This window comes from Arachis hypogaea, chromosome 1 (genome assembly GCF_003086295.3).
Source record: "Arachis hypogaea cultivar Tifrunner chromosome 1, arahy.Tifrunner.gnm2.J5K5, whole genome shotgun sequence".
Lineage (NCBI taxonomy): Eukaryota > Viridiplantae > Streptophyta > Magnoliopsida > Fabales > Fabaceae > Arachis > Arachis hypogaea.
The window spans coordinates 22017017-22089105 of NC_092036.1; the positions used below are offsets into that span (position 1 = coordinate 22017017).

General features: G+C 33.1%; 1 protein-coding gene and 3 long non-coding RNA genes across 4 annotated transcripts; 1 reads left to right on the forward strand and 3 right to left on the reverse strand.

Moving 5' to 3' along the window:
* Nucleotides 1-36768: 36768 nt before the first annotated feature.
* Nucleotides 36769-42674, reverse strand: LOC112800654 (uncharacterized). The gene is made up of 3 exons (XR_003201457.3): nt 42226-42674; nt 41107-41193; nt 36769-37439 (listed from the first exon to the last, which is right to left on the reverse strand). It is a non-coding gene; the product is annotated as an uncharacterized lncRNA (long non-coding RNA).
* A 162-nt stretch (nt 42675-42836) lies between these two features.
* LOC112800660 (uncharacterized) lies at nt 42837-46197 on the forward strand. The gene is made up of 3 exons (XM_025843015.3): nt 42837-43698; nt 44332-44519; nt 44992-46197. The coding sequence occupies exons 1-3, from the start codon at nt 43089-43091 to the stop codon at nt 45745-45747; spliced, it is 1554 nt and encodes a 517-aa protein (XP_025698800.1). The 5' UTR covers nt 42837-43088; the 3' UTR covers nt 45748-46197.
* A 5391-nt stretch (nt 46198-51588) lies between these two features.
* Nucleotides 51589-52485, reverse strand: LOC112800669 (uncharacterized). The gene is made up of 2 exons (XR_003201458.2): nt 52270-52485; nt 51589-52042 (listed from the first exon to the last, which is right to left on the reverse strand). It is a non-coding gene; the product is annotated as an uncharacterized lncRNA (long non-coding RNA).
* Nucleotides 52486-56298: 3813 nt separating this feature from the next.
* Nucleotides 56299-57731, reverse strand: LOC112800673 (uncharacterized). The gene is made up of 2 exons (XR_003201459.3): nt 57317-57731; nt 56299-56697 (listed from the first exon to the last, which is right to left on the reverse strand). It is a non-coding gene; the product is annotated as an uncharacterized lncRNA (long non-coding RNA).
* Nucleotides 57732-72089: the final 14358 nt, after the last annotated feature.

The window sequence follows — 72089 nt, forward strand, 5'->3', positions numbered from 1 at the left end:
ATTTAATTAATTATTATTTAAATAATTATATTAAATTAAATTAATATTATTTAATAATTATATTAAATAATTATATCTTTATTTAATTAATAACTTATATTAATTATTTAAATCATCATTAATATAAAAAATTATATTAAATCATTATTAAATATTATGTATATTGTTATATTAAATTATAATTAATTAAATTTGTTTACGTAAAAAAAATTAATTTTTACATATTATAAAATAATTTTTGGTTGGGTTGTTTATTTTTATTTATAATATTTAAAATGATAACTACGTTACAAAACTAGTCGTTGTAAAATTAACTGTTGCAATTTTTATATATGGCAATTTTATAATGTTTGTCGTCAACTAGTTATAGAATTTAACTATTTTTTTATATTAAATAATTTTACAAATTAATTTAATCTCGAATTATATATTGTGTATTATTTATTATATATGAATTTTTTAAATATTAATATTTTTTAATAGTGAATTGTTTTTGAATTTATAAATTTAAATAATTTTATTGTAAAAACCAGTAATTATATTAATTTCAATTATTTTAATTAATTAATTAATTAATTAAATAAGATCACATAGAGACTAAAGTTAATTCTTTTTAATATAAAAAAAAGATATTTTGAGTTCGTATTTATTATTTATAACACAAAAACTGACGTAAAGTTATTTTTTATAATAAGTGACTATAAATAAAAATTGAAATGAGCCTATTAAAAATAATGTAAGGAGTCTTAAATATGCCTAGCTAATACCAAAATATTTTATCACACCGTGGTGTTGCCATGTTCAAGTGGAATATGTGGATGGATATGAGATGAGTTGTCTTTTCCATAAAATAAATAAATAAGTAAAATAATTCTTACCACATCATTCTTTCGTTTCCAACCTCGTCACCAGAAATTATTAATTGCTTTCAGAGTAAATTAAAGTTTTTGTTCTCTAAATTATTTTATGGCACGGGAATAAAATTTATTTATCTAATTTAAATTTTGAAAATTACTAATAACAAAAAGATAAATTATTTTCAATTAAATCAGGCATATCTTAGCTCTTTATTTTTTCTTGAAAAAAGAATAAATAAGCTCTTGACATTTTGTTTAGCAAACATTTTCGTCTTTGATAATTTAAAAATATTTTTAAATTCTTGACCTTTTCAAAAGTTAGACATCTGAGTCCTTCCGTTTATCTGAGTCCGTTACGATGTCCTACGTGAAAAGAAAGTTTTGAAAATAAGATAAATTAGTCTCTCTCTTTTAAAACGATGTCGTTTGGTGAGTACTCCTCATCTCAATCATGTACGCTTCTCCTGGTGCAGATCCCTCACGTTGCTGCTAAACCTCCTCACTTTCGTGCTGCTATTGGTGCTCGTCGGTGAAAGATTTTCATCATGTTCGTTAGGGTTCTTGTTCTTGTTCTTCTTTTTCTTTTTCTTGTCAATGTCTAACAAGGAAGCTTGCTTTCCCTCCTCCAATGGCGGATTTGGCACCAACACCACCACAGGCGGTGGTCAAATTCAATCCAACAACGGCGCATTGGCTTTGTTCTACTCTGCTCTCAGAAGCACTCGGACATGGAATTGTCGCTGGAATTATACTTGAAAAGTTGGAATATGAGTTAATTGAAAATCACCTGGTTAACAATGGACATAATTTTAAAAGAAATTGAAAGATTCACACGCTTGTTAAGCGGAGATGGCTCTTATTCTGGATTTTATATTTTCTTAGCTTTCCAATATTTATAAGCTCTTTTTGTTTTCTCATCGAATTTTGTCTTTCCTTCATTTTTTTCCATGTAGATAGATGGCTGATCCTGATTGGCTAGATGTTGTTGCAGGTATTGAAAGTAACCCAAAAACAAGTATTGAAAGTAACCCAAAAACTAGACAGGAGAGGTAAAAAAGCAACAGCAGTTTTCATTCTGAGTTGTGTCACTCTCATAAAATTTCTTTGATAATTGATGAAGTTTACGGTGCACACCTGAATTTTCATTTTGAACCACCAAACTCAGCCTTCTAGTAAGTGGATGGATTTTGCGGGTTCCAGATTGAGGAAGGGAAAGAGAATTGTGGTGATTGGAATAGTAGCAACACCAAGAATAAGGAGCAGAAGCAGAGGTGGGAGGGATGGCTATGGAAGTTGCAGCTGTATATGGTGGCGGTGGCGTGGGAAGGGACGAGTCTTTGAAGTGGAGGGATTCTATTCAAAATGACGTCGTTTTGAAGGAGGGGGGCTAATTTGTCCGGTTTTAAAAACTCACCTTCCACGTAGGACATCGTAACTATCAGGTCAGCCTAACATAAGCCACGTCAGATTTATTCATTGGGTCTGACGGGCCCAGATGAATGGAGGAACTCAGATGTCCAACTTTTAAAGAGGTCAGGCACTTAAAAATATTTTTAAATCATCAAGGACGAAAATGTCTACGGAATAAAACGTCAAGGACCTATTTGTCCTGTACTCTTTTTTCTTTTTAACCATTATTTTCTTTTAAAAATCTTGTTCAACTATATTTAAAAGAGAAAACTCATTAAATACTGGTGGAATTTTCAAAAAATAAATCCGATAATAATAGATTTATCATTAGATTTACTGGTGAACGAAAATTGAAGGTTTAAAGCTCATAAGTAATAATTTATTATCGGTACTTGTTTTCAGAGTGACGATTCTAGAAAGAGCTTACGGTTGAAAAAATTTTTAAGATAGAATTTTAGGACAAAAATAGGAGTAGAGTAGCGCCTTCTCAAAATCTTTGTTTACTTAAAAGTTACAAAATAATAAAAAAATGCACACTAAAACAATTAAGACTTCTCAAAATCTTTGTTTGCTTAAAAGTTACAAAATAATTAAAAAATGCACAATAAAACAATTAAGATTTGATATTTGATCTAATATATTCTTTCGTCAATTTGGCTTACGGAAATTTGTAATTGTGTTCTATTTTAAATTTGTAATTGTGACATTAGAAATTTAACTATTTTTTCTCTCTGTTTCAATTTACAAATTTTATTTACCGGTATAAGTAATTTGGACATAATTTACGTTTTTGTATCATATTATTTATTTTATTTATAGTGTAAACAAAATAATTATGATGAGATAAGACACAAATTTTAAACAAATAAAATGGGTAGAACCGTGATACGTGAAAATTGACGTACTCCATATATCTCGTTTACAATATAAATAAGATATATTCATAATTAATTCGTTTATGCGGTAAATGAGATAGTATTTATAAGCATAAAAATATAATTTTTATAAGTATAAAAATATAATTTTTTTAAATAATAAAAAGGTATTAATAATTTGATTTGAATTGATTTAAAAAATAATACTATTTTATTATTTATAATATATCGATCCAAATCAAATTATTAATATTTTTATTATTTATAAAAATTATATTTTTATACTTATAAATATTCATATTTCGTTTACATTGTAAAAAAATTAATTATAAAAATATATGCAGTATTTTAACTTTTACGTATTACGAGTGCATCCGTTTTGTTTATTTAAAATTGGTGTCATAATTATTTCATTTATACTGTGAACGAGATAAATAATAAGATACAAAAACATAAATTGTATTTAAATTACTTATATCAATAGCTAAAATATTTATTTAAAAAAATTCTCAATGTAATGATCATATTAATAATTATCTTTTTTATCTTGTATTTATTTGGTTATAATTTGAAAAACTGGTATATGATTTCTCTATAGAATTTATAAATGGTGAACGGTGAGGTTGATTTGAAATAAGGACTCTAAGATTTATTGATAGTCAAGTTGGCATATAATAGTAACTATTTCTATAAATTAAATATTCTTTAATAGGATGACTTTGAGTCCATTTTTGTGTTCAATTCTATTAAGTAACTAATAAAGAATGTAGTTAACTTCAGTCAAGTTTTATTTGGGTTGTATCCTAAGGTACATGAAAAAAAATTGGTTGTAGATGTTTCTTTTTTAGTAATCGGATATTTCATTCTATAAACATTGGATATTTTTTTATTTGTTAAAATTTGTGAGTTGAAAATTCATTCTCAAAAGATTGTGGATGTTTCTTTTTTATAATTGGATGTTTCTTTCTTTATAAAAGAAACATCTACATTCTAAACTTTAATACATTTTTTACTAAGAGACAAAAAAAATTCACAATATATAAAAAATCCAAATTATATCAAAAAAACATCCAAATTACATGGAAAAAAACATGCAAATCACATAGAAAAAAATCTAAATCACATTAAATTTATTTTCAAAGGGTTGTGAATCTTTCTTTGTTTGTAATTTGATATTTTTCTTTATAATTGGATATTTCTTCATTTGTAAAAGAAACATCCGTATTCTAAACCCCAATACATTTTCTACTAAGAGACGAAAAAATATTCACAATATATCAAAAAAGAACATCCAAATTATATTAAAAAAACTTTTAAATTACATGAAAAAAATATCCAAATCACATCAGAGGAAGAAGAAGAAGAAAAATAACAGTGGCTGCGGAGGGTGCGACGCAATAGAGGACGGTGGCGCGAGGGAAGACGCGCCCACTGTGGCGCAACAGAGGAGTATGATGGGAGGGCGAGGGCGCGGTGCGATGGGAACGATGATGCAATGGATAGCGGGAGATAGATGAAGGAGTGCAACGCGATGGCGGGGTGCAGAACGATAAGGGGCGAGAGGCAGATGTCAACGACGGCAGACGTCAATGGTGTGATGAACGGGAGGAGGAGTGGAAGAGAGAGGATGAGATCATGTATAGTGAGTGAGTGATTTATGGCTTGTGGTTGTACGATGCGAATATGTAGAGAGTGCAAAACCTAATTTTTTTATTTTCAAAAATAGATTTAGAGGAGAGTTGGCTGAATTGGCTTATAAAGGAGTTGGCTTATAGGGTAGTTGACTTCCTGTACTTTTTTTTTGTGTTTGTTGTTGATTGGTTGGTCAGTTGTAATTTTGTGATTAAGTAGTGTATTGTGTATCTAAAATTTAGTTGATTATAACGGATATTTAATGTTTAGTTAGTAGTCAAGTTTTATTAGCTACTAAATATGTTTCTCTATTGAAATTGTATGATTTAGGTTAAAAACAAAAAAAATTGAAAAACGAACACCATCAAAATAGTACCACAACATATAGAGGAGTCTCACTTAAAAACTCTTAGAAAAAAATAATATTATCTGAATAGAATACAATCTTTGCTCAATATCAAAACATAATTTGAGTACATGCTATCAAGCATACTTCCAGCATAACTATCGATAGCACTAGCACATGCTCACTAAATCACCAACTCAACAAAAAATAAATTACCAAATAAGTAACTTCATATCTCCTTAGAAGATAGTGGTCTCTATTGCTAATTAATAGCATTTTAAGGAATAAATATTTACTAAGACTTAATTACGATAAATTATTTATGGAAGTAAATCCTTATAGACATAAATTATGTAATAAACAATAGTATATATGTATTATGTGGAGTCATTTGTAAGTAGTAAGTTTTAAATTTTTTTTTACCTATAGATAAAAGATGTCATTCTTCAATTAATTAAGGCGAACAAATGTTCTCAATTAAAAAATAACATACATATGTCCAAATTCATATTAGAATGAAAAAATTGGAGGTCTTTTATTGTCCAAAATAAAGGTTAAATACAATAATCAAAAGAAAAATGAGATAATCTAGAAAAAAAAGGATAAAAATAGACAAGAGGAGTCATTTCAGCATTGTCGAGCTCTTGAACAGCTTGACAGAGGTCATCATCACTTCAACTAAATTTCTATCTTCTTGCTCATCAAATACCCATAGTTCATATTCTTTCAAATGTTCATGTTGGTTATCGCAAAGAGCATGAGCTTCCTCCTTCCATTTGGCTGGTGACTAAGATAATCTCTCTTTTTCTTTCAGACTTGTAAAAAATTATTTTGGTTGTCTTTGACATCAAAGCCCATAAATTATTCTTTCTTCTAGATTTTCTTACTTTTGAATAGAAGAAAAGATAGTGGAGGATCAATTTATCTAAACTATGGCACCTGGAACAGTTAGTAGAGACTGTCAAAAATCGTTGATACAGCAACTACATAACCAGGAGCTTCTCATGGAGGGTTTTTCATTTTAGATGGGATTTGCACCTTTCATAACTCCAATTAAAGGCTCTTCTATTGGGTTGTTTATGGGCAATTTTTAATTAATGGGTGATAAAATTAGTAAACTACCTAATAACATAAGACTGTGTTGTATTTTGCAAACTTGTTGAGCCCAATTCATCCTATCTTTACCTTTCCCAATTTTAGTATCAAGTACCATTTGAGTAGTTTCTGTTAGAAAATTCTGCCAGTGAGTTGCTAATTTCATTTTTTGTTTTAGTCAAATAGGTCCTTAATCTTAATGAATGTATAATATGTCTATGTCGGAGTGGAAGATAGAGGAACCATGAATGGATGAGGAGGGAGAAGCACAACCATGGATAAGAGAAAATACGAATATTAGTACCAGAGCTTACATCCCAGTATAGTCCTTTCTCTATAATTTTTAGTCCTAGAAAGATATATTGCCATTCTCAGCATTCATAACATCCTATACCTAAAATATTTACCCTTTAGTATTTTAGCTAATGGTGACTAAGATTGACTTGCAATATACAAGCATTTCTTGCCAAGTAGAGCAAGAATTTGAGCTCGATGGTCTTTAACCCTAAACCTCCTCTAGTTATAAAATTTCAACTAATCTATGTTATCCTACGTTCTGATCCCTTTTGACCCATCAAAATTAAGTCAAAGTGCTATGAATTTCCTGAATAAAGATGTCTAATAGTTTGAGGGTGTATATTATAATTGCTTCATCAACAACTTTAATTAAAGTCTGTCTTCTCCTTGTTAAGAGTAATTTTATTTTCCATTTTTAGACATTCTTACTGATAGTGTCTTTAATAATCTCAAAAGTAACTTTCTTAGATTGTTGAATTGTTGATGAAAAGGCCTAGTACTTGTCTTGTGCACCTATATGACTGATATTACTCTAATTTACTAGTTTCAAATAGATAGGAGTTGGGGTAGTGTTGCTGAAAAACATAGTAGATTTGCTTAAATTGACTCTGTCAACTAAAGCTTTCGTAAGTTTTAAGTAGCTTTAGAATTCATGAGTAGAAGTCATTACAAGTCTTTACAAAATAAAATGAAACCTTCAGCGAATAAGAGGTGATTAACCGTAAGACTACTCATGTTAGCTTGAATCCCTTAAATAATCTAGTTTCGCTCCATCTAGTGTAATAAGAAGGATTGTACACAAAATAAAAAAAAAGGTATGGAGATAAAGGGTAATCTTGTTAGATTCCTTTATTTAAAAAAAAAATAAAAAAGTTGGCCTTCTTTAATAATAGAGTAAGAAACCGTTATTATAACTTTCTAGATCTATCCAATCCATTTCAGGTCAAAATTCAATTTTTTCAAAATAAACCATAAAAAATATCATTCTACCTTACCATATATTTTTTCATATCTAATTTTATAGCCATTTCAACCTCTAATCCACTTCTCTTATTTATTAAGTAAAGCATACATTCATGTAGGTAATTAAAATATTATCTGAGATTAATCTTTTCTTTAGAAAGACACTCTAATCGAGGCTCACTAGCCTGTTTATTATGCCTTATAAATGGTGCACTAAAATCTTTAAAATAATTTTATAAATAACAAAAGAAAGGCTAATAGGTCTCACCTGTATTATGTCACTAGCATTAGGAATTTTAATAATAAGGCAAATCTTAAATACTCTCAACACTAGAAATTTTAAGAATAAGGCACTAAAACCTTTGATTAAAATACTTAGTGCTTGAAATATATCTATCCTTACAATATTCTAATAGAACTGGTAGAATTTGACTGTGAATCTATCTTCATCCAGGGCTCTATGAGGATGGAACCTGAAAGTAGCCTTTTTAATCTCTCTATAGACACCGCTTTGATCAACTTCCTATTCATGAGAGTAGTGACTCCTCAAGTCTTTATGGTTGGCTCAACTGAAAATACTCTTAAAATATTTTTTTGCAATCGAGACAATCTCACTATATGTAGTAGCTATCAAACCATCATCCCTAACCAGTATCCAAATTTTGTTTTCATAGATTCTAGTTTAGAAATTTTGGAGAAAAAGATTTAATATTCTGATTTCAAAATTTTAATGCATTCTCTTTCTAATAACATTCCTTCATATTATAAGCTTTATTCAACTGAGTTTTCAACCCATAATTTGATCATTTCCATTTATAGCACATGATTGTGTCTTTTCTAACTTATTAAGTAATTCATTGATGTCTTTTCTTAAATTGTGTTTAGCCTCCTACTGTCATTTGAAGGGAAAAAGACAAATAGGTCCTTGAATTTTTAAACTTTTGACAAATACATCCCTGACAAAATTTAAATACAAAAAAGTCCCTGACTTTAACAAACGAAGGACAATTTAGTCCTTCCGTCTATTTGTCTCTCATACACCTAACAGAACTGGCTGACGTGGCTGAAACGGTGTTCAGGTGTCCATTACGGTGCCACGTTGGAAGGGGAAAAAAGTTCGAAGGACAAATAAATCCTTGACGTCATTTTACAAATAAAGTTCGAAGGACAAATAGGTCCTTGAGAATTTTTTTTTTCAAAATTAATAAACTCATTTCCTAAATTCTCTCATCTACCTCTCTCCATTTTTATATTTCTCTCTACTATTGTTACTCTATATATAATTATATTTTATATTAGTAATTTGACAAATCAAAATATGTCATTCGATATTTTTTTACAATTAAAATATTTTAAATGTAAAATTATACATATTAAATTATTTTAAATTTTAGATAACGAATGTTAAAATTAATTACTAATAAAAAATTAGACTTTTTCATATAAAAATAATAACTAAAAATACGGTGCCATGTTGGAAGGGGAAAAAGTTCGAAGGACAAATAAGTCCTTGACGTCATTTTACAAATAAAGTTCGAAGGACAAATAGGTCCTTGAGAATTTTTTTTCAAAATTAATAAACTCATTTCCTAAATTCTCTCATCTACCTGTCTCCATTTTTATATTTTTCTCTACTATTTTTACTCTATATATAATCATATTTTATATTAGTAATTTGACAAATCAAAATATGTCATTCGATATTTTTTTACAATTAAAATATTTTAAATGTAAAATTATATACATTAAATTATTTTAAATTTTAGATAACGAATGTTAAAATTAATTACTAATAAAAAATTTAGACTTTTTCATATAAAAATAATAACTAAAAATCTTATTATTTAATTTTTTATCTGCAGATATCTTGGTCTTCTTAGTCAAAAACTTTTGTCAATTTACGACTTTTTTGTAAAAGTAGTTTGATTTTATAAATCTTTTGTGTCATGCATAATTTATACTATTAGAACAAAGTGAACTATAATTAAAAAAAAATATATTCTCGTAATGTTATTATACATAAAAATACTAGTTCTAATATAATACACAAATGCACTAATGCTAACTTAATACATGAATGATGCACAAATGAACTAATGCTAACTTGATGCATAAATGAACTGATGCTAACTAATGGCACTGGTATGGTGAAAACTGAACTAATGCAATTTAACAAATTCTAATATAATACACAAATGCACTAAAACTAAACTAATGCAATTTAAGAAAAAGAGTAGAAACATAACAAGCCCAATTTCTACAATTTTAATACAAATAATTTAAATTGTAGAATAAAACAAGTTAACTAGATTTCAAAATACAAGCATAATTTTATCAAAAATTATTTTTAATATGGAAAGAAAATTGGTGTTTTGGTTGAATATTGACATTTGAAGTGTATTACAGTATTGTGAAAATTATTCAACACGCCCCCACGTGTTGGCTAAGATATTGTCACGTGTTCAACACGCCCCCCCACGTGTTCACCACGCCCCCCACGTGTTGACTTCCCACAAAAAAATTCACCCATCTATAATTACACCACATTCTCCCATTTTCAACAAAAACACCAATATTTTTTCCATAAAAAAAAATTAGCCTAATTTTATAAACTAAATTCTCATAATAGAAGCATAATAGAAGTATAATGAAAAAAATTCTCAAGGATCTATTTGTCCTTCGAACTTTATTTGTAAAATGACGTCAAGGACTTATTTGTCCTTCGAACTTTTTTTCCCTTCCAACGTGGCACCGTAACGGACACCTGTACACCGTTTCAGCCACGTCAGCCAGTTCCGTTAGGTGTATGAGAGGCAAATAGACGGAAGGACTAAATTGTCCTCCGTTTGTTAAAGTCAGGGACTTTTTTGTATTTAAATTTTGTCAGAGATGTATTTGTCAAAAGTTTGAAAAGTCAGGGACCTATCTGTCTTTTTCCCTTTAACTTATTTGTGTATACAAATATTTATTTTTGAGCTAGAATGTACATAGGAGAGCCTTCAGTGTGTGTTCCAAACTTCAAGAACTAGATTTCTAACTTCACCATTATCGGACCATGTTTATTGAAATTTAAATCTTTTCTTATCGGATTGTCTAAATTGAGAGCTAGGGTCACTACAATTTTGTCAGGTATTGTTGAATTTAACAAAAAATTTACCAAAAAAATTTTCCGATGATCTATTTACTATTGGTGGAATAAATTCGATGGTATAAACCTCGCCAGTAACTATTTACTAACGAATTTAGTAGTGGATATAAATTTTTAATTTGCAAATTTCTAGTAGAGTTTGTTACCATCATATTGGTAATATATTATTAATAATTACCGGCGGATTTAACCGACAGTAAATCTGAGGATAAACTTCAATTTTAATTTTTTTAAAATATTTGCTTGAAAATTTAATATATAATTTTAAATATTTAAATTCAATAATTTGTAAATTAATAAAATTCAAAATTTTATAATTTTTTATAATAATTTGTCTATAATTTTTAGTTAAAAGTTCACAAACAAATTCAAATATCAAAGTTTATTATTAAAATAAAAAAATAAAAAAATTCAATTAAGCAGAAAAATTATATTTGAAATGCACTAAACCCTCAATTACAAAAATTGAACTAAAAATGACTAATGAGCATTAGAGATTAGGTTATACCAATAGTACTACATTAGATAAAGAATCAATTATACAATGCTCACCTTTAGAACAGTTTGATGGTAACAATGGCTATTTCTTCCAACATTATACATAAGTTTGAATCCCATCGATAAATCAACATAACCGGCCGATAGAAGAGGAGAAATAGTTGATAGACAGTTATAAGTTATAAGATTCCGGATTTTTAGAAAATTAAATTATAAAATCAACTAAGATTTATAATATTTATTCATGATTTATATTTTCAAAAAATTATCTTATAAAAAGGTAATTAAAGTTAAGTATGAGATTTTGAATTTTAAATCAATTAGTACTTATAATTTTCATAGTAATCGAGTATTTTTTTATTTATGATTTAAAGCTTTAGTAATTGAAAACTAATGAGAATTTTATATGCTTTAATTTGGATATTTAGGTTATGAACTTTATTTTATGAGTAAAGAAAAAATCTATTTGATTACCTCTAATTTTGAATTAAAGAATTTTTTAGAAAATAAGTTCATATGTGAAAATAAGTATTATTCTCAAAAGTAATTATATAGAATTATATTTGGTTTTCAATTATTACTCTATGCTTTAATTTTATTATTTGTTACCAAGAGAAACCTTAATTTCCAAACTAACACACAAACACACACTCTAACCTTAACATATCTCACACTCATACTATCCTCACCTCACTATCTCTCTACCACTGCCACCCCATACCCGAGAAAGAAAGAAAGAAAGAAAAAAGAAGAAGAAGAAGAAAGAAAGAAGGAGAAGGACGGCGCCGGTGGGGTTGGGTGCCGCCGTCGTTGTTGCCATTAGAAGGAAGAGAGAGAGAGAGAGAGGCTGTTCGCGTTCCATCGTCATCGTTGGAGGGTTGCTGTCATTGGCGCTTGGTCACGCTCGTTGAGTTGCATGTCGTCATCGTCGTTGAGCCCATGTCTCCATTGCTGTCGTCGTTGAGCTTGCGTCTCCATCGCTGTTGAGTTGTATGACTCCATCAGAACCATTCCTTGCCGGCAGTGTGGTTGGTGGTTTCCCTCACCGCCGCTGCTGTCGCTGGAGCTGTCCGGAGCCATCATCATCGCCATTTGGGTCTGACCGAAAAAGGAGAAGTGACGGTGGGGGGTGTTGGTGCTAGTGCATGTGATACCAAGCTGCTGTGTCATTTGCAAAACTCTCTGCCCCTATTTTGCTAGTCAGATGTCATCACCGGATCTGCGGCTGCTCTGTTCTTGGTTCTTTTTTGGTACAGTAAGTTGTCTTTGCTCCAAAAATCCTTTTAGTCGTTGTTCTGTTATGTGTTGCTGAGGTTTTGTGGCATAATTGCCACAAGGTTGAGTTTCGATTATTGCATATGGCGATTAAAGCTGCTGTTGTTACTACGAAGTCGTATGGAGTTGTGATTGCGGTTGTTGCTATTGCGGTTCGGGAGCAAAAGGGCCTTGACGCGTTTTGTGGCTTGCAAATTTTGACTATTCAAGTTAAAGTCTTCTATTTTATTACTAAATGTATAGAAGTTATTGTAATATCCTCTCTATCAGAGTGGCACAATCGGAAGTGTGACATTCTGCTAGTTAGGGTGTTAGATAAGTTTAGCATGTGAATCCATGACCCTCTAGTTCAAGTCACAATGCTGTATATTAGTGCATCAATTTCACTATTATTTATCTTTCTAATTAGAAATGCATCAAATCAGTCATAATTCTAGTTAAAGCATTTCATCGAGCAGGTTGTGTGCTAGTAAAATTGAAATGAATTTTAAAGCACACAAAATTTAAAGCTTTCAACAAAATAATCCACCATATTATTTAAAACTTCCAACAAAACAATCTACCACATAATGAAGAATTTATAATCACAAGCAACATTAGCAATTCCAAATTATTTAATAAAAAAATAGTTAATAAAAATTGAAAATAAAATAAAAAAGTACCTATTTGTAAGTATCAAAAGTGAAATCGAAGACTCCATGTTTAAGGAGTGGAAGAAGTAGGGTTAGGATTTAAAAAGAGATTAGAATTTTTTATTTAAAATGAAGTGAAAAAGGGAATACAATAGAAAGATGGATGAGGACAACCTACCTAGAGGAAGGAAGAGAGACACAACTTCGATGACAAAGGGAGCAGCGAAGATAGCAACACCAATGGTGGGAAAGACAGAGGGAGCAGCTCCATTTCAGAAAATGAAACAGGATCAAGGTGAGTCCACAAAGTCTTTTGAGAAGAACGTAGGCAGCCAGCGCTGGCAGAGGGTGCTCAAAGGGACTACCAGAAGTAGAGAGAAAAGAAAGAAAGAGAGACGAGAAGGTTAGAGAGAGTGTGTGCATGTGTGTGTTTCGAAAATGATGGGGGAGGGTTCGTGTTTTAAATTTACGGTAAGCTTACCATTGGATTTAACCTGTGAATAAATACGACAGTAACTCATTACGGGTCACCAAAATATAGCATTCCACCATTTGGGTTTACCAGCATAAAAATCTGACAGTAAATCTGACGCTAAATTTTAAACCTATTTTTTTCGTTCTTCCTCCAATTATTACTGGTGAATTTACTGTTGGAGACTGAAATCCGTCAGTAATGATTTGACTTAACGACTTTGATGCCTAATTTGCCGGTAAAGCCGCTGCTAATGTGCGACACTAAAACAAAGGTATTCAATATTTTTCTTGTAGTGAGTCTAATAACAGAGAGAAATAATCCAAACCGTTCTCTGATAAACAAAAAGATATAGTTGACTTGTAGAAAATTGTAGTTGAATTGTAGATATCAAACTAACCTTGTTGAGGCATCATACAGTCCATTCTATCTTTAATCAATATTTTTTCCTCTAATACTAACCATCCCAACATCAAGCAATCCATTTCTATCAATGAATTCTATGAGAGCCGTAATAGAAAAGGCTGATTTAATACCACCTTCCGTTATTCATTGGCTAGTGATGTGCATTAAACTCACCTATAATAAAAAAATTACCTTGAAACTATTGATCGGTCAAAGAAAGTTTCTCAAGCTGATTAGAACATATCTAATCTTGAGTTCTCAGATAAATCCCTATCAGCCCCAAATTGCATTCTTTATTAAATCCTCCACCCTAGCAGCAATATAATACTCTTTATATTGAAAATTTTGAATGATAATACCTTCCTTCCAAGTTAAAACAAGGCCCCAGCTATATCAAAAGAGGGGTTCACTAAGAACCTATTAGTAACATAAAATAGCAACTTTTAGGCTTGCTCTCCACTATATGAGATTGATTTTTTGTTTCGTAAAAAAAAAATAACTCCTTTAATGTTATGGATTGTTAGAGATCTTCTCAAACTCCAACAATTTTATGTAATGAGATTCATGGTTCCAAGTGCATTTGTTGGCTGGCACCATCCGCCATAAAGTCTATGTATTTCTCCGTCACCAAATATGCCTTCTTTACACTTGTATTAATCTCATTGTATTAGCTTTTCTCTTAGACCCAAAAGCTGTTGAAGGGTTCCCCCTTTCTTGTCTAGCTAATCTCTTCATTTTACTGATGTGTCTAGATTGAATTAGGTTCTTTGCTGGGGTCTTATTTGTGTTGCCAAAGTCTCCACCATTGTTGTCTAACCCTCATGATTTGGCTTACTAAGTTGGTGATGGCCATCCAAGCATCCTTAGGGAGTCATTCATAAGAACACAATAATTTTTGGATTCGTGTCCTAATCTTAGCCAGTATGTACAAACATGTTCCCATTATTTCATATCTAATTTCAATCTCCAAGAATTTCTGGTTTGATCCGGCCAATTTAAAGTTATTTTTTACCTTCCTTTCTTCACTAATAAGCACTTTAGCCTTTACGATTCAAGTCTTCTTACCACTAATATTAAAGAGTCCTACATCATTGAGATCTTCTCTAATTTGATAACTAATTTTTTAGGCCACCTCTAGTGTCTTAAATTGTTTCGATAATGCCCAAGATTGGATACAAATAAGATAGTTACTGACTAGATCTTTGTCATTATCATCATTCTCAGTCCATTAGCATACATGGAGAATGTAATTTTTAAGGCTCTGTTCGGTAACAAAGACACAAAAGAGTGGACAAAGACACAAAGACATAACAACGCATAGGCATAAACATACACAATTTTTTTATTGTGTTTGGTAACAATATACACAACAATATACTAAATTTCTATTCATATCAAAATACCAAATTTATCCTTATTAGAAATACCACTACTACCACCATCATCTACAACCATCATCAATACTACTATCATCATCATCATCATCATCATCTATAATTAACAAAAATCTTGAAATAAATTTCTTACAATAACTATTTGTCTCTCTCAAAAAAAGATTGACAGAGAGGTAGCTAGTAATCACAGTAACAATCAACCAAAATTTAAAAAAAACAAGAAAATGAAAGAGATGGGGTAACGCAATAGAAAGAGAGAAAAAGGTAATGGCGGCTACGAGTTGCTGGCAATGGCAGTTGCGAAATGGAAGAAGATGAGTAGGCACGGCGCACGAGTATTCCTATGTCACCAGGGGTGGGCGCTGCGAGATGCTAGGCCGCGAGGGGTGGATGATGACAGTGTTGTGAGTTGCTGGGTCACAAGGGGTGGACAATGACGGCTCTGGGACAGCGCGGCAACTTTCTACTCATGAGGGCTGGACGGCAACGACGTTGCGACTGTTTCAATGATGGGCGACAGATCTTGAGGAGTGGCTAAGAGTGGCGGTGGCAGAAGGAGGAGTGGTTGAAGGAAGATGATAGAGGTAGAAGAAGATGGAGGAGGAAAGAAGGAAGGAGAGAGAAGAAGAAACATTATTAGGGTTTAGAGTTAAAATTGGAATTTAAAGAAAAAAATCAGCGTCTTGTGTTTATATCTTAGTGTCTCAGCTTATAGGTGGTATACAGAATTTTGTATTTATGTCCATCTATATCTTCCCGTGTTTATCAAATTTTTGTATCTTACCAAACAAACGAAGGACGTGTGTTATCGTATGTATGTCTTAGAGAGATATAGATAATAACCAAACGCTACCTAAATGACCAAGGGAAGCCCTCCTCAGTTCTCATAAGCACAACGATGTTTTTGTCAAAGAAAATTGAAACCAGTTATGGCCTAATTCTGCTGTTTTAAACCCTTCATGATGGCGCTAAATTACTTTCAACAAATTATCAATAGTCCCAAAGGAAAAGGTTTTAGAAGAGAACAACCTACCAAGGAGACTATTGAAACATGCGTGAGTGCGTTTTGCAATGTCATCCCCTGCAATATGAATTGTATCTTTTTTATGCTCACTATCGACTATGTTGTGATTTGTTTGAGTAATCCTTTCAGCTATGTCAACAAGCATTAGAGCCACAAAATGATTGGTCAACCATAGACGTGATTTGACTCATGAACTAACAGAAGGGAGAAACTTTATTAGAATCCTTTCATACCACTTGAAATCGTAAAAGATACTTGGCACACAGTTTATGCAATTATTAAAAAATAAAATAAGTTTGTTCTTTATAAATGACATATCATAAAAATTTAAGTTATGTGTAAACATAAATTATGCATAAATATATAGCTAAGATTACTTAAAAAAGATCCATAGCTAAATTATGCATAAATTAAATTGGAACACCATGGTTAGGTTATCTTATTGTTCTTTTAATATCGATTAAATTGTTACATAAATTATAATATAGTTTTAAAATAAGCACAATCATAAGCACACATACACGAATATCATAAATATAGTTCTAAAAATCAGATTGGACCAATTGATTAGGTCGGTCGGATCGAGAACTGATAATATTATTGGTTTGGTTCTATAAAAAAATAATTGATGATGAAAAAACCGTTCGAAAACTACTGAATTAGCCAAGAAGCATTCGATCGGATCAAATCGAGGACCCAATCGGTTTTTATTAAATGACTTTGTTTTTATTTTTCGTTAAAAAATGGAAATTGAACATGCACTCACTTACACAACTTTTCCACAGTTCTTTGATATTTTCAAAAAGAAAAATAATAATAATGACCAGAAGAGGAAGAAATCATCACACATGAGGAAAAAGGGGAAGAAATCATCAAAACAAAGAAGAAGTAGATCTGGAATGACGCCTAAGGACGATGAATCTGAATTCTAGAACAACAACGCTGAGATGAAGGATCCAGAATGGTGACAGCAGGATGACAATGTCCTTGAACACAACGATGCGGTGACATTGACTTTGAATTTTCTTTTCTCTCTTCTATCTTCCTATTCTCTTTGCTAGTACGCTTCAAGTGCAGCAAAGGAGGGAGAGAAAGTTACTAGGGTTAGTATCACTTAGAGATGGACTAGTCATTAAACTTTTTCTTTTAAATTTCTTTTTGATGAGTAAACTAAGAAAGAACTCCGCTAAGGAGACAACGAAAAATCGTGACAATGTATACATTGGGTCTTAAATTTGGCCCAATATAAGAAAAAAATCCAAATAGTTATTTTAAAAAATTAACCATTCCAACTCTAATTTATCAATAGAATTTACCTAAACACTCTCTCCTCCCCCCCAACCGTCTGCTACCCCATTCTCATCAAGCATCCCACCTCTCCGGCGTTAGAAGCTTCCTCACCGGCCATCAAACAACCATTCACGTAGTTATTAAAATAATCATCTAACTACCTAGTGAAATGATCATCCTGCATTTGTTAATTGTATATACTTATACTGAATTGAACAAAATACCCATCTAATTAAGAATTAAAATAATCATCTACATACCTAGTGAATTAAACATTCAGCATCTGAATTTGTTCGTTGATGTATATACCTTAAACAGGTAACTGGAGCGAAATTCAAGAAAGCCAAGTTGGCCGGAAACCTCCGCAACTCCATGAAACAAAGCACTCGCCTTCTTGATATCTTGAATCCGATGCACCAGCCTTCCCGCCACGTATCTTTGCCCCGTTAGTCTTCAACCCACTCGAAGCAAAGCACAGCGGCAGCAACAACCCAGACACAAAATGCTCGATCCTTTCTATCAGCCTCTCTGCGAAATTCCCGCCCTTCGGAGTCGTCAATCCGAACACGAATGCACCGAAGATCGAGTGGATCCCAATTAGGTCTGTCACGAATCCCAATACCATCACTCTAGCGAGAGTTGGCGCGTGGCTGTGACAGCAACGGCACGTTCGACGGGTGTTGCAGCGGCAAGGAGAGGCACGGGTGTATCTGCGGATGGATCTGTCCCCGCTACGGATGAACAAGTGCACGAGGGCTGGATTCGGTGGTGTCAGCAGTCTCTTCTGGCAGCAACGACACGGTCGACATGGTGGGGTGGAATGGCAAAAGTAAGGGTGCAGTGGCACCAGAAGGAGGGGATATTCGGCGGTTATTATGAGATTAGAGTTACCATACGTTTTGTGAATGAATTTAACTACTAATCTTAATTTTTTAAATTTTAAAATTTGAATTTAAATAATTATTAAATAATTAATTAAGAATTTTAATTTTAATTTTTAAAATACTTTTTTTAAGTCTATTATACACATTGTACACTAAATTTATTGGCTCTCCATACTTTCTCAAAAAAAAAATAACGAACAATAAAAAAAACAAAAGAGATCCTAGTATAAGTCGCTATCTACAATATGCACTAAGTTATTTATTTAATATTTTAAATTAATTTATTTTTTATTTTCCTCAAAAGAAACACATGTATTTAAAATATTAACGTAATAAATTATGATATTATAATCTAAAATAAATACATGCTAAAAATTATATTGTGTTTAATTGGAAATAAAAGGTAACTTCGAAAAATGATTAAAATCTTTTAAATTTTTAATAAATTTACTTTGAATTAAAAAATTTTAAACTATCAAAAAATTCAATCAAATAATTATATGATTAAAATATAACACTAATATAATTTAACCTACTAATTAATATAATAAGGATATAACTTAATTATTAGTATATGTGTTTTTTGTGTTTATTTATAATTTTATATATTATTTTATTATAATTTAATTTTTTTAGTTGAACTACTATAGTACGATGAACTGATTAAATTATTAAACTAATAAACTAGTAATTAGAATAGTTTGATGACCAATTCAATTTTTAAAATTTTGATCATAAAAAAAAAAATTATTAGTAGTAGCCTTCTCTCTCTCTCTTTTTTTCATAAGAGTTTCCTTAGATAAAGGCTTGTTATTTTTAAATCCCATTTTTCAAACAACAAATTATGTTCTTTTCATCTTCGGAGGCTTCCTGGAAAACATTTCTCGTGTTTCCTAACACTAAAACCATAACTATGTGTGTGATGACAATATAAATGATATGCTTCACCTAATCATTTACACTTTTGTCCACAAACAAATTGATGGGTGAGGTCACGAAAAATTAGACTAAATTCAACTTTTTTTTATTACCATCTTTTTTGGATTCCATTTTATGTTCATCATGAATAACTTCTTCATCATCCTTAAAAGGATATTGTAATAATGTATATATCATTATTTTCTCCAATCATTGACTCCATATCTTTATGAAATTATAAGAAATACCTAGATTGCTGACTTATATATAAACATACTTTCAAGAAAAATTAATGTAAAAAAAACATTTTAAGAGAACAAAAGAAACTCATAAGTTTAATAGTTCAAACCAAAATGTTGAACCCTATTACACATACGTTGAATTGAATTACTAAACAATTATATGATAATAAACCATTCTTTTAGTAGAGAAAATATATTTTCATTGGTAGAGTACTTATAAGTTTCGGTAATAATCACTTGGGTAACAATCACTTGCAAGCTTTTTTGATAGAGTACTCTTTATTTATTGGATGAGTACATAATTAGAAGCAACGTGACCAAGAGTAAGAACTAGACTATAAAATTATAAATCAATATATTACAAAATAAGTTAAAAGAAATAATAATATAAAAAATGAAATAAACTGCGTTTGCAGTACTCTACTATACAGAGTCTTATGATTAAGTCATAATTTAGAGATGGTAAGGTATTACGACCTCTAAAATAAAAATTTAGTACGTATAGTAGTGTGAAAAATAATTATAACTAGGAACCTTTGAAGAAAAAGGGGTAAAACAAAATCGCAACTCGAAAGCGCAACACTCCGATCGTAAACGTAACGAATAAAGGATAAGCTAACGCGAGATTTTATATATATATATATATATATATATATATATATATATATATATATATATAAGAGTGTCAAAAACAAGAATATCAAAATTCAAAATCCGGTTGCGAAGATAACCGGACCAAACATAGAAGTATATACAAATATATAAAGCAACAAACCCAAAGGAAATCTAAAGGGACAAAAAATACAGAAAACCTATTCTCCAAAACCACCTCTAAGAGGAGTCATCACAGTTTGTATTATTTAATGGAGATAAAAGTATCTAAGAGAAAACATAAAACCAAGTAAAATCCCGAGAACCAAAGATCTTCGCTAATCCAGAAGTCTCCAGCATGCTTCAGCGAGAAGCCTCACGTCCTGCATCTGAAAACCACAAAATTCGCATGGGTGAGAACCTGAGGTTCTCAATATGGTAACAGTGCCCACATATCTAACATGTAATGTCCTGGGAAAGCCAAAGGCAATCCTAGAACTTCCAACAGATAAATCAAGGCTTATAAACAGACTAAACCACAAATGGCAACTGATTAAAGATCTTTAGTCTAACTAATACTTCCCTTTCCAAATCCTTCAGACCTCCCAAATACAGTTATATCAAACAAGAGATATACAAATAGAAAACAGATACGGCATTTATACAATTAGCAAGTAATATGCAGTCAATTAGGCAGTGTCAAACAATTCACATAATATGCATATGATGTATGCCTGTCCTAATGCTGATGATATCATCTGTCAGTTATATAACCAACCCGACAAGTCTTGGTAGCTAATCATTGGACTGTCCCTCTTTCGTGCATCCCCAACTCGAGTTATACTCAATATAATTCATATTCACAATTCATATCCAACACCTTCACTGGTGTTTATTCACGGGGCGAACTCATCCAGAACTTTCACAGTGTCCGGCCACACTTACGACATAGGGTTAGCAGAGTATCGAGTCTCCACCTGGATCATGTGGTGGCTAGCCACTGCTTTCTTCCAGAGAAACTCGTATCTCAAATAGTGGAAGTGCAACATTCACATTTCATTCAATAGCATATATGCATTTATACTCGGCCATAATTCAATAATGGCTCCGCCGTAACTCGGCAATAACTCGGCCATCCGACTCATAGTTCAATCCAGAACTAGCCAATTTATCAACAAATGCAGCCCTTCGACTCACGACACATAAAGCACTTCCACCGCCATCCTCCGTATCTCATACAATCATCTTTGATCATCATTGATAATTAGTTATCCCCTTTAATCATTAGTTATCCCCTTTCTTCATTCATAAGTTACCACATCCCCTAGCTCATTTCTCATTGCTAGGCATATCATGATGATTTAAGACACAAGGGGTGAGATTGGAGGCTTAGAAGTATGAAATTTGGCTTTTAAAACTCAAAAATCAATCTTGGGATGAAAACAGGGTCACGCATGCGCGTAGCCGACGCACACGCGTGGAATGCCAAGAAGTCCATCGACGCGTATGCGTCACCCACGCGAACGCGTGGATGGGAAAAAGCCAAGGGACGCCCACGCGTCAGCCACGCGTACGCGTGGGTGTGGTTTGTGCCCCATGCACAAAACTGGCACATTTCTCGCACAACTCTCGGGATGTTAGTTGGGCATTTGGTGAAGCGCATCGACGCGTACGCGTGGACCACGTGCACACGTGGATAGTGCAAAGTGGGGGTGCGTTCTGCCAAAAAATTTTCTAAATTAAAAGCTGCAGAATTCACATATTCACACCCCAATCTTCTGATGGACATAACTTCTTCGTTTCAAATCATTTTTTGCCCGTTCTTCGAATGACATGAACATCCTGGATCCAATTTCATTTCTAAACAAGTTTGGCACAAAACGAGAATCCAAAGTCCAAATTATGCTCCGTCAAAATATGCCCAAAAACCACATTTTCATACAAAACCACAAAGTGCCATTTTCAAAACAAGCCAATTTCAATCCTTTTCAAAATCAACCAAAACATACCAATTTCATCCCCTTTTTAAAATCAATCAAAACATATAAAAATCAACCTCAAGCCTCCTCAACTGATACATTAATATTTTCACCAAATTACAACCACCATCTCACCATATTAACCCATCTCAATCAAGTTGCTAAATTGCAAACACATTAACATGTCATACATCCTTTCTCAGCCAATTTCCAACAACACCATTTCTAATCAATCCTCATTACACATAATCAATATCATACTCACCCTCAACATGGTTTCACCCACAATTCAACCTCAATCAATCATCAAGCATATATCACAACATGCATATCTTTCATGCATCATACCATCAAAGCATCAATATTCATAATCACATATATGACCACACCATATATCACAACCATTCAATAACCTCAACAATTCAATGCAAATCTTAGGGCTTCTAGCCTAAGTTTTCACACCACATTACATTTTAAATACAGGAAATCGAGACCATACCTTAGCTGATTTTCTTCGCTCAACCAGAGCACTTCCAAATCACTTTTCCACAAGCTCTCAAGACTTTAACACCTCTAAGAATAGATTTTTGCACACTAAAGTCCTTTTTCAAGCTTTCCAAAATCTCAATCAAGCTCCAATATTCACATACACACTACCTAAGCCACAATCATCATAACCAAACACAACATCTCAATACCCAAATATCATAGAACAATAAATTACACTAGGGTTGAGAATCTTACCACACCCAAGGTTTATGAAGACAAGATTAATCTTCTCCTTCAAGAGAGTTGGTCCTATAACATCAAAGAGCCCAAAATCTCAATACTTTTCTCCATAAAATTCGAAATTAAGGGATAAAGAACTGAGATGAAATCGTGGCTTACCTAAAAAATAAAGTAGTGAATTTTGTAGAGCTTTTCGCAGTGAACGCGTGGCCGTAAATGGTGCGGCAATCGGAGCTCCGAATCAAAAGTTATGGTGGTTTAAAGATCAACAAGGGTAGAACTTTGGAAAAGTGTTCTTCCCTTCCTTTTCACCATTTTTAGCGTGTGTTTGTGTTTAGTGAGGAGAGAGAGTGGTGAAATGAGAGTTTTAGGTTTAGTTTAGTTAGGTCAAGGGCCCAATATGGGTCCAGTTGGCCCACTTTGGCCCGTTTGGTCCAATCTTGGTTCGATTTCTATAAAATTAGTATCAAAATTCTTGTCTCAATCTCCTCTATCATATTAAGCCATAAAAACTATATTTTTTGCTTTCTAGAATAAATTCTCATTTATGGATTAATTAATTATTAATTAACCGGATTTTACAACGTTGATAAGGGCTTAAACTTGGATGCTTTAAAAGAATTAATCTATGTGGAGAAAAAAGAATTTTATCATCAACTAAAATAAAGTTTATGAGAGAAAAGGTGTTGAGTTAGAATTGATTTTAGATATTAATACGATGACAAATATTATCTTAGGTTAAAAGCACAAATATGATTTAATATGTGTTTATGAGAATTGCAGGTCCAATACATCAATCTTAGCCCACATTACAAAAAATCAGAAAAAACACTCCGCAAAGCTCAAAGCTAAGTCTCAGTCCAATGAAAAATAATAGTAAAAAATAATCATACTCATGATGCCAACAAAGAAAGTTCATCATTTCATGGTATGATCAACGAAGTAAAAGAAATTGAAATATTTGACAATATTATGATGAATGAGAGACAACAAAGACACTGAGACACCAACAACACAATATGAATAGCAGAAGCTACTGGAACAAAATAAAAATAAGTAATACATGCCAAGTAAGACAGCAGCACGGACAATAGAAATAGTAGAGAAAAATGAAAAAAAATAATGCATGCCAAAAAAGACAGAAGCAACGGCCAGAATTAGCAAGAAAAATAAAGAGACAATAAAGCAATTTGAAGAACAAGCTTTCTGTTATATAGCTAGCCTCACAACAACATTTGAAGACAAGGAAAATAGAGTGACATTTGAGCATCATCTCATTCACTAGAGTTTGAAATATTTTCTTTTTATTTTCGTGCTTCATGTTAGATTTCATTGTTTTGACTATATGATGTTTATCTTTCTGTAATTAAGAAAAAGGCAAATCATGGTGAGGTGAAAAATAAAAAAAAAATCTATGAGAGAAAAGAGACAAGAGAGATACATTGAAAAATCCAAAAAAAATTTATGTGTATTTGGTTATTGTTGAATTAGGATTAGTTCCCCTTGCCAAGTCGGAATAGTACTTGGTGGCTGTTGAACCAGGTTAGGTTTCTCTTTGTCAAGTTGGGATAGCACTTGGTAGTTACTAGGCTTAGGTTAGAAGCTTAGTGGTAGATACTAGATGAATTAGGTTGTAATTCATTAGTATTGGTATAGTTTGATTATAGTGAAAGTTCTACTATGGTTATGGTGGAGACTAGATGTAGATTTCATTGCACAAGAAAATCGAACAACGATACATGCTTGCCTAATTCTCTTCTTCCCTATTCTATTATGTTTTGGTTTTAAAGATAAAACAAAAAAAATCTCCTGCGTAATCAACTTCTGCGAAAACAGAACAAAGAACTTCAGTATTTGAAACTAACTTGATTTAACTCTCCTTCTCAAGTTCTAACATTACCATCAATTGATATCAAGAGCCAAGTCTCAAGGAGTCAAGCTTCACAGCTTGGAATAAAGATCCATGGCCAATAACAAGGGTGCAAATATTATGGTTTACACTCTCATTGAAGGTCAGTCCAACAAGAGACCTCCCTACTTAAGTGGTAGCAACTACTCATACTGAAAAGAGAGAATGAGAATCTTCATGCAATCAATTGACCACAATATTTGAAAGATTATTGTCAGTGGATATGATATTCCAATAAAGCAAAATATTGATGGAGGGTGGTGTCAAGGGAGGACGAGTGGACAGAGAATGAGAAGAAAAAAGTTAAACTTAATGCCAAGACAATCAATCTAATACATTATGCTATCAATTTTGAAAAGTTCAGAAAAAAGTTTTAAGGTGCAAAATTGCCAACGAAATATGGCTGAAACTCACCCATGAAGGAACAAAATAAGTGAGAGAAATAAGAATAGACATACTGATGAATGAGTACGAGATGTTCTTCATGAAGGAGGATAAATGCATTGATCAGATGTTCGAGAGGTTTTCAATAATCATCAATAATCTCGACGCTATGGGAAAGAGCTATTCCGAAAAAACTTCAGTAAGGAAGATTTTGAGGAGTCTCACTAAGAAATGGAAAGTGAAAGGCACAACCATCTTCGAGAGGAATGATTTGATAAAAATCATCTATGATGAGCTAAGAGGCAAGCTGCTTGCCTATGAAACTATCCATATGTCTCAACATAGAGATGACAAAAAAACATGTGTAGCATTGAAGTCAAGAATGATAGCCAAAGAAGAGGAATCCGATTACAGCATTTCAGACAATGAGATGGTGTTCTTTGTAAGAAAATTGAGGAGATTAATGAGATACAAAGACAAAAACAAAGAAACACTTCATCCAAAGATTTCAAAAAGGATTAATCCAAATTTATTTGTCACCATTGCAAGGAGTTCGGTCACTTCAAATCCGATTGTCCTCAAATGAAGAAAAATGATAAATCAAGAAAGGACAAAAAGAAAGTAATGATGGCAACTTGAGAAGATTTGGAGAATGATTCTAAAGATGAAGAAAATTCAAAATCAAGAAGCTCAAATGTATTTGATGGCTGATCTCAAGGACATGGATGAAGTAGATTTTTCTGATTTATCAATTGATGAATTGCACATTGTTATTAAAAATTTAACTATAAACTCAAAGAAGTTGTTTGATAAATATGCAAAGTGCAAGAAAGAAAATGAGGCATTAAGAGCTAAAAATAAATTTTTATTAAAAAAAATTAAAGACAATTGAAGTTTGCAATGAAAACTCTTTGAAAGAAGAAAATAATGCTATAGGAGCTTAATTAAACAAATTTAAACTCAAGTATACTGTGTCAGCCTCAATTGATCTAATTGCTAAAAATGAGAAATTACATGAGAAAATTAAGAGCCTTAATGGGGATCTAGCAAAATTTTTTCAAGGTTCACAAAATCTTGACAAATTACTTGCTTTTCAAAGATCAAATTTTAAAAAATCTGGAATTAGATTTAAAGTGGAAAACAATCCTGTTTTTAAACAAAAATTTAAAAAATCTGAAGCTTCCTCTTCCAAGAATTTTAAGTCCAAAATTTTCAACAAGTCTCAAAATTCAGCAAATAAAAACCATTGCTATAAATGTAATAGAGATGGTCATATATCCTTAACAATGTTTCATTTTTCTGAAATCTTTTGGTGATAACAAATTATATAAAGTTATTCATGATTATGATGCTCTTGGACAACCAAAAAAATTTCACATAAGAGAATCCAAATAGATTTAGATACCTAAGGTTAGTTGAAGAATATGCAGATTTGTCTTACATCCAAGAAGAAGAAAGACATGCATGTGGTATCTTGATAGTGGATGCTCAAGGCATATGACCGAAAAGTCTACCTTCTTCATCAAACTTATGGTAAGGTAAAATAATTGCCATTGGTAATGTTGACAAATATTTCTTAACTTGCATAGATAATATTTTCTTAATAGATGAGTTAAAGCATAATCTCTTAAACATAAGTCAATTGTGTGGTATTGATTATGCAGTAACTTTTACGAAGGTAGATTGAAGAGTCATAGATAAAATAATAGGGGCTATTTTATTTGCTACAAAAAGATGTGACAATGTTTATGATTTTACTCTAGATGATCTTAAGGTTTAAAATGTGACTTGTTTTTCATCAATAGAATATGAGAAATGGTTGTGGCACAAGAGATTAGGATATACTAGTTTGTTTCAAATCTCTAAACTTGTTAAAAGAAACTTAGTTAGAGGACTTCCTAACATTAAGTTTGATAAAGACATCACTTGTGATGCTTGTCAAATGGGTAAACAAAGAAAAACTTCTTTCAAATCTAAGGAAATTGCCTTAACTGAATGGCCATTAGAATTGTTACATCTTGATCTCTTTGGACTAACTAGGGCTCAAAATCTTAGGGTCAAACATTATAGAATGGTAATAGTGGATGATTATTCTAGATTTGGTTAGATTTTTTTCCTAGCTTATAAGCATGATGCTTTTTCTATTTTTGAAAAGTTCAGCAAGAAGATTCAAAATGAAAAAGAATTGAAAATTATTTTGATTAGAAGTGATCATGGTAAGGAATTTAAAAACCAATATTTTGAGTCTTTTTATGATGAATGGTGCACAAAATTGTGATCATCAATGGCGCCATCAACATGGTACGCTCAATTGCAATCTCAACTTTTTATCACAACTTCGCACAACTAACCAGCAAGTGCACTGGGTCGTCCAAGTAATAAACCTTATGCGAGTAAGGGTCGATCCCACGGAGATTGTTGGTAAGAAGCAAGTTATGGTCGTCTTGTAAATCTCAGTCAGGCGGATTCAAATGGTTATGGAGGATTAATGATTAAAAGATAAATAAAACATAAAGTAAAGATAGAGATACTTATGTAATTCATTGGTGAGAATTTCAGATAAGTGTATGGAGATGCTTTGTCCCTTTCGTCTCTCTGCTTTCCTACTGTCTTCATCCAATCCTTCTTACTCCTTTCCATGGCAAGCTGTATGTTGGGCATCACCGTTGTCAATGGCTACAGTCCCGTCCTCTCAGTGAAAATGTTCAACGCGCTCTGTCACAGCACGGCTAATCATCTGTCGGTTCTCAATCAGGTTGGAATAGAATCCAGTGATTTTTTTGCGTCTGTCACTAACGCCCAGCCTTCAGGAGTTTGAAGCTCGTCACAGTCATTCAATCCTCGAATCCTACTCAGAATACCACAGACAAGGTTTAGACCTTCCGGATTCTCTTGAATGCCGCCATCAATTCTAGCTTATACCACGAAGATTCTGATTAAGGAATCTAAGAGATATCCACTCAGTCTAAGGTAGAACGGAGGTGGTTGTCAGGCACACGTTCATAGGTGAGAATGATGATGAGTGTCACGGATCATCACATTCATCAAGTTGAGGAACAAGTGATATCTTAGAAAAAGAATAAGCTGAATTGAATAGAAGAACAATAGTAATTGCATTAATACTCGAGGTACAGCAGAGCTCCACACCTTAATCTATGGTGTGTAGAAACTCCACCGTTGAAAATACATAAGAACAAGGTCTAGGCATGGCCGAATGGCCAGCCTCCCATAATCTAAGAACTAGACGTCCAAAGATGATCCTAAGATCTAAAGTGATCAAAAGATGAAAATACAATAGTAAAAGGTCCTATTTGTAGAGAACTAGTAGCTTAGGGTTTACAAAGATGAGTAAATGACATAAAAATTCACTTCCAGGCCCACTTGGTGTGTGCCTGGGCTGAGCATTGAAGCATTTTCGTGTAGAGACTTTTCTTGGAGTTAAACGCCAGCTTTTGTGCCAGTTTGGGCGTTTAACTCCCATTCTTGTGCCAGTTCCGGCGTTTTACGCCAGAATTCTTAAGCTGACTTGGAACGCCTGTTTTGGCCATCAAATCTCGGGCAAAGTATGGACTATTATATATTGCTGGAAAGCTCAGGATGTCGAATTTCCAACACAATTGAGAACGCGCCAATTGGGCTTCTGTAGCTCCAGAAAATCTACTTTGACTGCAAGGAGGTCAGAATCCAGCAGCATCTGCAGTCCTTTTCAGCCTCTGAATCATATTTTTGCTCAGGTCCCTCAATTTCAGCCAGAAAATACCTGAAATCACAGAAAAATACACAAACTCATAGTAAAGTCCAGAAAAGTGAATTTTAACTAAAAACTAATAAAAATATAATAAAAACTAACTAAAAAATACTAAAAACATACTAGAAACAATGCCAAAAAGCGTATAAATTATCCGCTCATCACAACACCAAACTTAAATTGTTGCTTGTCCCCAAGCAACTAAAAATCAAATAAGATAAAAAGAAGAGAATATGCAATGAATTCCAAAAACATCTATGAAGATCAGTATTAATTAGATGAGCGGGGCTTGTAGCTTTTTGCCATTGAACAGTTTTGGCATCTCACTCTATCCCTTGAAATTCAGAATGATTGGCTTCTATAGGAACTCAGAATCCAGATAGTGTTATTGATTCTCCTAGTTAAGTATGATGATTCTTTGAACACAGCTACTTTATGAGTCTTGGCCGTGGCCCAAAGCACTCTGTCTTCCAGTATTACCACCGGATACATGCATGCCACAGACACATAACTGGGTGAACCTTTTCAGATTATGACTCAGCTTTGCTAGAGTCACCAATTAGAGGTGTCCAGGGTTCTTAAGCACACTCTTTTTGCCTTGGATCATGACTTTATTTTTTTCTTTTTCTTTTTCCTCTCTTTCTCTTTTTTTTTTTGTATTCACTGCTTTTTCTTACTTCAAGAATCATTCTTATGGTTTTTCAGATCCTCAGTAACATGTCTCCTTTTTCATCATTCTTTTAAGAGCCAACATTCATGAATCAACAAATTCAAAAGACATATGCACTGTTCAAGCATACATTCAGAAACCAAAAGTATTGCCACCACATCAAAATAATTAATCTGTTATAAAATTCAAAATTCATGCAATTCTTCTCTTTTTCAATTAAGAACATTTTTCATTTAAGAAAGGTGATGGATTCATAGGACATTCATAACTTTAAGGCATAGACACTAAGACACTAATGATCATAAGACACAAACATAGATAGACATAAGCATAAAAAATTCGAAAAACAGAGAAATAAAGAATAAGGAGATTAAAGAACGGGTCCACCTTAGTGATGGCGGCTTGTTCTTCCTCTTGAAGATCTTATGGAGTGCTTGAGCTCCTCAATGTCTCTTCCTTGCCTTTGTTGCTCCTCTCTCATGATTCTTTGATCTTCTCTAATTTCATGGAGGATAATGGAATGTTCTTGGTACTCCACCCTTAGTTGTCCCATGTTGGAACTCAATTCTCCTAGGGAGGTGTTGATTTGATCCCAATAGTTTTGTGGAGGAAAATGCATCCCTTGAGGCATCTCAGGGATTTCATGATGAGTGGGATCTCTTGTTTGCTCCATCCTTTTCTTAGTAATGGGCTTGTCCTCATCAATGAGGATGTCTCCCTCTATGTTAACTCCAACTGAATTACAGAGGTGACAAATGAGATGAGGGAAGGCTAACCTTACCAAGGTAGAGGACTTGTCCGCCACCTTATAAAGTTCTTGGGATATAACCTCATGAACTTCTACTTCCTCTCCAATCATGATGTTATGAATCATGATAGCTCGGTCTATAGTAACTTCGGACCGGTTGCTAGTGGGAATGATTGAGTGTTGGATAAACTCCAACCATCCCTTAGCCACAGGGTTGAGGTCATTCCTTCTCAGTTGAAACGGCTTCCCTCTTGAATCTCTCTTCTATTGAGCGCCCTCTTCACAAATGTCTATGAGGACTTGGTCCAACCTTTGATCAAAGTTGACCCTTCTAGTGTAGGGGTGTTCATCTCCTTGCATCATGGGCAAGTTGAATGCCAACCTTACATTTTTCGGACTAAAATCTAAGCATTTCCTCCGAACCATTGTAAGCCAATTCTTTGGATCCGGGTTCACACTTTGATCATGGTTCTTGGTGATCCATGCATTGGCATAGAACTCTTGAACCATTAAGATTCCGACTTGTTGAATGGGATTGGTAAGAACTTTCCAACCTCTTCTTCGGATCTTATGTCGGATCTCCGGATATTCACTCTTTTTAAGTTTGAAAGGGACCTCGGGGATCACCTTCTTCATGGCCACAACTTCATGGAAGTGGTCTTGATGCACCCTTGAGATGAATCTCTCCATCTCCCATGACTCGGAGGTGGAAGCTTTTGCCTTTTCTTTCCTCTTTCTAGAGGTTTCTCCGGCCTTAGATGCCATAAATGGTTATGGAAAAACAAAAAGCAATGCTTTTACCACACCAAACTTAGAAGGTTTGCTCGTCCTCGAGCAAAAGAAGAAAGAAGAGAGTAGAAGAAGAAGAAATAAAGGAGATGGAGATGGCTTTGTTTTTCGGCCAAGGGGGAGAAGTAGTGTGTAGGTTGTGTGAAAATGAAGGAGTGAAGATGGGTGTATATAGGGGTGGAAAGAGGGGTAGGGTTCGGCCAATATGGGTGGGTTTGGGAGGGAAAATGGTTTGAATTTGAATGGTGAGGTAGGTGGGGTTTTATGAAGGATAGATGTGAGTGGTGAAGAGAATGGTGGGATTTGATAGGTGAGGGGTTTGTGGGAAAGAGGTGTTGAGGTGATTGGTGAATGGGTGAAGAAGAGAGAGAGTGGTGGGGTAGGTGGGGATCCTGTGGGGTCCACAGATCCTGAGGTGTCGAGGATGATTCATCCCTGCACCAAGTGGCGAGCAAAAATGCTTCTTCTGCCAATCCTGGCGTTAAACGCCGGGCTGGTGCCCATTTCTGGCGTTTAACGCCAGCTTCTTGCCCATTCCTGGCGTTAAACGCCAGTTTGGTGCCCCTTTCTGGCGTTAAACGCCCAGAATGGTGCCAGACTGGGCGTTAAACGCCCATTTTGTTATCTTCACTAGCGTTTAAACGCCAGCAAATTTTCCTCCAGGGTGTGCTATTTTTCTTTCTATTTTTCATTCTGTTTTTGCTTTTTCAATTGATTTTGTGACTTCCCATGATCATAAACCTATAGAAAACATAAAATAACAATGAAAAATAGATAAATACAACATTGGGTTGCCTCCCAACAAGCGCTTTTTTAATGTCAGTAGCTTGACAGTGGGCTCTCATGGAGCCTTACAGATACTCAGAGCAATGTTGGAACCTCCAAACACCAAACTTAGAGTTTGAATGTGGGGTTCAACACCAAACTTAGAATTTGGTTGTGGCCTCCCAACACCAAACTTAGAGTTTGACTGTGGGGGATCTGTTTGACTCTGTTTTGAGAGAAGCTCTTCATGCTTCCTCTCCATGGTTACAGAGGGATATCCTTGAACTTTAAACATAAAAGATTCTTCATTCACTTGAATGATCAATTCTCCTCTGTCAACATCAATCACAGCCTTTGTTGTGGCTAGGAAGGGTCTGCCAAGGATGATGGATTCATCCATGCACTTCCCAGTCTCTAGGACTATGAAATCAGCAAGGATGTAATGGCTTCAATCTTTACCAGAATATCCTCTACAAGTCCATAAGCCTATTTTCTTGAATTGTCTGCCATCTCTAGTGAGATTCTTGCAGCTTGTACCTCAAAGATACCTATCTTCTCCATTACAGAGAGAGGCATGAGGTTTATGCTTGACCCTAGGTCACACAGAGCCTTCTTAAAGGTCATGGTGCCTATGGTACAAGGTATTGAGAACTTCCCAGGATCCTGTCTCTTTTGATGTAATCTCTGCCTAGTCAAGTCATCCAGTTCTTTGGTGAGCAAAGGAGGTTCATCCTCCCAAGTCTCATTACCAAATAACTTGTCATTTAGCTTCATGATTGCTCCAAGGTACTTAGCAACTTGCTCTTCAGTGACATTTTCGTCCTCTTCAGAGGAAGAATACTCATCAGAGCTCATGAATCACAGAAGTAAATCCAATGGAACCTCTATGGTCTCAGTGTGAGCCTCAGATTCCCATGGTTTCTCATTAGGGAACTCATTGGAGGCCAGTGGATGTCCATTGAGGTCTTCCTCAGTGGCGCTCACTGCCTCTTTCTCCTCTCCAAATTCGGCCATGTTGATGGCTTTACACTCTCCTTTTGGATTTTCTTCTGTATTGCTTGGAAGAGTACTAGGAGGGAGTTCAGTAACTTTCTTACTCAGCTGACCCACTTGTGCCTCCAAGTTTCTAATGGAGGACCTTATTTCAGTCATGAAACTTTGAGTGGTTTTGAATAGATCAGAGACCATAGTTGCTAAGTCAGAGTGGCTCTGCTTAGAATTCTCTGTCTGTTTTTGAGAAGATGATGGAAAAGGCTTGCCATTGCCAAACCTGTTTCTTCCACTATTATTGTTGTTGAAACCATGTTGAGGTCTCTATTGATCCTTCCATGAGAGATTTGGATGATTTCTCTATGAAGGATTATAGGTGTTTCCATAGGGTTCTCCCATGTAATTTTCCTCTTCCATTGAAGGGTTCTCAGGATCATAAGCTTCTTCTTCGGATGAAGCGTCCTTAGTACTGCCTGGTGCAGCTTGCATTCCATACAGACTTTGAGAAATCATATTGACTTACTGAGTCAATATTTTGTTCTAAGCCAATATGGTATTAAGAGTATCAATCTCAACAACTCCTTTCTTCTGATTCGTCCCATTGTTCACAGGATTCCTTTCAGAAGTGTACATGAATTGGTTATTTGCAACCATTTCAATGAGTTCTTGAGCTTCTGCAGGCGTCTTCTTCAGATGAAGAGATCTTTCAACAGAGCTGTCCAATGATATCTTGGACAGTTCAGACAGACCATCATAGAAGATACCTATGATGCTCCATTCAGAAAGCATGTCAGAAGAACACATTCTGATCAATTGTTTGTATCTTTCCCAAGCTTCATAGAGGGATTCACCTTCCTTCTGTCTGAAGGTTTGGACTTCCACTCTAAGCTTACTCAATTTTTGAGGAGGAAAAAACTTTGCTAAGAAGGCATTGACTAACTTTTCCCAAGAGTTCAGGCTTTCTTTAGGTTGTAAGTCCAACCATAACCTAGCTCTATCTCTTACAGCAAAAAGGAATAGCATAAGTCTGTAGACCTCAGGGTCAACCCCATTGGTCTTGACAATGTCACAGATTTGCAAGAATTCAGCTAAAAACTGATGAGGATCTTCCAATGGAAGTCCATGGAACTTGAAATTGTGTTGCATTAGAGAAACTAATTGAGGCTTAAGCTCAAAGTTGTTTGCTCTAATGGCAGGGATGGAGATGCTTCTCCTATAGAAGTCAGGAGTAGGTGCAGTAAAGTCACCCAGCACCTTCCTTGCATTGTTTGCATTGTTGTTGTTTTCGGCTGCCATGTCTTCTTCTTTGAAGATTTCTGTTAGGTCCTCTACAGAGAAATGTGCTTTAGCTTCTCTTAGCTTTCACTTCAAGGTCCTTTCAGGTTCAGGGTCAGCCTCAACAAGAATGCTTTTGTCTTTACTCCTGCTCATATGAAAGAGAAGAGAACAAGAAAGTATGGAATCCTCTATGTCACAGTATAGAGATTCCTTGATGTGTCGGAGGAAAAGAAGAATAGAAGGAGAAGGTAGAAGAATTCGAACTTATCAAGAGAGATAGAGTTCGAATTGTGCATTGAGGAGGAGTGTTAGTCCATAAATAGAAGGATGTGAGAAGAGGGAAAGAAATTTTTGAAAATTAAAGTGAATTAATTAAAAGAAATTTTGAAAAATGGTAATTGATTTTCGAAAACTAAGATTGGGAAAGAAATTAAGTGAAATTTGAAAAAGATTTTGAAATTAGAAATAAAAAGATATGATTGAAAACTATTTAAAAAGATTTGATTTTTAAAATTAATGACTTGGCTAACAAGAAATTTAAAAGATATGATTCAGATATTAAACCTTTCTCAACAGAAAAGGCAACATACTTGAAATGTTGAATCAAATCATTAATTGTTAGCAAGTATTTTTGAAAAAGGAAAGAAATTAAGTTTGAAAATATATGATTGAAAAGATATGATTTGAAAAAGATTTGATTTTGAAAAATTATGAAAACTTGAAAAAAAATTGAATTAAAAACAGAATATTCCCTCTTGTGCCATCCTGGCGTTAAACGCCCAGAATGGTATCCATTCTGGCGTTTAACGCCCAAAATGCTACCTTTTTGGGCGTTAAACGCCCAGCCAGGTGCCTTGGCTGGCGTTTAAACACCAGTTTTCCTTTTTCACTGGGTGTTTTGAACGCCCAGCTTTTTCTGTGTGATTCCTCTACTGTATGTTCTGAATCTTCAATTCTCTGTATTATTGACTAGAAAAGACACACTTTTTAAAATTTTTTTGGATTTTTAATAATGAGAAATAATCAAAATGCAACTAAAATCAAATAAACAATGCATGCAAGACACCAAACTTAGACGTTTGTATACTACTGACACTAACAAATTGAGAATGCATATGAGAAACAACAAAACACACAAAACAAGAGAATTTAAAGATCAGAGCAAGTAAATCATCAAGAACAACTTGAAGATCATTGAAGACACGTGAATGAATTCGAAAAATGCAAGAAGAACAGAAACATGCAATTGATACCAAACTTAAAATGAGACACTAGACTCAAACAAGAAACATAAAAATATTTTTTATTTTAAGATTTTATAATTTTTTTGAATTTTTCGAAAATTATATGGAAAAGAAAATAAAGAGATTCAAAATTTTTAATAAGAATTCCAGGAATCATGCAATGTTAGTCTAAAGCTTTAGTCTAAAAAGATTAGACATGCCTAGCCAAGCTTCAGCAGGACATTACATTCAAGAGCTAAATTGATGAAAATCAATCAACTTTGGTGATGGTAAAAACATCACCTTGAAACTCTAGAATTCATTCTTAAAAATTCTGAAGAAAAATACATAATCTAAGCAACAAGATGAACCGTCAGTTGTCCAAACTCAAACAATCCCCGGCAACGGCGCCAAAAACTTGGTGTTGTTGCCGGATCAAAACTTGGCACTGTTATTGCAGGGAAAAATGCGAAATTGTAGTTAGGACATTTAATTCCACGGCAGCAGCACCATCAACATGGTACGCTCAATTGCAATCTCAACTTTTTATCACAACTTCGCACAACTAACCAGCAAGTGCACTGGGTCGTCCAAGTAATAAACCTTACGCGAGTAAGGGTCGATCCCACGGAGATTGTTGGTAAGAAGCAAGCTATGGTCGTCTTGTAAATCTCAGTCAGGCGGATTCAAATGGTTATGGAGGATTAATGATTAAAAGATAAATAAAACATAAAGTAAAGATAGAGATACTTATGTAATTCATTGGTGAGAATTTCAGATAAGTGTATGGAGATGCTTTGTCCCTTTCGTCTCTCTGCTTTCCTACTGTCTTCATCCAATCCTTCTTACTCCTTTCCATGGCAAGCTGTATGTTGGGCATCACCGTTGTCAATGGCTACAGTCCCGTCCTCTCAGTGAAAATGTTCAACGCGCTCTGTCACAGCACGGCTAATCATCTGTCGGTTCTCAATCAGGTTGGAATAGAATCCAGTGATTCTTTTGCATCTGTCACTAACGCCCAGCTTTCAGGAGTTTGAAGCTCGTCACGGTAATTCAATCCTCGAATCCTACTCAAAATACCACAGACAAGGTTTAGACCTTCCGGATTCTCTTGAATGCCACCATCAATTCTAGCTTATACCACGAAGATTCTGATTAAGGAATCTAAGAGATATCCACTCAGTCTAAGGTAGAACGGAGGTGGTTGTCAGGCACACGTTCATAGGTGAGAATGATGATGATTGTCACGGATCATCACATTCATCAAGTTGAGGAACAAGTGATATCTTAGAACAAGAATAAGCTGAATTGAATAGAAGAACAATAGTAATTGCATTAATACTCGAGGTACAGCAGAGCTCCACACCTTAATCTATGGTATGTAAAAAATCCACCGGTGAAAATACATAAGAACAAGGTCTAGGCATGGCCGAATGACCAGCCTCCCATAATCTAAGAACTAGACGTCCAAAGATGATCCTAAGATCTAAAGTGATCAAAAGATGAAAATACAATAGTAAAAGGTCCTATTTGTAGAGAACTAGTAGCTTAGGGTTTACAAAGATGAGTAAATGACATTAAAATCCACTTTCGGGCCCACTTGGTGTGTGCTTGGGTTGAGCATTGAAGCATTTTCGTGTAGAGACTTTTCTTGGAGTTAAACGCCAGCTTTTGTGCCAGTTTGGGCGTTTAACTCCCATTCTTGTGCCAGTTCCGGCGTTTTACGCCAAAATTCTTGAGCTGACTTGAAATGCTTTTTTGGGCCATCAAATCTCGGACAAAGTATGAACTATTATATATTGCTGGAAAGCCCAGGATGTCTACTTTCCAACGCAATTAAGAGCGCGCCAATTGGGCTTTTGTAGCTCCAGAAAAGTTACTTCGAGTGCAGAGAGGTCAGAATCCAACAGCATCTGCAGTCCTTTTCAGCCTCTGAATCAGATTTTTGCTCAGGTCCCTCAATTTCAGCCAGAAAATACCTGAAATCACAGAAAAACACACAAACTCATAGTAAAGTCCAGAAAAGTGAATTTTAACTAAAAACTAATAAAAATATAATAAAAACTAATAAAACATACTAAAAACAATGCCAAAAAGCGTATAAATTATCCGCTCATCAATGAACAAGACATATTACACAACTTCTCTTGTTCTAGAACTTCACAGCAAAAATGGTGTTGTGAAAAGGAGAAATAGAAATTTACAAGAAATAGCTAGAGCTATGTTGTGTGAATATGAAGTTCCAAAGTTCTTATGGGTTGAAGCTGTAAATACAGCTTGTTACAACATTTTAAATAGAACAATCATAAGAAAGTTTTTGAAAAAGACATCTTATGAACTTTGGAAAGGACTTTCTCCCAAAATTAAATATTTTCATGTGTTTGGATGCAAGTGTTTTATAATAAACATAAAAAAAGATTTAAAAAATTTTGATCCAAAACTACACGAAGGCATTTTGTCTTGTTATTCCACTAATAACAAGGCTAATAGAGTTTATAACAAGAACTCTAAGACTGTTGAGGAGACTATGCATGTCACATTTTATAAATTTAACAATATTCCTAGTTAGAATTAATTTTGATATATTAATATGATGCCAAACATTATATTAGGTTAAAAGTCCAATTTGATTTAATGTGTGTTTATGAGTATTGCAGGCCCAATACATTAATTTTAGCTCATATCATGGAGAATCGGAAAAACACTTCACATGACTCAAAGCTAAGCCTCAGCCAAATGAAAAATAATAAGTACAAATCAGACTCATGAGGCCAACCAAAAAAGTTCAGCATTTCATGGTATGATCAAAGAAGTAAAATAAAATGGGACATTTGGCAACATTATGATGAATGAAAGACAACAAAGACACTAGAACACCAACGACACAACAAAGACATCAGAAGCAAAATGGATTGCATTGCAACTTCAAGGATAGTAGAAGAAAGTGGAGCAAAATAAAAAAGTAATGCATGTCGAAAAAGGTAGCAACACATACAACATAAGTAGTAGAGCAAAACGAAAAAAAATAATGCATGCCAAAAAAAGAAGAAGCAACAGGTAGAATTAGCAAGAAAAATGAAGAAGTAATGAAGCAATTTGAAGAACAAGGTTCACACTATATAGCTGGCCTCACAACAATATTTGAAGACAAGAAAAATAGAGTGACACTTAAGCATCATCTCATTCACTAGAGTCTAAAATATTTTTCTTTATCTTTGTGCTTCATTTTAGATTTCATTGTTATGGCTATCTGATATTTATCTTTCTATAATTGAGAAAAAGACAAATCATAGTGAGGTCAAAAATGAAAAAAAAAAGCCATGAAAAAAAAGAGGTAAGAGAAACATATTGAAAAAACTAAAAGAAATTTTCTGTATATTTAGTTATTGTTGAACTAAGATTAGTTCTCCTTACCAAGTTGGAATAGCACTTGGTGGCTGTTGAACTAAGTTAGGTTCTCCTTTGTCATATTGGGATAGTACTTGGTGGTTACTAAGCTTGGGTTAGAAGTTTAATGGTAGATACTAGATAAATTAGGTTGTAATTTATTAGTAGCGGTGTATGTAATCAGTTTGATTATAGTGAATTTTATTATAGTTATGGTGGAGACTAGATGTAAATTTCATTACACAAAAAAGCAAATTAAATACATGCTTGCCTGATTCTCTTCTTTCTTATTCTATTCTGTTATGGTTTTAGAGATAAAACGAAAAAAATCTCTTATATATATAATCAATTTTTGAGAAAATAGAACAAAGAACTTCAATATTTAAAATTAGGATAAAGTACTAAATTGGTCCCTTACGTTTAAGCATAATCCTGTTCTGATCCTTAAGATTTAAAGTGTTCTATTTGAATCCAAAAAAGTTTCAATTACCTTCAATTTAGTCCCACCGTGAGCTCAAAGTTAAATAATTAAGGAAATATCCTACAAAACAGCAGTACAAGAATAAGATCGATAACCTAGAGAATAAGTACAAGCTCTAAAGACACAAAATCAACCGTGGATGCATCAATATATTTATTTATCATTTTTCTTATAATTTAAATGAAATATTTTCTATAAAACTAAGGAAAATGACAAGTACATGTTTTGATGTATCCACGGTTGATTTTGTACCTCTAGGACTTGAATGTATTCTCCAAATTATCAACCTTGTCTTGTACTACTGTTATGTAGGACATTTTCTTAATTATTTAACTTTGACCTCACGGTGGGACTACATTGATACTAAATGAAACTTTTTTGGATTTAAATAGAACACTTTAAACCTTAAGGACCAAAACAGAATTACGCCCAAACATAGGAGACCAATTTAGTACTTTACCCTTAAAATTAACTTAATTAAACACCCTTCTCAAATGCATTACCATCAAAAAATAAAATAATAAGAAATAGATTTTTAAATTATAACTTATACACATTTAAAAAACATATGCCAAAATAATTTAATAGAACAAAGAAACCATACAAGTTTAATGTTCCAAACCAAAATGTTCAACAGTATATACATAGTTTAATTTGAATTAATAAATAATTTTTTTGGTACCAAAATATTTGTATTTTTATTGGTAGAGTGGTTGCAAGTTTTTTTTTTTGGTTGGTAAAGTACTCTTTGTTCATTAGCCAAATAAATTATTAGAAGTGGCCAAAACGGGTCAAATAAAAATAAAGCAAACAAATCGAAAATAAATTGTATTAATAAGAACTTAATGTTAGATTGTTTATTTAATGATTAGCAAGAAAAATGGCTAAAAAGTGAAAAGAAAAATAAAGATATTTATGAGAAAGAAAAATAGATGGAAATAAGAAACAGAAAAGTTTAAATATGCACATGAATTAATTCGAGTTAATTTGCTTCTTTTTTTAATTTTTAAATTTTAAATTAAATAAATAAATTTTATCCACGTACCATAAAATAATTGAATAAAGCAAGAACTTTGATTTTCTTTTACAGTTCATACAAAAAAAATAGATATTATTTTTGTGTACACATAACTCTTGTATATATTCTATTTTTAGTATTAAAAGAAAAAAAATTTTAAGACTAACCAAATGCTATATCTCAAAGCAAAAATTAATATTTAACGTGGAATAACTGCACATGTGACTTAATTCTTGAATTAAAGAAAGTTTTTTTTTTAATATAAAAAATTTACCAATAGCATGCTTTAAGATAAGAGATCAATTTAATTCACAATAAATTATTTAAAATATTGTTCCTAATGTTAGCAATACGTGTTCTATAGTTTCTTTTACAATTTACACTTTTATAGATGTGCTCATATACCATTCAAAATAACCAAGAATAAGCCAATAAGACATAAAATTTGATAATCCACCATGCTAAACTTCTACAAATTTGCTGGTTTCACATGATAAGGTGTGAATTAATAAAATCACTAACCATCTAAATTTTAAAAAAATAAGAACTATATAATTAATAATAATATTTAGTTACTTTCCCTGTTGGTCATTAGCATCAATTTATGAAACATTTATTGAAAAATGCATCTACAATGGCCAGAGAAAGAAGAACATAATTAGTTAAACAATATAACAAAAATATAAACTTAGTTAAATATTAATGTTTGTCATCCAACAAAAAAATCTCTTCAAAGTCCACTTAAATTAGAATGACTTACCTTAAGAAGAAGAGAGTTACACGCACACTCTAGTACTGCTCTCTTAATGTGTTTTGTATTAGACATAAAAAAATCATCTCCAAATACCTGCACAATATTGTAAAATCGATCAAATAAGTACCCAGTAGATCAAGTAAATATCTCATTGGTAACATGTCAATATATTTCTAAAACAATCTTAAAAATATGAATATAGTTCCTTGTGACTTTATTCCTGTTTTCTAAATTTCTGTTACCATGTGCAGGAAGTTGAAGATCATGCCCAAAAAATACTATTGGTATGTTTCCAATAGACGAAGATTCTTGCAAAAAGTAAAAAAGTGTACTAAAATGGCAAAGAAAACTCAAAAACCACCTCAGTGAATAACGTACAAATCGTATCGTTCGTTATTGTATGAGACAACGTACAAATTGTTACTGTATACACTGATATGGTTCACAAATTTCAGAAGCATTTCAATAGTTTGGCCACTCTTCATTTGAATAAAATCCTTTTATGCGCTGTTGAATTATAACAACAATAAGTACCCTGTTTATGTAAGTATCTTAAAAAATACAAATATGGCTGCCGAAATATTTTTTAACAAAATATACTATTGAAGAATTTAGAAAATAAATATGGCTCATAGTCTTAATGGAGGATATGAAAAGAGATCATAATCAGATAAACCAAACCTTGAAGAGAACATGAAAGAAGCATGTCTTCGGATTGGCATAGTGTTTAGTTGCAGACTGTATATGTAGTAGAATTTAATGATTAATTATTCAAAATTCCAGCTCCATTTAGTAGAAAAAAATAAAACCCTCCATGAATTCATTCTGTTAAATAAACAAAGAATACTACAAAGTCTAATTCATGGTATCCGAATCTAGATGCAGCAACATTGAGTCACCAAATCAAAGCAAATTAAAACCATTCAACATTTACATCTACTCTGTTCGATTCCAATTTTCCTTATTAGTTCTCCTTAGCTTCTATCATTAGAAAGAGCGCATCAATTAAAAAAAAATTAAAAGACACTACATAAAGCTAACAGTGGTAAAAGCCAGATCCATGAATAAGGGTGAATCACATCGTGTTAAGAAAATATAAAATAAATTTTTACTTAAAAAAATTACCTCTGCAACACCGTCGATGGTAGGATTTCAGAGTTCTCGTTCTCTTCACCGTGCCATCAACTTGCTTCTAGCTACTCTTTCTTCACTGTTGGCATGAACACCACTCGCCGCTGCCTCGCTGCTGCATCAACAGCCATCATCACTTTTGGATTGTTATTCTTCATCTCTGCTGCTCGACGATGATGAGCTCAATCGCTGATTTCTTCTCCGGTGATGGCCATAAGCCACGACAACCATCTTTGTTAAGTAACTGCGAAGGATTGAGTTTCGATTTTTGAAAACAGATGAAAAGTCTCTAACGGCGATTTTTCTGTTTGCATTGTGAGCAAAGTTTTTGTGCTTATTTCGGTGGCAGTGCTAAATTTCGGTACCAAGGCAAAGAGAACGATAGAGAGAGATTTAAGTTTTTGAAGTTTAAAATGCGGTGGCTTATAAAAAAGATTGTTGCTAAATGACCAAGTTTTATCATTTTAGATATATATTTACTTTGATACTCTTATTCTTTATTATGCTATGTGTCGTTTAGATAGGTTAGACACTTGTCGAATAAAGAATTATTTACTGTTCTCTTTTTATATATATAATAAAGGAGATTGATTTTTGTTAGATTTAAATCAATTTGATTAAATTTAATTATCAAAAATAGTTAGCTGTTTATTAAGATTTGGAAAAAAAAACTTTTAATATTTATCTAATAGAATGAATGCGATTAAAAAGTTATTGCCTAATTGGTACTTATTTTTATCTCGTAAATTAATTTGGTTGAGTGAAAAGTTAAGTGGCAGCCCATTCTTTGTTGTCCTGTTTAAGAAACAGAAACAGCACAATTATTGCCTAGTTCTACCGAAGGCGGGGGATCAACCATGTCATGGCTATCATCAATCACGAACTCACTCAGACTCGACGACGACGACGACGACGTCGATGATCAACAACCACAACAGCAAAACCACAATAAACACACTCCCAATCCGGAAACCGCCACCGTTGACCCCAAATCCCCAACCAAACCAGAACCCGACTCACAATCCGAACCATCCACTCCCACTGCTCGGGGCGTCAAAGAAGACCTCTCCGAGCTCAAACAAACCATCTCGCGCCGATTATGGGGCGTCGCTTCTTTCCTCGCCCCTCCCTCCGATCCCGAACCAAAATCCGAACCTCAGATCTCGGATCCCGAACGTGCTACCGATGAGGACCTAATTGCAGGAATCCGAAGCGATTTCGCCGAGATAAGTGGAAGGTTCAGGAGCGGAATCTCTAAGCTCTCTGAAAACAAGGCCGTGTCTGAGATTACCAAAATAGCCTCCAATTTTCTCCAGCTTGGTTCTGAAGAGGAGCGCTCTCTCAGCGACTACAATCTAAACGGCGTCGTTGGATTTAATGAAGACGTAGTTTCATTCGCCAGGAGCATAGCCATGCACCCCGAGACTTGGCTCGATTTCCCTCTTCCCGATGATCCTGAATCTGATGGTATTTTTCCCCCTTTTTATAATTTTATAATTTTTATTTTCAGTCTCAACTTTTCGATTCGAGTAAGATTTAAGTGTGTGATTTCAATTCCATGTGTAGTGGTGTACATGGTTAGGGTTACGTATTGGGATCAGGTTTTAAACTGTTTTTAGTGGTTGTATTTTACATTGTGGTTGCTTTAAATTGTGAAAATGAATTAGGGTTGCAATTGTTTTGCAATGCAGTGTAGACGGCAACTTAGAATCATGATTGGAATCTATGCAATGTCACTAATTTGCGAGAAGTGCTATATAGTTCATAATATTTAGGTATTGTTTGTGTACGAAACACACAGAATGAGTACACAAGACATCGATACTAAATTATGATATTTTTGCGCATTGTTCAGCAAATCATGATTGGAATCTATGTTAGATTTGTACACAACTCTGGTACAAAATCAAATGAAAATTTGAATGTTTTCAAGTGATTTACTCGGGCTAATTTTAATTTTGTTCTCTCAGGTTCCTAGTTTGTAGTGAGAGAGACAGCTTCTGTGTCTTAACTCTTAAGAGGCTGCTTTATGATTTTCCCTAATATTATTTCTTTGTCTTTGACCTTTTACTAATTTATGTTTTTTATTTTGTTTAATAGATTTTGAGTTATCGGATTTCCAACAAGAACATGCTCTGGCTGTTGAACGGTTGGCACCAAGGTTAGCTGCTCTAAGAATGGAACTTTGTCCTGGATACATGAGCGATGGTTGCTTTTGGAAGATATACTTTGTACTCCTGCACCCTAGACTCGACAAAAATGATGCTGTCATTTTATCAACCCCACCAGTGAGTGAAAATTTGCTTGCAATTGGTTTTCTTTCTCTTTCATTTTTTCTTTCTATATTTTCTTTGGAATTTCCACAGCCTAGTAAGTACAGCTGTACAGATGCATTGTCTCATAGCCTCGTTCTTGAATGTGTAAAAAGTATCAATTCTATTAATTTTATTTTTTTAGTCTTTGGCTCTTGGCATATGAATCTCTGGAATTGTAGCATCAACTTGTGTCACTACTCACTATGCTAATCTGATCTAATTGCACGAAATGCTGTTATATCAAATGTGATTTTCCTTCACCAAATTTTTACACAGGTCTGAAAAATGTTGGAATTGAACAATTTTATTATATTTTATTTTATTTTTAGGCAAGGTGTAATTGAACAATTCTTTATGCTTGTGACATTTGACTTTCAACTAGTTGCTTTTGGCGTCAATAGATAATCTTCTAACCTGCATTGTCACCATTTTATTCTACCTGCAGATAATGGAAGCCAGAGCAATGTTAACTGAGGTGTTAGACAAAAGGAAAAAGAAAAAGCAAGAGCAAAACTTATCTGCCGGCAGCAGTGTTCCATCAGAAGAGGCTGAACACTTTCTTTTTGTGCCAACCAGTGCTCAACAGGAATCCAATCCTCAGCACATGTCTGTTGTTCAAGCAGCCCCATCTGCAGTTATGTTTGATGTCGAGATGGATAAACATGTCCAAATTAGCAATGTTCCCACAGAAAAGGCAGAACATGGTCTGTCTGTGCCAACCAGTTTTCAACAGGAATCACATCCTCTGCAAACATCTGTTGTTGAAGCAGCCCCATCTGTTGTGCTTGATGCCAAGATGGATAAACATCCTCCTGCCCAGAATAGCACTGTTCAGTTCAAAGAAACCAAAACGCACCTGCCAGTGCATACCAGCGTTCAACAAGAATCCCAACCTCTGCAGACATCTGTTGTTGAAGCAGCCCCATCTGCGGTTGTTTCTGATGTCAAGATGGATAATCTTGTCCAAAGCACTCAAGTTCAGGATACCAAGAAATCTATGGTTAAAGAAGCTCCAGTGAAACCCTCTATAGACCAATCATCATCTAGTTCTGTAAATAAAATTTCTGATGAGTTGGATGAGGATGATGATTGGTTGAAAGAGGATGATACTCCTGAAATGGCTGGTCTCACTGGAACTTCAAACCCTGCTGCAAATGACGATGATGTCTCATTTAGTGACCTTGAGGAGGATGATGTTTAAGGTTACGTTCCCATGAGTTATAAACAAACTTGCATCAAATTCTGATTCTTTAACAAAGGCACTGGAGACTGGATTCATTTAAGTGGTTCACTCAACTCCGATAAGTATATATAAATTATGAAGAATGCTGCTGGAAACGAATGTTCCGAGGATGCTGGAGCTCTAAAATCATGAGAACAAGGATCCTAGTGAGTGGCTTAATGTTGATGGCATTCATGTGACATAATTTGATTCTCTTCTATTTTGTGAATATCTGCATATATTTAGTCTCTACAATTCTGTGATCAGCCTCTCGAAAGCTTATTTGTGTAAATAAAAGCTACTTTCCACCGGCCATTGTTCTATGTGTGGTTATTAGTTTATTACTGCTCTTTACACATATAACTCCTTTGCATTGATATTGGAAGACGAAGTTATTTGAGGTTATAAAATGCCTTCAACTTTTATTTATTTTTTCGAGAGTGAATAAGCCAATATGTACTAAAATAAAGTATTGTTGATGTTGTAAAATAAATAAGGAAGAGAAATAAATATAAAATAGAGAAATATAAATATGCTCTTATTTTATTATAATATAAGTAGTTTATCTATTTGCTAATATTATAAATATTGTAGTTTAAAACTACGGAAAGATAAAAAAGAGAGAATTTATTAGCACTGTATAAAGTGAAGAATATTATAGTAAAAGAGAGAAGGAAATGTTTTATTGGTGTTGTGTAATATTTTTCACATTGTTTTTCTATTTATATGCGTGTGAAGTTTGTTTTTCAACTTCATTCAGTATTGAAAATAAAAATCAACCACCCATATTAATGGGCATTCAATTTGATCTTATCACAACACTCTCCCTTGGATGTCCATTTAGGATGGTCTCATTAATACCTTACTAAAGAAAAATTCATTGGAAAAAAACTTTAGTGAAGGAAAAAAAGTACAATATCTTTTGATGGGGACTGCTTCATTAAAAACCTTGTCAAGAAAAACTCAATGGAAAAAACCTGACCAAGGAAAAAAGAATACAGTCTCCCACTCTTGTCGACATCATTTAATGTCTCAAAATCGGCGCATCTCAATCTCATGTACCAATCTTTTAAAGGAGGATTTTGGGAGTGACTTTGTGAATAAATCTATCAGATTGTCACTTGAGTGGATCTGTTGGACATCAATTGTCCCTTGATTTTGAAGATCATGAGTGAAGAATAATTTAGGAGAAATATGCTTTGTTCTATCGCTTTTGATGTATCCACCTTTAAGTTGAGCAATGTATGTTGTATTTTCTTCAAATAGGACAGTTGGAACTATCTTATGATCAATCAGTCCACATGATGACAGAATATATTGGATCAAACTCCTGAACCAAAAACACTCGTGACTAGCTTCATGTATCGCTAGTATTTCAGCATGATTAGAGGAGGTTGCTGCTATCATCTGTTTCGTAGACCTCCATGATATAGCTGTACCACCATATGTGAACATGTATCCTGTTTGAAATCTCTCTTATATGTGGATCAGACAAGTATCCAGCATCTGCATAGCCAACTAGTTGTGACTTGGATCTATATGGATAAAACAATCCCATATCAACGGTTTCATGAAGATATCGAAAAATTTTTTTGATTCCAATCCAATGTCTTCTAGTTGGAGAGGAACTATATCTTACTAGTAAATTCACAGCAAATGATATATCGGGTCATGTATTATTAGCAAGATACATTAGCGCTCCAATGGCACTAAGATATGGTACTTCAGAACCAAGGATATCTTCATTTTCTCCTTTAGGACGGAATTGATCATTTTCCACATCCAAAGATCTTACGATCATTGGGTATTCAAGGGATGTGACTTATCCATATAAAATCTCTTCAAGATCTTTTCTGTGTATGTCGTTTGATGAATAAAGATCCCAATTTTTGTATGCTCGATCTGCAGGCAGAGACAAAATTTAGTCTTTCCAAGATCTTTCATCTCAAACTCTTCTTTTAGAGTTTTTATAATAGTTAGAATCTCTTCAGGAGTTCCAATGATATTTAAATCATCAACGTACACATCAATTATAATGAATACAGATGCAAATTTTTTTATGAAAACACATGGGCAGATATCATCATTATTTTTAAATCTGTTTTTGGCCAGATACTCAGTAAGACAATTATACCACATTCGTCCAGATTGCTTTATACTATATAAAGATCTTTGTAATTTGACTGAGTAGAACCCCTGTGAATATTCATTGGATGGTTTAGATATCTTTAATCCTTCAAGGACTTTCATAGATATCCCGATCTAATGAGCCGTATAAATAGGTTGTTACCACATCCATTAAATACATATGCAGTTTATGATATGCAGATAAACTGACCAAATAACGCAATGTTATTGCATCCACTACAGGGGAATACGTTTCTTCATAATCTACACCGGGCCTTTGTGAAAACCCTTGTGCTACAAGTCGAGCTTTGTAGCGCACAACTTCATTTTTCTCATTTCGTTTTCTCACGAATACCCATCGGTATCTAACAAGTTTTACATCTTCTGGTGTACGGACTACAGGTCCAAAGACTTCAGGTTTTGCAAGTGAGTCTAATTCAGCCTTCATAACTTCTTTCCATTTTGACCAATCATTCCTTTGTCGACATTCTTCGACTGATCTTGGCTCAAAATCCTTACTTTCATGCATGATATTTAATGCCACATTATATACAAATATTTCATTGACAATTATCTTATTTCGGTCCCATTTTTCTCCTGTAAAGACATAATTTATCGAGATCTCGTCATTTTCACAATTTTTAGGTACTTGAATGTTTTCTGGCGTTAAAACTATATCAGAATTTTAGATAAATACAGGTGTCTTTACTGTCTTTTTCAGCAGGAATAGTATTGACCTCTTTTCTTTTTCGAAGATTTTTGTCTTTGGAACCGACAAGCCTGCCACGCTTTTGGCGTGAATTTTCTTCAGTGGCTATTTGTCTGACTGGCACATTAATTCGAATTGGGGCATTTTTCGTTGGTATATACAACTTGGTTATCCTCTTTGTATCGGAAAATACATCAGATAATTCATTTGCTATTCTTTGCAAATGTATAATCTTTTGAACTTCTAGTTCACATTGCCGTAATCGAGGATCTAAATGCATTAAGGATGATGCATTCTAATTAAGTTTTTTTTTTCAGGAAGTTTATTCTCTTTCCTTAATGTTGAAAATTTTGATTCATCAAAATGACAATCCACAAACCGGACTTTAAATATATTTCCAGTTTGTATCTCAAGATACCTCACGATAAAGGGAGAATCATATCCAACATATATCCCTAATTTTCTTTGGGGTCCCATTTTGGTGCGATTAGGTGGTGCACTGGAAACATATATCGCACATCCGAATATTCTTAAATGGGAAACATTTGGCTGCTGGCCAAATTCTAATTGCATAGGAGAGAATTGATGGTAACTCGTTGGCCTCAGACGAATAAGTGCTGCAACATGTAAAATAGCATACCCCCAAATCGAGGTTGGGAGATTTCTTCTCATAAGCAAAGGTCTAGCAATTAATTGGAGGCGTTTAATAAGTGATTTTGCTAACTCATTTTGTGTGTGAACATGAGCTACTGGATGTTCAACACTTATTTCATTGGCCATATAATAAGCATCAAAAGCTTGGGAACTAAATTCACCTACATTATCAAAACGAATTGTTTTGATTGAATTTTCTAGAAATTGTGCTTTTAATCAAATAATTTGAGCCAGTAATATCGCAAACGCTAAGTTGCGAGAAGACAATAAGCACACATGTGATCATCTCAAAGATGTGTCAAGACCATAAAATATTTAAAAGATCTACATAGTGGATGAATAGATCCACATATATCACCTTGAATTCTTTCTAAGAATTCAGGGGACTCAAATCCAATCTTTATTGGTGATAGCTTTAAAATTAACTTCCCTTGCAGCACAACAAAGAGAAAAAAAAAGAGAATATTTTAGCACCGTATAAAGTGAAGAATATTATAGTAAAAGAGAGAGAATGAAATGTTTTATTAGTGTTGTGTAATATTCTTCATATTGCTTTTTTATTTATAGGCGTGTGAAATTTGCTTTTTCAACTTCATTCAGTATTAAAAATAAAAATCAACCACCTATATTAATGAACATTCAATTTGATCTTATCATAACAGTTGAAAGATATTCTTAAGTAGCTGAAATTATAAATTATTGTGGAAATCAACTATTTATAATATCAAGATACAGAACGCAGGAAATACAAACATATACTATAGAACTGAGTTCCCATTGTGGCACAGCCATTGTTCCATCACTTAGCACATAAATCAATGCAAGCAGTTCTTCCGTAGAATTCTCACCAGTATGGTGTTTAACATCTCTCACATCCAATGCTCCAAACTAACAAGCAAACACGACAAGGAGTGAATCTTCACTTAGACAATTTCGGATTTTGTTGGGGAGTAATAAAAAAAACACTATTTGAAATTCATTATTTGAAAGAGTAAAAATATAAATATACAAAAGAGATTAATATTTAACAGACTACACTTTAATAGTGTTAATTGTCGGTTTTGAGTTATAACGAATTTTGAGTTTTTTAAGTTGTGGATTTTTTAAACCAATTCTTAGCGTTCATCAAGTTTTTTAATCGATAGAATTCAATTAATTGGCTAAAACATACATTCACCTGAATTTGAAGATAATTGGTTTGATATCCAACAGGGTGTCCGTGACAAATTTTGTTTGAGTTTTCCTTTTGAAATATAGGACATTATTTAAGGAAAAGGTATCATAAAGAACTATAGTGATAAAATAGGAGCAAACTTAGAGTTGATATCTCCAATTCTCAAAGATTCTAAGCATAATTCATAACTAAAGATTAGTGTCAAAAATGCTTTAGATGCTGTCAATTTTGACATCTACATAATAATTTTGATAATAAGTTAAGTTATATATATTTAAATGAGGTGATTCCAGCGGGATTAAAAATCTAACATCTCCAACTTCAAAATAATATACTTAATTTTATAGTAGACAGTCAATAACAATCGCACACGCTACGATTTTTTGCGCTAGAAAACAAGCCTCATCTGAACCATTAATGAAACACATTACTCACATTTTAGGTCTCAAAAAGCCTCAAACTTCAGATTTTTTTAGTATTTACATTTTAATCTTGCTAAAGTTCTCTTAACTGTTTAACCAGCAAAAAGAAGGCGAAATTGAATAAAGTTTTTTCCAAAAATAACTGTAAAGTTTAAGGTGTCTCCGTGAGTTAAATTAGCATCTTAAATTTTAGTCCAGTGAATTAACATCTTAAATTGTAAAAAAAAAAATGTTGTAATCAAATAATTTGTTTAAATAATCTCACAAACACCATGTTATAAAATGAAAAATAAACACACATAATATTTTAAATATGTCTATTATGATCATAAAATTTTAATCGTTTCATAAGGTAGATAGCTTGGTCTATATATATCATATTGAATTCGTCCAAAAAATTTAGAAAAATTCAAATCCAATTTTATTGGTGATGTTTTTACAATTAACTTTCCTTACAAACATGCACAATAAAAATCACTCAATTGAATAATCATTTGGTTCTTTTAGTTTACTCTTGGAAATTTTCAAAAGTCTTGCACATCATTTTGCGAGGTAGGACACACTCTAGTTTATTTGTATTGCGCTATTTGCATCTAGCATCTACCATAATAAATCCTCCGACAGTAGCAAGATGGATGAGGATGAGGCACACAAATAAGGAGGAGATAAGGAGGAGGAAGAGAAGACAAAGAAGAGACAGACGAGAAAAATAGAAAATTTAGAAGGAATCAAAGTAGAAAGAAGAGAAAAAAAGAAAATGTTTTTTATTAAACCAATAAAAGATAAAATAGACATTTTCCTCGAGCTACACTTTATATGTATTTTGTTTGAACGTGTGGTTATCAAACTCATTCCTCCGTTGTTGAATTAGCATTTTCGTTTTTGAAAATTACAAATTTAGGTGGATACAAGATTTAATTGTGGAGAGCAGAAACCCTTCCTGATTGCAGAGAGAGAAAACTGTAACCTCAAGTGCAGAGTGTTTCACCAACAACTGCAGTTCACTAGTTGAAAAAAAAAAGGGGGGAAAACTCAAAGGTGCATTTAACAAGTAGCTACGTTGCCTTAGATTCGGTCGCCTTGTTAGTAGTAGCTGCTGCGGAGGCCGCTTCCTCTTCCTGACGCTTCTTTTTCCAGTAGTCATCAAGTGGGGGTCCAAATATAGCTTTACCAGAAACAACACCAATTCTGCATATACCAAATTTAAAAATTCAAATTATATATATAACTAGATCAATCAATCAATTAATTAAATTAATTATTTAAAATAGTTCACAAAATCATGGGACAGATTTGATTAAGTTGTAAGAAAGTTTCTGACTACAGTATCCCCAAATGGCCAAATTAAAGTAACTGATGGCGGAATTAGATAACTGCGAAAGAGAGAAATGATTTGGTTATGAAATGAAACTTACATGACTGCACCAATGACCATAGGGAAAGAGAGGAATCTGCTTCGAAACATATCAAGGTTGATTTTTGCGGCTTTTCTGCCAATTCAGGACTCTGATTTGATTGTAGTTCGGATCTTCCGAGTGCCAACTACCAGAACCGATAGCCAAAGGGAAACGTTTTCGCAAGATGAGATTTCATTTCATGCCCTGGAAGGCCCATTTATGTCTTTCAAGCCCTCTAAGGCCCATATTAAGTTACGTATATAAGCCTCATAGGCACATTTACAATGCAATTACAATTACAATTTCAGTTTTATCCCCAAAAAAAGAAAAAAATATTTCAGTTTTACTCTGTTTCGGTCGCAAGAGAATTTTACTATGTTTGTAGCTTTTTAAGGAGAGAAATTGTATGAATACGTAGTGTGGGTGTCCATGTATCGGATCGTATCCGTAGATCCGTGGTAAATATCCACATCCGATCCGAAAATTGCAGATACGATCCGATCCGCAACTTGATCAGATCGGATAGGATCCGTACCGGATCGCGGATATCTGCTCTACATCTGCGTATTCGATCCGCGGATCCGCATATCTGCACAATAATAATTAAAAATAAATAAATATATATGTTTGGTATTCTATTTACTTGTTTGTATGTTTTAGTTAGTAATTATTATTCATATATTGTATTATTTTATTTTTGTTATTTGAAAAGAGTTTGATTAAAAATATTTTAGGAATAAATAAGTTTAAAACTATAAAAGAAATATTTTTATTAAATTTTTTTACATAAAAATATGATTAAAAACATGAGGTTTAATTATGCAGATATATCCGATATCCGATATCCGATCTGGCACTAAAAAGCACGGATATCATATCCGGTCCGATCCGATGAAAATTGTGCGGATCGGATCGAATTTTCGGCCATATTCGATCCGATCCGCGGACACCCCTAGTGTAGTGTGTGTGAGATTGTATTCTGTTTTATTCTGTTTCGGTCGCAAAAGAATTTTATTATGTTTGTAGCTTTTTAAGGAGAGAAATTGTATGAATGTGTAGTGTGTGTGAGATTGTGATGTCGTAATGTTTAAGATTAGAGATGGTCCGATCTATCTAATAAAGAAAAAAGAAGAGAAATTATATAATGACAAAAAAAGGAGAGAAATTATTTATAATCACACGGGTGTGTCTTGCTTGGTCATCACTTTTAAGTTTGATTTAGTAAATTTTTTATTATTCACAAAAAATTTATTATTTTTTTATATTTCTAAATTATAATATTTATATTTGATAAATCAAACTAAAGATGATTTTCAATAAACACACGAGATAATAATTAAATTTAGTAAAATAATTTTAAAATTTAAATAGATCTTAACAGATATAAATAGATGGAAAATTTTAATTGTAAATAAAATTTAGCATCAAAATTAATTAAAGATAAATTTAAAGAGTCTAACTAATATAAAAATAATAAAAAATATTCTAAGTAGCTAAACTTTTCAACTGCAAAAGAGATATCTGACCTAGTGGTGATGAGATAAATAAGCATCCAATTAACCTTCAATAGATAGCAAAATTCGAATATGAGGGTGCATAATTCTTTCCTAACCTAGTGGAATAGCCCATAGGAGTTGAAATGGGTTTACAATTAGTCATGCCATAGTCTTTGAGCAAGTCTAGCACATATTTTCTTTGATGAACAGGAACATATTTAGTGCTTCTAATAATCTCTAAACTTAAAATGAATTTCAAATCTCCAATGTCTTTAATACGAAAAGCTTCATGTAGCTTGGACTTAGTAAACTCAATTTGATGTAAAATCATTACCAGTGAATATAAGATCGTCAACATAAATCAAGACAGCAGTAAATTTGCCATTTATATTCTTTGTAAAAAGAGAATAGTTATTCTTAGACTGAGAATATCCGAGAAAAAGTAGCATAGACATGAGCTTAACATTCCATTGCCTACTTGCTTGTTTCAAACCAAATAGAGATTTTTTGAGCTTGTATACTAGGCCAGATTTAGGAACATTTAGACCTTGAGAAATTTGCATATATACCTCCTCATCTAAATCTCTCTATATAAAAAACCGTATTAACATCTAACTGGTACAAGTGTCACTGTTTGGCAACAACTGTAGCAGAGTTGTCATTTTGGCCACGAGACTAAATGTGTCAAAAGAAAATCAAACCCCTCCTATTGAGTGTATTCTTTTGCAACTAATCGTGTTCCTGATTCTCATTTCTTGACAAACCATTCTCAATACATGCCTTGAAATAAAAGTCTATTATACTTTGAGTATGTATTTTTCGAAACTAAATATTTTCGATCAACACTAGTATACTGACCAAGACTCCAATCAAGAATAGCAACTAGCCATACACAATAACAACATAACTAACTTTTTTCTATGTTTAGCAAATATAACAGCTCTTTGAACTAATTAACTAACTATATCAGTTCAATAAACTAACTCTATCCCTATGTCCCTAATAATTCCTAATAGGCAGCATATGTGTTTTACTGTTCCTCAAATTTCATGTCACTTAATCTTCCTTAAATTATAGTTGAGGTATAATTGAATTTAGACATACATTGCATTTTTCGAAATTTTAAATCTCCTCGAACTTTAAAATACTTTATCTAAGTACAACAGAAATAAATAAAGGAATAAAAATAACAGGTAGCCCTTCAATTCTAGTAGCACGGCTATTCTACTAGTTACTATATAGAACTCACAATATAGAAATAGTTATTTTTCCAGTTCTTTTTTAGAGAAAATGAGAGTACAAATTATTGATGATCCAACATTTTTCCTTCACCTATAGGCTGCTTGAGAAAGAACACAAAAGTAGCCACACATCAATTATTGAAGAATCATGGTATGTGAATGCATGCTGCTACAGCTTAAAAGCAAAAGGAAGGCAAATGTACATTTTTCATAGTTTTTTTTTTTTTTTAAGTGTTCTTCGAGGTTTCTTTATCTTCACATGTTAAATAGGAAGATTTAATTTAATTTACGTCTAATGTTATAGTAACTGCAAATGAACCATCAACCAATTTTATCGAACTCCCATGCTGAAAAAGCTACCTAGTGGTTTATTACATTTAATACTAATAATGAAAAATGCACAATAGTGAGGTTGGTTGCAAATTTGCTTTGTTAAGAAGAAGAGTAGCTAGCTAGCGTTGAATCCACAGCTTGTTAAAAGATGTATGTGTACATTGTTATATTCATCAAAATTAGCTATTGCTTGAGTTTAGCTAGATCACTCTGTGGAGTTTATAATTGCTTCTAATTGCTTTTTTAAAGATTGTTAATTAATATCGGAAAAAATATACGAAACTAACTTTTAATTAGTCAATAATAATTAATACTTTTTAAATTTTAAAAAAGTTATATTTTAAAAGATTTAATGTTTAGGATTTAAGACTAAAGATTTATGGTTTAAATTTTAGAATTTAAGATAAATAAAATAATTTAAAAAAATTCATTTATGTTGGATGAAAAAAATTAATTCCCTAACATTACTCTTAATATTATTCATAAAGATTATTATGGTGAGATAAAGATAATTTTTCAGTATATTTATTCGCTTTCGCTCTTTTAAATATCTATTTGTACTTAATTAACATCTTGGTTCCTATTGTATATCCTAAAATAATAACCAAACCTTAATATAATATTATAACAAATAAAGTATTAAAAGTTCTAGAGGTGGAAAGGCAGATCCATTTTGGCTCAGATATTCACATGAGCTTTCGTTGTATTTGTTTGGTCACTGAATTAGAAAACCCTTTTCAACCTAAAAAACAAAAATATCTAGTTAAAGTAGTCATCATGGATACCTTTTTGTATTTGATATTGTTCATTGCCATAAGAAAAAGCAATTCTAAATGAGTAAATGTAACTAAATATTAAGTGTACTCAACTATCAATGAGCATCCTTTTTTTTTAGAGTTGAGACTTTCATCAAGTTCTATTAATTTTCTTTTTTGTTTTGGTTTTTTACTGTATCTTTTAGTTTGGCTGACTAAAAATTAATCCATTATAAATTGAAACTTCATTTAAGGATTTGCTACATGTACAAAATAAAATTTAAACTCCTAACACTTAATTAAACGGACTAGTGAGTCAACTACTATATAACACAACTTGGTTTCAAATTCTACTAATCTCTTTCACTTTCATACATACATACACGCAAGCACGAAAAAAAAAAGAAAGAGTAAAGTTTTTAACGACGATCCAAATTCCAAACAAGTAATCATGCTTAATTCCTTAAACTACTAAAACAAAGAGTGTTGTTATATTTTGCTTCAAGGGTTATTCTTCTGTGTATAAATATAGTCAGTGTGAGCTGCAAGTGTTCTCCTTGTTAAGCATTCATCTTCTCCTATGTCTTCACAGCTAATATCGTCACCGCCCTCATCACCACCCTACACACTCAAAAATTATTAGGATCATACACTCGATATATTATATAGGAATTTAAAATTAATCAAATTTTAATACATTAAAATATTTTACACTTTCATCTAATCATATGGGCAGTCAACGTGAAAATTGGTAATTTTTGTTGAAGTATAAAGTTCTTTTAGAATATATAAAATTTAATAATAAACTATCAATTTTGTCCTTAAAATTATATGGCTCCAACAATAATTAACTTCTTGAAAGAAAGAAATGCAGATGGAGATGGAGTCCTCCAATTAGCAATGATATTTTACAAGAAAATGTCCCTTCTTTATTTTGTCAAACGTTAATCTTTGGAGGCCACTAATGTGGTTGCATTTTTTGGGAATTAAACTATCATAACTCGTAAGTGTAATAATAAAAATGTTCTGCAAACACAAAAATTAATCACAAAATCACTTATCATGTACATGTATTATTTACCTCATTTTTAATATATATTTTATATTTTAACATATATTTTATCCAGATAACTGATTTAGTAACTGTTTTTTGTACATACATAGCATAGTAGTTGTAATAATAATACTTTAAGGACTAAATAGCGGTCTACTAAAAATTTGATAACTAATGAACTATTACCAGATGGTGTGTTTTTGGGAAGGATTGAACATGTTGAAAGGATGGTTGAGGGCGTGCAGCATGGATGAGCATGCTGAAGCAGAGGAACAGAGTGATAATGAAGAACAGGGCTGTGACCTTTCTCATGTTTGTTAGAGAGAAGGTAAAGGTAGAATTGACAATATAGATGAAAAGTGAAGAGAGAGCGTTGAAGGTGTAAGAGGGAGGAATTGAAGCAAGGAATTTATAGAAGAGGATAAGAATATGTAAATGGAGGTGTGAACATTGAACAATGGAAACATGAACAGAGCACAGGGGGGCTTCATTTCTTTATTGTGTGTCTGACAGAGATTGATAATAATCAATAATCAAAGACCAACATGCATGGTATTGAGGAACAATAAAAAAGAAGAAAAGGGATGAATTGAATAAAATGGAAACGCCAAAAGCTTTTCCCTTTTAAATACAGTTCACATAATAGTGTGGACCAAAATTGAGCGTGGAAAAAACCAAAAAATAAAATAAAATAAATAAAAGTTAGGTGTTTATTCATTTTTTTTTATTTCATATAGAAATAGAGAAATCCGATCCTTAACAATAATTCGAGAAAAATGAAGATTTACATGCATCTATCTTCATGCAAAATTGATAGTCAAAAGTCGTATTATAATTTAATCAAACATATCAAATCATCTAATTATTCTCAACTAGCAACTTTACATAAAAATAACTGAGTTGTTATCTTCATGAAAGTATTATATCCTGTATTGGTTAATTTTTTATATTTTTCAACTCATGTTTTTTTTTTCTTCCCCCAACAAATGACATCCAAATGTGAAGACCATGCCGTGTAAAGTTTTGGCAACCACTTCTAGACATGTAGCATAACCAATAAACAACACTTTAATTTAATGGTAAAAAGGAAAATAAAATTGAAAATTAAAGAAAGGATAAAACAAGTGAAGTTTGTGTTAAAATATTTTGTACAGTGAATGATTTTCACAAGAATCCATGTTCAGTTTTTTTTTTTCGATAAAAACATTACTTCAGTAAGTAATTTGTAAATACTTGTGTAAGTTCTCAAATTAAAAATCTGAAGACATTCCTTGACTATGGTAAGATGAGTCGTAGTGTCAAATTACTTGAACTTTGTTTATCAAATAAAACGATAGTGTAATATAAAGTTTAAGGGTTTGGATGTTAAAGCATACTTTCTCTCAAGTAAAAAACAAGGGAGGTTTGAAATAAGGTTTGGTAGTCGCATTAATATTGTATATATGGAAATTATGGTATTTAATTAGTATTTATGGGTAATGTTAGGGAGACAAAAAAAACAGACAGAACTTGCCTTATTTAGCATTCATTAATTGTTGCAACAATTAATGAATACTAAATAAAGCAAGTTATGGCTGGTTTTAGCTGATTTTTTTTGTTACCTAACATTTCTGAGTGTTTATATATAGGATAGATGTTTTGCTTGCCAAGATTAATTCATGCGGTATTTGATAGTGCTTTTTAAGCTACAAGGATACTGCTTTCGGCAAAGATTTAAAACATAAAAGCTGTAATATATATATATATATATATATATCTAGAAACATGAATCAGACATACTTGGTCAAATATTAGCACTAGTTTGACGTCAATTTGTTAATAAAGAAGTGTAGAATGTATATAAGTTAAATTAGAAAGTACAAAAACAAAAACAAAACTGCGTTCAAAGATCATACCGTCATCACTTTTATTTTTCTTTTGAAAGAAAAGAAAGAGATTTTTATTCATATATGTGGATCATCGTATTCCATGGCCGCGATTAGTTAAACTTTTACATTGATTTTATTTACATTTACAATTAATAATAAGCACTTGTCTAAACTCGAATGAGAACAAGCAAAGAATCGTTGATTAGTGATGTTGACTCAATAAAACCGATCTAAAATTAATGCATTTGTTTAAATTTAAGCATGTGTTTGAAAAATATTTTTAGAAATTTTGAGAAATTACTTTGATCAAATATTTACAAAAGATAGTTTTATAATATATATATATATATATATATATATATATATATATATATATATATATATATCTAACGTTTAATTTAACACTTTAAATAATTCTAACAATCGTAGATTTTGTTGAAAAAACTGAGATTCAGATAAGAGCCTTCTAACAGCAGAAGCAATAGAAATAATTTTTTCACAACTTGTGCAGTTAAATAGGTAACTCCAAAGATATTCTAAATAGCAAATATAATGGCAGAAATTAAATAATCAAATACCAGAATTTTTAATGTAGAAAAATTCTCAAAAGAGGGACAAAAAATCTACAGAACCTAGTCCAGTAAAAATTTTCACTATCGAAATAATGTGTACACAATCAGTCTTTCTAGTAGCACTAGAACATCTCAACAATTGACATATCCAATGATACCTCACCTCTATGTGCTTCGATCTAGAGTGAAACGTCGGATTCTTGCTGAGATAGATAACGCTTTAACTGTCACAAAATAACACAAACTTCTCTTGATTGGTGCCTAACTCTTGTAAAAATTTCTTCATCCGTAAAAGTTCCTTAGAAGCTTCAACAACAACAATGTCTTATGCCTTTGTAGTAGACAAAGCAACACATTTCAGAAGTCGGGATTGCCACGACACAGCTCCCCCTGCAAAAGTCATCATATAACCAGAAGTAGACTTTCTTGAATCAAGATCCCCAGCCATATCTACATTTGTGTAACCATCCAATACAGGTTGGCCACTCCCAAAGCATAAACAAATTCTTGAAAATACCATTAAGGTATCTGAGAATCCACTTCACTGCTTGCCAGTGTTTCTTGTCAGAATTAGAGAGAAACTAACTAACAACTCCAATAGCATGAGCAATATCTAGCTTTGTGCAAACCATAGCATACATCAATCTGCCAACTGTAGATGCATGCGTATGCAATCTTCTTCATTTCTGCTTTTTCTTTCTCACTTGTAGGACATTGCCACGAACTCAGCTTGAAATGACTAGCAAGTGGAGTACTAACAAGTTTGGAATTACTCATATTAAACATTTCTAAAACTTTCTCAATGTCTTCTGTTGTGGCAACCACAATTTCTCATTCTTCCTGTCACAGGTGATACTACTTATGCCAAGGATATTTTTTTGCAGGACCAAATCCTTCATAGCAAAGGATTTGTTCAATCTTTCTTAAGACTTTCAATCTTCTTAGTGTCATGACCAACATTCAACATGTCATCAACATAAAACAAGAGAATTATAAAATCACCATCAGAGAATTTCTTAACATACACACAATGATAAGAAGAAGTCTTACTATACCCATGATCTTCCATGAAGGAATCCAACTTCGTATACCACTGTCTTGGTGCTTGCTTCAGTCCATATAAGCTCTTCTTCAACTTGCGTATAAGATGTTCTTTTTCTTTAACCTCGAAACCCTCTAGTTGCTCCATATAAATTTCTTTATCTATATCACCATGAAGGAATGCTTTCTTCACATCAAGATGTTCAACCTCTAAATTCAAGTTAGCCACCAATCCAAGCACAACTCGAATAGAGGACATTTTCAAAATTGGAGAGAAAATCTCCTCAAAATCAACATCTTTCTTTTGCTCAAAACCTTTCACAACTAACCGAGCTTTGTATTTTGGCCATGAGACATTTTTATTCGCTTTCAATTTCAACACCTATTTATTCTTCAATGTTCTCTTACTGTTCGGCAACTTCACCAATTCAAACATATTATTCTCATGCAAAGATTTTATTTATTCTTGCATGGCCTTCAACCAATCTTCTTTACGCTCATTAAATATAGCTTTCTGGTAGCTCTCTAACTCCCCAGTCTCAGTGTTCATCACATACGCATGAAGAGAGTATCTTTGAGAAGGATGACACTCTCTAATAGATCTTCTCAATTCAGGCTCAACTAGTAGTTCAGGTGGAACTTCAACATCTGGTGAAACTTCTGCATCTGGCCCCTCAGGTTGAGGTGAAGGTTCATCATGTAAATCATCACCGTCATCATCAACTTGTACATCTCCCCCATTAATAGGAGGTCTAGTGGAAGGACCAAGTTCATTATCAGCAGAACGTTCAATAGTTATTATTGGCTTATCTATCTTTTCAAGGTCTTTAATAGTTTGGTCTTCAAGAAAAATCACATCTCGGCTTCTAATTATTTTTTTACTCACTAGATTCCATAATATGTAGTGATCATAACCCATAAAAATACACTGCTTTGACTTCTCATCAAGTTTGGACCTTTCATCTTGGAATGTGAACAAAAGCTTTACAGCTAAACACTCACAAGTAACTATAAGAAACATCTTTTTCTCTCCAAACGTTTTCTGGAACATCACCATTTAATGAAACTGAAGGAGAAAGATTGACCAAATCTACTATAGTCCTCATCGCTTCATTCCAAAAGAATTTAGGCAACTTTGCATGAGAAAGTATACACATGAATCTATCATTGATAGTTTGATTCATTTTCTTTGCAACTCCATTACGTTAAGGAGTCTTAGAAACTATTTTCTCAAGTTTGATCACATGTCCTTTATCATACTCTTCAAATAGACCCCTGTATTCACCACCATTATTTGCTCAAACACATTTTAATTTCCTTCCTTTACTCTTTCAACACTTGCATTGAAGTGTTTAAAGATACTGAGCACATGGTCTTTAAATTTCAAAACAAAAGCCCACACTTTTCGAGAATAATCATCAATAAAAATAACAAAGTATGATGTACCGCTTAGTGTCTTAGCATCCATAGTGCAAACATCAGTGTGAACTAAATTTAGAACATGTGATCTCTTATGAGGTCTAGAACTATGAAATGATACTCTAGTATGCTTTCCAACAAAACAATGAGTATAAGCATTTAAAGTTGTACCTTTCACTGGAAGTGAGTGCTTCTTGGCTAAAACGCTTAGTCCTTTCTCGCTCAAGTGACCAATGTCACAAATCAGAGGAGGATTCATCAGATACATTGACCTCTTCTTTACACAATTTTGCTTGTAATCGGTAGAGAGTAGTGAGACTATTGTCTTCTTTAGCAACAACAAGAGCTCCTTTGGTAATCTTGTATTTTTCACTATCAAAAGAAGTGCAATAACCCTCTTGATCCAATGCCTTCACTAAAATCAGATTGAACCGCATATCTAACGCATGCCAACATTCTTCAACTGCAACTTGTATCCCATGTTGGTTTCAAGCCACACATCACTCATACTAATGATATCACACCCCTCTTTATCTTCCAATTTGATATTGCGAAAATTTTCAGCAATATAAGAAGTGAAAAATTCACGCCTCGGAGTGACATGACATGAGGCACCATAATCAATAATTTAAGTGAAATCATCACAGATAAGATTAACATAACTTTTATCATATGTGATAAGAACATCTTCGTCAATAATAGCAGCGGTTTCTTTATCACTATCTTTACCTTTGTCTTTGTTTCTTTTTCTTAATTGTTCTATTTTTAAGAACCTACAATACCTCTTGATATGCCCCAGTTTGCCACAATGGTGACAAATGAACTCCTTTCTTGGATTATACTTTTCTTTTGACTTGCTTCGATTCTCTGACCTATTAGAACTGTGAGGTTTTCTATTTTGTCTTCTCTCCTGTGACACTGATGAAACAAGTGCTTTTGAGTGGGAGGAGGTATTAATCAGACCTCGCTCTATTCTTCTAACTTCTTCATTCAACATGCTCTCTTTAACCATTGCTAACATCAACTTCCCTTTTGGAGCTGAGTTAATCAATGTCATAACCAGAACCTCCCAACTACCAGGTAAAGAACTCATTAACAATAAGGCTTGCAACTCATCATTTAAAGTGATGTCATTATTTGTGAGTTAGTTCACAGTCTCCTGAAATATACTCAAGTGCTCCGACATCGATTTACCTTCAATATATTTTATATTGACTAGCTTCCGAATAAAAAATGCTTTGTTTTGCACATTTCTCTTCTCATATAACTCCTTTAATTTCTTCCACATCTTCTCAACATTAGTTTCGGTATCAACATGTGGATACACGCTAAGAACGAGTCATTGCCTAATTAAAGCAATTGCCTTCCGATTTAGCTTTTTCCATTCAACATTGGATTTAGTATCTTTGAATTTAACCCCTCCATAGGATTATATATACAAGTCTTTGCTGTACAATATATCTTCCATGAAGGTCTTCTAAATCGAGTAATTTTTAGAATTCAATTTGACCATATTTGGCCCATGAGTATTTTTCTCCATTTAATCAACATAGAAATAAACAACCAAAGTTCTGGATGCCACTTTGTTGGAAAAACTGAGGTTTAGATAAGAACCTATCTAACAGTAAAAGTACCAAAAATGATTTTTTCACAACCTGTGTAGTTAAATAGACAAATCCAAAAATACTCCAAATAGCAAATATAATGGTGGAAATTAAATAATCAAACACCAAAATTTTTAAAATGGAAAAATCTTCCAAAAGAGGGACAAAAATCCATGGGACCTAATCCAATAAAATCTTCCATTAACAAAATAATGGCTACACAATCAGACTTCCTAGTAGCTGTAAGGCATCTCAACAACCAATAAAATACATCATCAAAACTGATGGAATCAACATAAACCTTTTATAAAAATGAATATCTCAAATCAGACAAAAATAAAGCAATACAACTAGTAAGTTATATTCCAATGTTCATCTCTACATCAGAATAATATACTAAAATTTCATAAAAAATAGAATAAATTTACCAGTTTAATAAGATCAAATTAAACTTGTGCTTTTCTCTCAATTTCTTCTCCTCTTTATCATTCTTTTCTCTCATTCTCTGCTTCTTTTCTTTTTCTTTTAAAATATGAGAGACATTTTTTCTTTCTTCCTACCGTCGCTTAAAGTCACTTTCTTTTCTTTTTATTTTTTTATTTTTTTAAAAAAATATTGGTTCTACTTGAATTTAGGATTACTAAGATCTTAACTAAAATAAATGCAAATAAGAATAAAAAACATAACATATTTGAGAACATAAAATTATTTATTTATTTATTTATTTATTTATTATTTTATTATTATTCGTGAAGGAAGAAAGAAAGAATTTTCAAAAAGAAATATATATATTATTTTATTTTGGGTCAACGTTTATATGTTAGCATTTTTTTTTTCAATTTCTATTATGTTTGAAGCAGGGATCAGATTAAGGAGATTCAGTGGATTCATTTTAAAAATTCTTATATGTGCTTCTAATAACAATATGAAATTATGAATGACCAAACTTTAGGCTTTTTTTTTTCGTTGGTAGTGTTTGGTGTTCAAAATTTTCTGTTGTATATGCATATTAGCAAATGACAGATCTTCATTATAAATTTTTTATCTGCAACGAAGATGTATTTAGCCGTTGGATTGAAAGATATTATAAAAAATTATATATATATGAATAAGTAAAAAAATTAATTTTAATTAGTTAATATTAATTAATTATTTATTGTTGTATTATTAATTTTTATTTTTTAGAAAATTTAGAATTTATTATTTAAAATTTAGTATTTAAAACTTAAATATTAAAAGATGATGAATATAAAAATAAAAGAATGATTTTTAAAAAATTTATCAATATTAATTAAAAAATGTTAATTTTTTAGTTTGACTCTAAATATATTTAATACATGTTTAGCGAATAATAAAAAATGTACCAACATCTAAAATAAAATTATTTTGTTATTATTTTTATATATCTTAAAATGTTATAAAAATTATAATTATAATTATTCTTAAATTATGAATTAAATGAGTAAATTAAATTGGTTAATTGGTGTGTCGAATGAGAATTCTTTCTGGTTGATTATTTTGTCGGTACCAAAACTTTACGGTTAGTTAAAGTTGAGAATATATATTGAGTGGGTCTGGACTCTCACAAATCATTGGTTGGTTCTCAATTTTCCATTCGGAATAATTAAGGTCAAAACTTTGCCATTCAACAAAAACATTCTCCATTTTTATTATCCAGATAAAAAGGGATCTCACTAACGAATGCTTTGTTTGATTGTGTCCGGAGAATTCTCCCTAAACAAATATAATTATTGTATATTATGCAGAGTTGAATACTAAGTATTTGATTGGATGTCAATAAATTAATAAAAAATATTTTTTTATTTTTTAGAATATTTAATAAATTTTTAATAATAAAAATAAAAATATTAAAAAAATAAAAAATTTAAAAAATTATAATTTATATTTTTTTAAAAATTTAAAAAAAAATATTTTTTATATAATAGATACATAAAAAATATTTTTATATTATTTCAATTTGTCATAAAAAAAATTTACATCAATTTTTTTGTTATAAACAATAAATAAAAACTAAAAATATTTCTCGTTTTTTAATAAAAGAAATTTATTTTAGTCTCTATTATAATTCCATCTATTTAATTAATTAAAATAAAATAATAAAAATAAAATTTATTAATAATCCATTAAATATATTTTTTATTTTATAATATTAAATGTTATTTTTGTAAGTTCTAGAGGAATCCAAATTTTTCTCTTATTATCTCTTTTTTTTTTCTTCAATGATACAAGTTTTTATTTTTTTGACAAAAAAGTAAATTGGAGACTATATGTTCTTTTGGCAGTTGGACTTGCTCTAAGTATCCGTAACGTAACATTCTATCACCCTAAACTATATCTCTATCCGTAAAGTAAAGGATAATAAAGTGTCGTGACAGTTTTAAAATTTATACAATAATATATAAATAGAAAGAAGTAATAGTATTAGAAGCCCGATAAAAGAATAAAAGCTCAAAGTTGCATAAAGCGAAATTACAAAACGTGAAGCGTTCACATACGATAACTAAATGCGTAGGCAAGAAAAGAACAGAACATATAAATATACAACCTTGCATTAAAGCTCCAAGATACAAGGTAGTAGCTAATAGATAAACAAGGTATATATATACACAAAGAGAATTAGTCACAACTTACAGAATTTAGGCCGACTAGTCAAGAGATACAATAGAATTTTTATAAGGGTTCAACATAAACAACCTATCTCTCAAGTTTAGCCTCTAAAGCAACAAATTTATAAATACACAAGATGAGAGAAAAAACTATAACAAAAGTAAAATAGAATAAAGCAAAAGAGAAGCATCATCCGCTCTGTCACCATGTCCACAAACTCACCAAGGTGGGTTGCGACCTGCATATGAAAAAAATAACAACAACATATAGTATGAGAACCGGAGGTTCTCAGTATGGTAATAGTGCCCAAAAGATAAGATGTAAGGTTCTAAGATGTCAAAGGCAATCCTAAAACTTCACATCTAATGCAGATATTCAAGCTTAAAAATAAATAAATAACTCAAACCATAAATAGGGTAATCTAACTTAAGGGATTTCTAACTAATACTAGTCACCACCGTCCCACAGCTTTCGCCAACCTACCCTCCATGCGATCTCATCGCCACCGCCTATCGAGCCTACTCAATCCCAGCAGAAAAACATAAGTAATGCAGACAAGTAAAACACAAGTAATATACATATTCAGTAAGTAAAACAAATAGCAAGTAGGCAAGTGATTCATTTAGGCATACTGAAGTTAAGCAAAGCAAACAAGTACATAGAAGATGCATATGATGAATGCCTGTCCTATTGGCTCATGATATCATTTGTCAGTCTATAAATGCTAACCCGACACATCCTCTCGGATGTAGCCTTTTCGCCGCGTCCGAGGATATAGTGCCTGGCACACTATTGTTTCGGGGATATAGTGCCTAGCACACTTGCATGCTCATTCTGAAGATATAGTGTCTGGCACACTCTTGTGGCAGAAAAGGTTATGCGAGCGAGATACCACCCTAGCCCTCACATCTCAACATAAGCGAAATTAACCACCGTCCTTACGCCGGTGCTGTGACCTCGACAAGCTGGATTAACCTACCGTCCTTGCCAAGCACATAGCGACTCAACAGTCTCAATATAAAATAATATATAACATATATCAGTAATCATTGTCCATTCAGTCCAAGTACATTCATACTCAAGTCATCAACCTCATTAATATAATACTGAAATCAAAACCAAAATGCAATTAAAACTTAAACAAAAGAAATAGAGCAAAAAGCTAAGAACCTGAGTCAATGAGAGATGAAGAATAGAGGAAGATGTTGCAGTTGCACTATGGGGTTGCCACTGCCAGAGTCACGGTGGAGTTGGGTCGCCAGAATGAGAGAGAAAAATGCGAGCTGGTGCTGGTGCAGGAAAGAGAGCGCGGGAGGATTTGTGGAAGAGAGAAGAGAGAGAGAGAGAGAGAGAGAGAGAGAGAGAGAGAGAGAGAGAGGGTGCAACGGTGGTCGCTGGTGGCAGAGGGGTCGCCGGAATAGAGGATTAGAAGTGAGGGTTGGGTGGTGGTGGGGTGTTTTTTTTGGGGGGGGGGAGGGGGTAAGTTAGGGAATGAAGAAAAAAGAGAAGAAAGGGACAGTGGGAGCTCTAGGGCTCTGTTTTAAATTTGTGCCCAAAATGACGCTTATGCGTACACACACAGGTCCGTGCGTATGAACACAGGTTGGTGCGTACGCACACCAGGTGAAAAATGGATTTTGTGCGCACGCACAACAGCGTGCGTATGCACCCGACAGAGAGTGTTGAATTGGTGTTGCGTACGCACACTAGGAATTTTTTTTATGAAGAGTTAGTGTCGTGTGCGTGCGCACGCGGTAGGAGGCTAAAAAAGGGTGTGTGTACATGATGAGCGGATATTTTATACGCTTTTTGGGGGTAATTTCATGTAGATTTTAGTATGTTTTAATTAGTTTTTAATAAAATATTATTAGTTTTTAGGCAAAAATTATATTTCTGGACTTTACTATGAGTTTGTGTATTTTTCTATGATTTCAGGTATTTTCTGGCTGAAATTGAGGGAGTTGAGCAAAAATCTGAGTTAGGCTGAAAAAGGACTGCTGATGTTGTTGGATCCTGACCTCCCTGCACTCGGAATGGATTTTTTGGAGCTACAGAAGTCCAATTGGCGCGCTCTCAATGGCGTTGGAAAGTAGACATCTAGGTCTTTCTAGCAATATATAATAGTCCATACTTTACGCAAGGATAGATGACGTAAACTGGCGTTCAACGCCAGTATCACGCAGCTGTCTGGCGTCCAGCGCCAGAAACAGGTTACAAGTTGGAGTTCAGCGCCCAAAACACGTCACAACCTGGCGTTCAACTCCAGAAACAGCCCAAACACGTGAGAAGCTTTAGTCTCAGCCCCAGCACACACCAAGTGGGCCCCAGAAGTGGATTTCTGCACCAATTATCTTAGTTTACTCATATTCTGTAAACCTAGGTTACTAGTTTACTATTTAAACAACTTTTAGAGACTTATCTTGTACCTCATGACATTTTCAGATCTGAATTACATACTTTTTGACGGCATGAGTCTCTAAACTCCATTGTTGGGGGTGAGGAGCTCTGCAGCGTCTCAATGAATTAATGCAATTGTTTCTATTTCACTCAAACGTGTGTGTGTCCCTATCTAAGATGTTCATTCGCGCTTAATTGTGAAGGAGGTGATGATCCGTGACACTCATCACCTTCCTCAACTCATGAACGTGTGCCTGACAAACACCTCCGTTCTACATCAGACTAAATGAGCGTCTCTTAGATTCCTTAATCAGAATCTTCGTGGTATAAGCTAGAATTGATGGTGGCCACTCTTGAGGATCCGGAAAGTCTAAACCTTGTCTGTGGTATTCCGAGTAGGATCCAAGGATTGAATGGCTGTAACGAGCTTCAAACTCGCGATTGCTGGGTGTGATGACAAACACAAAAGGATCAATGGATCCTATTCCAACATGATCGAGAACCGACAGCTGATTAGCCGTGCTGTGACAGAGCATTTGGAACGTTTTCACTGAGAGGATGGGAAGTAGCCACTGACAATGGTGACACCCTACATACAGCTTGCCGTAGTCGGGCTTTACAAACAATTGAGTTGAATATTACATTGCAGAAATTCAGAGGACAAAGCATCTCCAAAACCCCAACATATTCCCCATTACTGCAAAACAAGTAACGATTTTATCCTCTTTTATTTTTTTCAATCTAATAACTCCCATTGATAATTTTGATTGACATCCTGACTAAGAATAATAAAATAAACATAGCTTGCTTCAAACCAATAATCTCCGTGGGATCGACCCTTACTCACATAAGGTATTACTTGGACGACCCAGTGCACTTGCTGGTTAGTTGTGCGGATTGCAAAAAGTGTTATTGCAATTTCGTGCACCAAGTTTTTGGCGCCGTTGCCGGGGATTATTCGAGTTTGAACAACTAAAGGTTTATTTTATTTCTTAGATTAGGAATAATTTATTTTTATTGTTATAGAGTCATTAAATTCTGATAGGATAGTTTCTTTTCAAAAATTTCTTTTCAAAAATATTATTTTTTCTTAATTAATTATTAAGTTTCGTGAGTTTAGTGTCTTGTTCTAAGTTTGGTGTTAATTGCATATCTTATATTTTTCTTTAAATTTTCGAACTTGTGTTCTTTGTTCTTCATTGATCTTCAAGTTGTTCTTGTTTATTTTTCTTGTTTGATCTTGAGTTTTTCTTGTTTTGTGTCTTTTCTTGTTTTTCTTGTACTTTTTCAAAACATTAACTTTCAAAAAAATTTTATACTTTTATCCATAAAATCAATACTGAAGTTACTGCCCAATTGGCTGGAGCTTTAGTAGTTGTTCTTGATAATTAGGTAGCTTCTTTGGAATCTTTTTCAAAAATAATTTTTCTTTGATCAAATCTTGTGCCAAACTCCAAGTTTGGTGTATTCTTGTTAATTTTTCTTTAATTTTCGAAAATTTATCTTGGTTTTCTAAAAATTTTAAGTTTGGTGTTCTTTCTTTGGTTCTTGGTGTTCTTGTGAATCTTCAAGGTGTTCTTGAGTTTTTATTGTGTTTTGATCTTAAAATTTTTAAGTTTGGTGTTCCTTGGTGTTTTTCCTCCAAAATTTTCGAAAATAAGGAGCATTAGATCTAAAAATTTTAAGTCTTGTGTCTTTTGTGTGTTTTTCTCTTTCATCATAAAATTCAAAATTCAAAAATATATCTTTCTTAACTAATTTTAAACTACATTTTTCGAAACTTTTTATATAAAAATTCAGATTTCAATTTCAAAATATTTGCAATTTCTTTTGTTTATTTCGTTTTTATTTTATTTTATAAAATAAATTTTTATAAAATAAATAATATCAACATACATATCATCTCCTTTATTCCATCATGGAATTAAGTGGGAACGAACAGTCCAGGAGGACTCTGGGGTCATATGCTAACCCCACTACTGCTTCATATGGGAGTAGTATCTGTATACCCTCCATTGGAGTTAGTAGCTTTGAGTTGAATCCTCAGCTCATTATCATGGTACAGCAAAACTGCCAGTATTCTGGTCTTCCACATGAAGAACCTACAGAGTTTATGGCATAATTTTTACAAATTGCTGACACAGTACATGATAAGGAAGTAGATTAGGATGTCTACAGATTATTACTGTTTCCATTTGCTGTAAAAGATCAAGCTAAAAGGTGGTTAAATAACCAGCCTAAGAACAGCATAAAAACATGGAAACAGCTGTCAGAAAAATTTCTAAATCACTATTTCCCTCCAAAACGGATGACACAGCTAAGGCTAAGCATCCAAGGCTTCAAACAAGGAGATAATGAATCCCTTTATGATGCCTGGGAGAGATACAGAGAGATGCTAAGAAAATGCCCCTCTGAAATGTTTTCAGAGTGGGTACAATTAGACATCTTCTACTATGGGCTTATAGAAAAAGCTCAGATTTCTCTAGACCACTCAGCTGGTGGATCTATTCATATAAGAAAAACAATTGAAGAAGCTCAAGAGCTTATTGATACAGTTGCCAGAAATCAGCATCTGTACCTAAGCAGTGAATCTTCCATGAAAGAAGAAGCTAAAACAGTAACTGCTGAACTCAGTCCTGTAGATCAGGCTAATGAATTCAATCAGCAATTAGACTTTCTAACCCAGCAACTAGCCGAATTCAAAGAAATACTACAGGAAACAAGAATGGCTAACAGGAATATGGAAGTACAGTTAAAGCAAACAGAAACGTAACTGTCAAAACAAATAGCAGAAGAATGCCAAGCAGTTCAATTAAGAAGTGGGAAAATATTAAATACCTCACTTCAAAGCAGCAGGAAGCCAAGAAATGAACAAATGGCCAATCAAAATCCCTCTGAGGACAATCAGAGCCCAGAGAGGAACAATACTGGCGCTGAACGCCCAGACCATGCTCATTCCTGGCGTTCAACGCCAGAAACAAGCATGAATCCGGTGTTGAACGCCCAAAGGGAGCATAGTTCTGGCGTTCAGACGCCGGTAACAAATAAGGAGTTGGCGTTTAACGCCACTCCAGCTTCCACCCCTGACATTCAAACGCCAGTGGGAAATCAGTCACATACGAGTGCTGATAGCAACCCTTCTAAAAAGGCTTCCCAACCCACTTCTACAGGCAATAAACCTGCAGCAACTAAGGTTGAGGAATACAAAGCCAAAATGCCTTATCCTCAAAAACTCCGCCAAGCGGAACAGGATAAGCAATTTGCCCGCTTTGCAGACTATCTCAGGACTCTTGAAATAAAGATTCCGTTTGCAGAAGCACTTGAGCAAATACCCTCTTATGCTAAGTTCATGAAAGAGATCTTAAGTCATAAGAAGGATTGGAGGGAGACTGAAAAAGTTTACCTCACTGAAGAATGCAGTGCAGTCATT

Bases quoted from the DNA above. Each gene is read 5' to 3' on its own strand.
- LOC112800660 (XM_025843015.3), top strand. From the start codon at position 43,089: ATGTCATGGCTATCATCAATCACGAACTCACTCAGACTCGACGACGAC. The intron at 43,699-44,331 runs GTATTTTTCCCC...TTTGTTTAATAG, and splicing joins CGATGATCCTGAATCTGATG to ATTTTGAGTTATCGGATTTC. The intron at 44,520-44,991 runs GTGAGTGAAAAT...TTCTACCTGCAG, and splicing joins TCATTTTATCAACCCCACCA to ATAATGGAAGCCAGAGCAAT.